The sequence below is a fragment of the Tursiops truncatus genome, chromosome 2, assembly GCF_011762595.2.
Source record: "Tursiops truncatus isolate mTurTru1 chromosome 2, mTurTru1.mat.Y, whole genome shotgun sequence".
Classification (NCBI taxonomy): Eukaryota; Metazoa; Chordata; class Mammalia; order Artiodactyla; family Delphinidae; genus Tursiops; species Tursiops truncatus.
Genome location: NC_047035.1, coordinates 107,351,385 through 107,411,323, shown reverse-complemented (window position 1 = coordinate 107,411,323; position 59,939 = coordinate 107,351,385). Strand labels below are relative to the sequence as shown.

The 59,939-nt window shown below is 46.1% G+C and overlaps 1 protein-coding gene and 2 non-coding genes across 14 annotated transcripts; 1 reads left to right on the top strand and 2 right to left on the bottom strand.

Annotated features, from left to right (window-relative positions):
- Positions 1-1,670: 1,670 nt before the first annotated feature.
- On the bottom strand, positions 1,671-1,786 carry LOC117311427 (U5 spliceosomal RNA). Its single transcript, XR_004525628.1, has one exon. It is a non-coding gene; the product is annotated as a U5 spliceosomal RNA (small nuclear RNA).
- A 293-nt stretch (positions 1,787-2,079) lies between these two features.
- On the top strand, positions 2,080-58,722 carry PARP16 (poly(ADP-ribose) polymerase family member 16). Of its 12 annotated transcripts, none has more exons than XM_019948397.3 (7): positions 2,080-2,211; positions 19,805-20,083; positions 31,542-31,679; positions 33,973-34,179; positions 36,945-37,116; positions 38,518-38,659; positions 47,189-58,722. In XM_019948397.3, the coding sequence occupies exons 2-7, from the start codon at positions 19,910-19,912 to the stop codon at positions 47,376-47,378; spliced, it is 1,023 nt and encodes a 340-aa protein (XP_019803956.1). In that variant the 5' UTR covers positions 2,080-2,211; positions 19,805-19,909; the 3' UTR covers positions 47,379-58,722. The 12 variants fall into 12 exon arrangements, with proteins under 12 accessions (XP_019803956.1, XP_073657244.1, XP_073657243.1 ...); XM_073801143.1 differs by lacking the exon at positions 2,080-2,211 and adding an exon at positions 19,298-19,313; XM_073801142.1 differs by lacking the exon at positions 2,080-2,211 and adding an exon at positions 19,392-19,566.
- LOC117311449 (U5 spliceosomal RNA) lies at positions 7,753-7,868 on the bottom strand. The gene has a single exon (XR_004525650.1). It is a non-coding gene; the product is annotated as a U5 spliceosomal RNA (small nuclear RNA).
- Positions 58,723-59,939: the final 1,217 nt, after the last annotated feature.

Sequence of the window (59,939 nt, the reverse complement as noted above, 5' to 3'; positions counted from 1 at the left end):
TCTTGCTACTGTAGGCGGCACGGGTTCCAGCCCTGGTCCGGGAAGATCCTACCTGCCAGGGAGCAATTAGACCCGTGCACCACAACTACTGAGCCTGTGGTCTAGAGCCCGCAAGCTACAACTACTGAGCCCACATGGCACAAACTACTAAAGCTCACGCACCTGGAGCCCGTGGTCCGCCACAAGAGAAGCCACCGCAAGGACAAGGAAGCACACCGCAACGAAGAGTAGCCCTCACTCGCTGCAACTAGAGAAAGCCCGCGCGCAGCAACGCAGACCCAACGCAGCCAAAAATATATAAATCAATTAAAAAAAAAGAAGAACACTACTGTAAAACAATTTCATGATTACCAGATGAACAAAACTTAAAGTCTGAGCATACCAACGGCCAGTACGGCCGAGAGGCAATGAGAATATGCATAGACCATTGGAGGAAGTGTAAGCACTATGGGGAAAAATTATTACATCTGCCTGCCCTGAGAACCTGCAACTCCTTTCCACACTCTAGGAACGCACCAGGAGTAACATTATTATTATTTTTAAAGCAGTCTTTATTCTTCTAAAGATTCCCTTTTTTAAACTTCTTTTGACTGCGTCCGTCGAGTCTCCGTCGTGACACGCAGAATCTTCGTTTAAGGGTGCGGAATCTTTCGTTGTTGCAGACGGCATATAGGATCTTACTTCCGTCTCCACCGATCAAACCTGTTTCCCTTGCATTGCAAGGCAGATTTCACTGGACCACCAGTTTAAGTCCCAGAGATAACATTCTTCTAATAACCAAAACTCGGAAGAAGCAAAACAAACTAAGTCATTCTAAATCCATGAAGGAAAAACAAGATCTACGGACTGTGTCTTGTAAGTACACTGTAATTCCACAGAGCTGAGCTGTCCAGTACTACCACCAGCCACAAATACCTCTTGCGCTCTTAAGAAGGTGACTAGTCGTAATTTAAGTGTACTGAACATAACACACGCAACGCATTCCAGAGTCCTCGTAAAACAAAGAACCAAGAAACTGCTTCCCGGGAGATCAGCTCTGTGCTTTGTGACCGCCTGGAGGAGTGGGATAGGGAGGGTGGGAGGGAGGGAGGGAGACGCAACAGAGAAGAGATATGGGGACATATATATATGTATAACTGATTCACTTTGTTATAAAGCAGAAATTAACACACCATTGTAAAGCAATTATACGCCAATTAAAAAAAAACTGCTTCCCATTTTTTCACGTTGATTACATGTGTCAACGGTAAATAGATTTACTGGATTAAAACAAAACATGCTTGTCTCTTTTAAATCCACCCGTAAAGAAATGGAAAGTGAGTCTATGAACACCTAACATCACTTAACAGCAACATCAAAAAAAAACCAGTAGGTTCCTCAGGGTTATAACCGTTTTCTACCTGTAATGTAAAGATCCGGAATATCTCCATTTAAGTTTGAATTTTCTTCGGAACAACGACAGTTCCAGAAAACGCAAAACGCAAAAGAAAATATTCCAAATCTAAAGTGATCAAACCACAATCGAAACTACATTGATTGCTTGGTAACAGTCTATTTATGAAAGATTACTGTCACCGAAAACTCTCACACAAAGCAAAAAAACCAAGACCCGGAAATACAGCTTAACAGAGATTCCCCCGACTAAGTCTTATTTTTTGACAGCTTTGAGTAGCCTTGCCGAAACAAGGCCTCAAAAAATTAGTTTAAAACTCAGAGTTGTTCCTCTCCACGGAAATCTTTAGTAAAAGGCGAAAGATTTATACGATCTGAAGAGAAACCAGAGTATAACAAACATTTTTGTAACTCACACCTGGGGTAAGAGAAACTCCTAGAACACTGATAGTGTCTAGTTAACACCAAGATCCAGCGCCTGAACAAAAATTTCTAGACTAGTCTGTAAATAAAGGGTCTAATTTTAGAAAATATAAGTAGAAGATAATTTAAAATTTTGCCATTTTAAACTTGTACTATGTGCAGTGCACTGTGGGTATGCAAATAAGGCAAGCCTGCGTCCTTTCCGTTAGGGAAAGATATTAGTATTCACACAGTGCCCCTGCGTCACCACTAGGCGGCGAAGCGGAGGATTGGCAGGCTGGCATCCACACGCCGGACTGATCAGAGACCCAGGTTTTATGTTTTGTACATTTGTACGTCTGAGTTTGATTTCTGTTAAAGACTTTGCAGTTAAATTGGAAAAGAAAAAAATAGCAAGTAAGTAATCGGCACAAAATTCTGGACCGTGGTTTTCTCCCTTTGGTGGAGTGAGGGCATTCGGGAGTTTTAAAATTTGACAATTTCCTTTTTCTTAAAGTGAGTGGTAGGCGCACAGGTGTTTTGTCTGTTTTGCACCGTGCACGTCTGGGATGTACACTCATAATATTATGCCGTTTGTGAAAAATTCGTAGCGGTGTCCTCTTTAAAATTGCAGCTTGCGGAATTCCCTGGCGGTCCAGTGGTTAGGACTCGGAGCTTTCACTTCCTGGGCGGGGTTCCATCCCTGGTGGGGGAACTAAGATCCCTTAAGCTAAGCGGCAAAAAAAAAAAAAAATGGAGATTGCGCCCTCCGTTCGGTTTCAGGTTTCCTGCCTCCTCATCTGATGCTACTTATGGCGATGAAATCTTGTATTTCAGTTTCAGACCTCGAGTCTCATCCTGTGTTTTTAAAATGAGCTGTACTCTCAGCGGTGCTCAGCTGCTGGGTCGCCCGGCCTACACAGACTCCTTCTTAACTATTGTAGTAACTGAACCATCTTGGGAAAGGAAACTGAAGCTCCTTTTTTTTTTTTTTTTCCTGGCATCTTGTGTCAGTGTTCCACTTCCCAACTTTGACACCTTCTCTGAGCTGTCATGTTTGTTTGCATTTCTTTTTGCTGGTTCTTTTGCTAATAAGTCGATCACATTTGACATATATTTGATTTAAATTTGTCTAATACATTTTAAAAACAGCTTTTGGGGGGATATAATCCACTTACCATAAAGTTCACCAATTTAACGTGTACAATTCAATGGTTTTTAGCATAATCACAGAATTGTGCGATCATCAAAGTCTAGTGGGGTTTTTTTAGGTTTTTTTTAAGGTTTTTTTGGCCTTCCCCACGGGGCATGTGGGATCTTAGTTCCCCCAACAGGGATGGAACCTGCCCCTCCTGCAGTGGAAGCTCAGAGTCTTAACCACTGGACCACCAGGGAAGTCCCCACAGTGTAGTTTTAGAACATCTTCATCAACCCAAAAAGAAACTGTACCCATTAGCAGTTATTCCCCATCTTCCCCATCCCCCAGCCTCTACCAAACACTAACCTGCTTTCTGTCTGCACCTACTCTGGACATTTCATATAAATGGAAGCATAAAACCTGTGGCTTTTTGTGACTGGCTTCTTTCACTTAGCATAATGTTTGTGAGATTCATTCACACCTACATTTGTTTTGATACTCTTTTGCATTCTTGCTGTATTTCACAGAGTAATGGGGAGTTAAAGACCCATGGAGATGCAGAGGTCCAGCACTACAATGATAGCTATTTACCTCACAGGGCTTGGCCTGGGGCTAAGGCACTGAGGGGACAGGAAAGGAGCAACTCTCTGAAGAGTGTTTCCCTGCTCCGAGATTGTAGGGGACCTTTGGTCTCCTCCATTCTAGAAGGTCCTGGGCAGCTTTCACTGGTTAGAGGACCACAAGGAAGGTTAACTTTTTTTTTTTTAAGTAAAGGAAAGAGCTACTTTTCACAGTGGATATTCAATTAATAGGACTCCTTACTTTTATTTATTTATTAATTAAAGTTTTATTTATTTTTGGCTGCATTAGGTCTTTATTGCTGCGCGCTGGCTTTCTCTAGTTGCGACGAGTTGGGGCTACTCTCTTGTGGTGCATGGGTTTCTCATTGCGGTGGCTTCTCTTGTTGCAGAGCACGGGCTCTAGGCACACGCGCTTCAGTAGTCGTGGCATGCGGGCACAGTAGTTGTGGCTTGCGGGCTCTAGAGAACAGGCTCAGCACTTGTGGTGCACGGGCTTAGTTGCTCTGCGGCATGTGGGATCTTCGCGGACCAGGGCTCGAACCTGTGGCCCCTGCATTGGCAGGCAGATTCTTAACCGCTGCGCCGCCAGGGAAGTCCCTAGCCTTGCCTGTTCTTGTGGATTGTTCTCTGGTTCCTATTTGTTGTGGCTGGATTCCAGAGGCCACAGCTACAAGTGGCAGGTCTGAGAGTTGGAACGACACCTAACCCTTTCAGATTCTGCAGTGGAGAAGCACGCTTCTGTGGAAGGTGAACTGAGCCTCTAGGTCTCAGCTCTTGTCCCTTGCTCATTTCTGCTGCAACGTCTATTTGCCACAGGGAGGTGCTGCTTCCCTTTTAGTGTTCAATTCCTGCCACAAGGCCCACCTCTTAAGGACAGGGATTCCAACGTTTTCTCTCAGGCCTCACTGAAAGAATTTTGAAACTATGTTTCTCTTGCACATTTTAAAGATCATATGTACAGTTTTCGTAAGATAACTTACAACATGATATGTTTAAATAGATGCAAAAGATGAATATTGTACATTGTAAATATTGATACTCTAAATTGTTACATCACTTAATTTTTTTTTACATCATTATTGGAGCATAATTGCTTTACAATGTTGTATTAGTTTCTGCTGTATAACAAAGTGAATCAGCTATACATATACATATATCCCCATATCTCCTCCCTCTTGCGTCTCTCTCCCACCCACCCTATCCCACACCTCTAGGTGGACACAAAGCACCGAGCTGATCTCCCTGTGCTATGCGGCTGCTTCCCACTAGCTATCTGTTTTACTTTTGGTAATGTATATATGTCAATGCTACTCTCTCACTTCGTCCCAGCTTAACCTTCTCCCTCCCTGTGTCCTCAAGTCCATTCTCTACGTCTGTGTCTTTATTCCTGTTCTGCCCCTGTTACATCACTTTAAATTGTAACCAGTGGAAGATAAATACCCAAGAAATTTGATACCTACCGTTTGTAATTATTTTTTAATAAATAAATTTATTTATTGGCTGCGTTGGGTCTTCGTTGCTGCACACGGGCTTTCTCTAGTTACAGAGAGCGGAGGCTACTCTTCGTTGTGGTGCGCGGGCTTCACATTGCGGTGGCTTCTCTTGTTTCGGAGCACAGGCGCTAAGCATGCGGGCTTCAGTAATTGTGGCTCGTGGGCTCTAGAGCGCAAGCTCAGTAGTTGTGGCACACGGGCTTAGTTGCTCCGCGGCATGTGGGATCTTCCCAGACCAGGGCTTGAACCTATGTCCCCTGCATTGGCAGGCGGATTCTTAACCACTGCACCACCAGTGAAGTCCCTGTAATGTTTTGGGTTTTTTTTTAAGCTTTTGCATAATTCCTTTTGATTCTTGAACTTTTTTTCCCGCTTCCATTTCCCCAAGAATTTAATACAATTACATTTTTATACCTGAAAGTATTTTATTGATCACCCAATCATATTCTTCTATGACAAAACAAGTACATTAATTGAATTTTAAAACTTTTTTCACATCCTTTAATCCTTTCAAATCCTTAAAAATTTTAAAAAATATTTATTATTTAGGCTCTCTGGGTCTTAGTTGCAGCACGTGGGATTTTCGTTGTGGCATGTTTAGTTGCGGCATGTGGACTCTTAGTTGTGGCATGCAGACTCTTAATTGTGGCATGCATGCAGGATCCAGTTCCCCACCCAGTGATCGAACCCGGGCCCCCTGCTTCGGGAGTGTGGATTCTCACCCACTGGACCATCAGGGAAGTCCCTGAACTTAAAATTTTATGCACTAATGTTTTTCTTCTGGATTGACTTATTACAGTTATTAGTACATGCTTGATCAATACAACATAAATATATTACAACTTTTGATAATTATTAAACATAAAAGTGTTGGAACTTCCCTGGTGGTCCAGTGGGTAAGACTCTGCACTCCCAATGCAGGGGCCCCAGGTTCAATCCCTTGTCAGAGAACTAGATCCCGCATGTGTGCCACAACTAAAGATCCCGCACACTGCAACAAAGTTCCCACATGCTGCAACTAACACCCAGAGCAGCCAAAATGAATAAATATTTAAATAAATAAATAAAGTTTCCAAGAGATACTTTCCACCTCTTACATTGTCAGAGAACAACAACAACAACAAAAGTTAAAAAAAAAAAGTCATTGTGTTGGAACAGCATTTCTTAATTAGATGGATGCGTAGTATTCGGTTGGTAAAAGAGTTAGTTCAGGGTTTTAACATCTTACCGAAAAAGCCGAATGAACTTTTTGGCCAACCCAATACTTATTGCTAGAGAAGACAGAGTTCAGTTTCAATGCTTCCCCCCACCCCCGTTTTTATAGCTGTAACCTGAGAAAGCTTTTCCCCATGAATCAGTAGATGGAAGGGGTTTCAACAGTGTCACTCACTACTGTGACCAAATAGAACTTGGGTCTGCTCGCCCACGCCTCCAGTAATTCCCCTGACACTCGGTTCTGGTGAAGGAAAGTGCAGCATTCATTGCAGGGCGCCAAGAGAGGAATCCAGGTAGTTAAGGCCTGATGGTTTTCAGGAAAATGTTTCTAAAGACAGGGTGCAGGAGAGGGTTGTGGTGTGAGTAATCAGCTGTGGACATTCTTCTGATTGGTTGGTGGTGAATTAATAGGGAATCAACATCATCAATCTTCAGGCGGTTCCAACACAGCTGGGGTCTATGTAGTTGTGGTCAGCATACAGTTAACTTCTTTTTTCTGATGGGGATTTCAGTCTCTGCAAAACAGCTCAAAGAATATAGCTCAGAATATTATCTGTAGACCTTGAGGGGGAACTAAAAGTCCTTGACTTTGTTTTATAGCTGAACAATTTTTTTGTTTTGCTTGACTGTTTTCCCTTGTTTCTGCATTTTCTCGCTTCTCTGCTTAAGTTTATTATTTGGAACTTCCGGAAGGCCTAGGAGGCTAAAGTTTTTTTTACAAACAGGAAGCAGGCAGAGGACACTGTGTGTGTGTGGGGGGGTTCTGACTTGGGAAGACCCCATAGTGTCCTGCTTGGTTATACTACCATATAATGAATTTTCAGGTGACAACTGAAGTAAGTCTTCCCTACACTCTGTTGAACGAAAAGATTTGGAATTCTTTTATTTTTATTTGTTTATTTTGGTTGCATGGGTTCGAAGTGGCAGCCTGCAGGCTCCTACACTGGAAAATGGATTTTTTAACCACTAGACCACCAGAGAAGTCCCACTCAATGATTACTTATATTATCCAGACACAGAACATACAACGTTTTAGAAAAACCTATTTGATTAAGTAAACTGTGTTATTAATATCAATTTCACCTGTTTCTCTTTTATCAAGCTTCTTCTTTAAAAAATGATAATTTTCCCTTTTACTTCAGTATTTATTTAGGCTGTACTGGGTTTTAGTTGCAGAATGTGGGCTTTTTAGGGATTCTTAGTTGTGGCATGTATGCATACAGGATCTAGTTGGATTGAAACTCGGTATTCTGTACGGGGACCAGGAAGTTTTACCCACTGGAACACCAGGAAAGCCCCAATCTAGCTTTTATTTGCATATCATCTGCAAAATATGTAACTCTGTAACCACCCCCCCACCCCCAGAGATTAAAGAACAGAAAAAAACTACAAACACCTCATGGAACACAAGTATCTAGAAAATTAACTTCACTTCAACAGACCCACATATATAGCCAGACAAAAACTTGCAAGTAATTTTGCTCTTAAAAGCAAAAAAGTATTACTTCTTCTGTTTTCACCACAGTTAGGCAGCCTTACCGAAGCAAGGCCTCAAAAAATTATTGTTAAGACTCAGTTGTTTCCTCTCCACGGAAATCTTTAGTAAAAGGCGAAAGATTTATTCGATATGAAGAGAAACCAGAGTATACCGAACAGCCTGCGTAACTCATTTTTCCAGTAACTACAACTCCTAGTTCACTGATGGTGGCTATTTATCCCCAGAGTTACTGCCGGAATAAATTTATTCAAGGAATTCTGAAAATATTATTTTCATACTTAGAAAAGTTGAGTAAGAAAGAAATTTTTATTAACTTGAAAACAATTAAACTATTTGCAGTGTATTATGGGTATGCAAATGAACCTGAATAATCTCCCTTCACACTCCGGAAATATCTTAGTACTGTATTCAACCATTGCTCTGGGGCCACCTTTAAGGGGCAAAGCGGTGGCTTGGCTGCCTGGGATCTTAACTCCATCCTTGTCTACTACAGACGTTATGATTTTATCTATTTGTACACTGGGACTATGATATCTTTTAAATAAAATAATTTTCTGATAGTTGGGGCGGGGGTGGGCCATGAGAATAGCAAAGTAATGGTTAATATGAAATCCAGGATACTGGTTACCTGCAGTGTGGAGTGAGGGGTAAGATTGTGGAAAGGACCACAGAGGTTTCAAAGGTGTTGGCAATATCTTTTTTTGTAAACTGGGAGGGAGGCATCAAGTATTCATTTTATTACTTTAAAAATGTTATTTATATATCATATAACATTGTATATCATATTCATGAACATTATGAATCTTTCCCATCATTGAGGTCTACTTTTATGTCATTTCATACAGTTTTATAATTTTACCATAAAGATTATTTTGGTTAGATTTACTTCACTCTTTTTTTTTCTTTTAAATTTTTTAACATCTTTATTGGAGTATAGTTGCTTTACAATAGTGTGTTAGTTTCTGCTTTGTAACAAAGTGAATCAGCTATACATATACATATATCCCCATATCTCTTCCCTCTTGCATCTCCCTCCCACCCTTCTAGGTGGTCACAAAACACGGAGCTGATCTCACTGTGCTATGTGGCTGCTTCCCACTAGCTATCTATTTTACATTTGGTAGCATATATAATTCCATGACACTCTCTCACTTCGTCCCAGCTTACCCTTCCCTCCCTGTGTCCTCAAGTCCATTCTCTATGTCTGTGTCTTTATTCCTGTCCTGCCCCTAGGTTCTTCAGAACCTTTTTTTTTTCTTTTTAGATTCCATATATATGTGACAATACGGTCTTTGTTTTTTTCTTTCTGACTTACTTCACTCTGTATGAGACTCTAGGTCCATCCACCTCACTACAAATAACTCAATTTCATTTCTTTTTATGGCTGAGTAATATTCCATTGTATATATGTGCCACATCTTCTTTATCCATTCATCTGTCGATGGACACTTAGGTTGCTTCTATGTTCTGGCGATTGTAAATAGTGCTGCAATGAACATTGTGGTACATGACTCTTTTTGAATTATGGTTTTCTCAGGGTTTATGCCCAGTAGTGGGATTGCTGGGTTGTATGGTAGTTCTTCCCCCCCCCCTTTTTTTTTTTTTTTTTGCGGTACACAGCCCTCTCACTGCTGTGGCCTCTCCCGTTGTGGAGCACAGGCTCAGTGGCCATGATTCACGGGCCTAACCGCTCCGCGGCACGCGGGATCTTCCCAGACCGGGGCATGAACCCGCATCCCCTGCATCGGCAGGCGGACTCTCAACCACTGCACCACCAGGGAAGCCCTTCCCTAACTTTTTATTTATAATTTATTTTAATTAATTAATTAATTAATCAATTTTTTTGGTGAAGGATGACTTTTTTTTGAATTTTATTTTTTTATACAGCAGGTTCTTATTAGTCATCCATTTTATACACATCAGTGCATACATGTCAATCCCAGTCTCCCAATTCATCACACCACCCCCACCCCCACCCCCCGCCGCTTCCCCCTTTGGTGTCCATACGTTTGTCCTCTACATCTCTGTCTCAATTTCTGCCCTGCAAACTAGTTCATCTGTACTATTTTTCTAGGTTCCACATATATGTGTTAATATACGATATTTGTTTTTCTCTTTCTGACTTACTTCACTCTGTATGACAGTCTCTAGATCCATCCACGTCTCTACAAATGACCCAATTTCATTCCTTTTTATGGCTGAGTAATATTCCACTGTGTATATGTACCACATCTTCTTTACCCAGTTGTCTGTTGATGGGCATTTAGATTGCTTCCATGACCTGGCTATTGTAAATAGTGCTGCAATGAATATTGGGGTGCATATGTCTTTTTGAATTATGGTTTTCTCTGGGTATATAACTAGTAGTGGGATTGCTGGGTTGTATGGTAGTTCTACTTTTAGTTTTTTAAGGAACCTCCATACTGTTCTCCATAGTGTCTGTATCAATTTACATTCCCACCAACAGTGCAAGAGGGTTCCCTTTTCTCCACACCCTCTCCAGCATTTGTTGTTTGTAGATTTTCTGATGATACCCATTCTAACTAATGATACCCATTCTAACTAAAACTACAATGAGGTGATACCTCATTGTAGTTTTGATTTGCATTTCTCTAATAATTTGTGATGTTGAGCAGCTTTTCATGTGTTTCTTGGCCATCTGTATGTCTTCTTTGGAGAAATGTCTATTTAGGTCTTCTACCCATATTGGATTGAGTTGTTTGTTTTTTTAATATTGAGCTGCACGAGCTGTTTATATATTTTGGAGATCAATCCTTTGTCCGTTGATTCATTTGCAAATATTTTCTCCCATTCTGAGAGTTGTCTTTTCGTTTTCTTTATGGTTTCTTTTGCTGTGCAAAAGCTTTTAAGTTTCATTAAGTCCCATTTGTTTATTTTTGTTTTTATTTCAATTACTCTAGGAGGTGGATCAAAAAAGATCTTGCTGTGACTTATGTCAAAGAGTGTTCTTCCTGTGTTTTCCTCTAAGGGTTTTATAGTGTCCGATCTTACATTTAGGTTTCTAATCCATTTTGAGTTTATTTTTGTGTATGGTGTTAGGGAGTGTTCTAATTTAATTCTTTTACATGTAGCTGTGCAGTTTTCCCAGCACCACTTATTGAGGAGATTGTCTTTCTCCATTGTATATCCTTGCCTCCTTTGTCATAGACTAGTTGACCATAGGTGCGTGGGTTTATCTCTGTGTTTTCTATCTTGTTCCATTGATCAATATTTCTGTTTTTGTGCCAGTGCCATATTGTCTTGATGACTGTAGCTTTGTAGTATAGTCTGAAGTCAGGGAGTCTGATTCCTCCAGCTCCGTTTTTTTCCCTCAAGACTACTTTCGTTATTTGGGGTCTTTTGTGTCTCCATACAAATATTAAGATTTTTTTTCTAGTTCTGTAAAAAATGCCAATGGTAATTTGATAGGGATTGCATTGAATCTGTAGATTGCTTTGGGTAGTATAGTCATTTTCACAATATTGATTCTTCCAATCCAAGAACATGGTATATCTCTCCATCTGTTTGTATCATCTTTAATTTCTTTCATCAGTGTCTTATAGTTTTCGGCATACAGGTCTTTTGTCTCCTTAGGTAGGTTTATTCCTAGGTATTTTATTCTTTTTGTTGCAATGGTAAATGGGAGTGTTTCCTTAATTTCTCTTTCAGATTTTTCATCATTAGTACATAGGAATGCAAGACATTTCTGTGCATTAATTTTGTATCCTGCAACTTTACCAAATTCATTGATTAGCTCTAGTAGTTTTCTGGTGGCATCTTTAGGATTCTCTAAGTATAGTATCATGTCATCTGCAAAAAGTGACAGTTTTACCTCTTCTTTCCCGATTTGGATTCCTTTTATTTCTTTTTCTTCTCTGATTGCTGTGGCTAGGACTTCCAATACTATGTTGAATAATAGTGATGAGAGTGGACATCCTTGTCTTGTTCCTGATCTTAGAGGAAATGCTTTCAGTTTTTCACCATTGAGAATGATGTTTGCTGTGGGTTTGTCATATATGGCCTTTATTATGTTGAGGTAGGTTCCCTCTATGCCCGCTTTCTGGAGAGTTTTTATCATAAATTGGTGTTCAATTTTGTCAAGAGCTTTTTCTGCATCTACTGAGATGATCATATGGTTTTTATTCTTCAATTTGTTAGTATGGTGTATCACATTGATTGATTTGCATATACTGAAGAATCCTTGCATCCCTGGGATAAATCCCACTTGATCATGGTGTATGATCCTTTTAATATGTTGTTGGATTCTGTTTGCTAGTATTTTCTTGAGGATTTTTGCATCTATATTCATCAGTGATATAGGTCTGTCACTTTCTTTTTTTGTAGTATCTTTGTCTGGTTTTGGTATCAGGGTGATGATGGCCTCATAGAATGAGTTTGGGACTGTTCCTTCCTCTGCAATTTTTTGGAAGAGTTTGAGAAGGATGGTGTTAGCTCTTCGCTAAATGTTTGATAGAATTCACCTGTGAAGCCATTGGGTCCTGGACTTTTGTTTGTTGGAAGATTTTTAATCACAGTTTCAATTTCATTACTTGTGATTGGTCTGTTCATATTTTCTCTTTCTTCCTGGTTCAGTCTTGGAAAATTATACCTTTCTAAGAATTTGACCATTTCTTCCAGGTTGTCCATTTTATTGGCATAGATTTGCCTGTAGTAGTCTCTCAGGATGCTTTGTATTTTTGTGGTGTTGTTGTAACTTCTCCTTTTTCATTTCTAATTTTATTGATATGAGTCCTTTCCCTCTTTTTCCTGATGAGTCTGGCTAATGGCTTATCAATTTTGTTTATCTTCTCAGAGAACCAGCTTTTAGTTTTATTGATCTTTGCTATTGTTTTCTTTGTTTCTATATCATGTATTTCTGCTTTGGTCTTTATGATTTCTTTCCTTCTGCTAACTCTGGGTTTTGTTTGTTCTTCTTTTTCTAGTTCCTTTAGGTGTAAGGTTAGATTGTTTATTTGAGATTTTTCTTGTTTCCTGAGGTAGGCTTGTACTGCTATAAACTTCCCTCCTAGAACTGCTTTTGCTGTATCCCATAGGTTTTGGATCATCATGTTTTCATTGTAATTTGTTTCTAGGTATTTTTTTAATTTCCTCTTTGATTTCTTCAGTGATCTTTTGGTTATTTAGTAGCGTATTGTTTAGCCTCCATGTGTTTGTGTTTTTTACGTTTTTTCCCTGTAATTGATTTCTAATATCATAGCGTTGTGGTCAGAAAAGATGCTTGATATGATTTCAATTTTCTTAAATTTACCAAGGCTTGATTTGTGACCCAAGATGTGATCTATCCTGGAAAACGTTCCGTGTGCACTTGAGATGAAAGTGTAATCTGCTGTGTTTGGAGGGAATGTCCTATAAATATCAATTAAATCTATCTGGTCTATTGTGTCATTTAAAGATTGTGTTTCCTTGTTAATTTTCTGTTTGGATGATCTATCCATTGGTGTAAGTGAAGTGTTAAAGTCCCCCACTATTATTGTGTTACTGTCGATTTCCTCTTTTATAGCTGTTAGCAGTTGCCTTATGTATTGAGGTGCTCCTATGTTGGGTGCATATATATTTATAATTGTTATATCATCTTCTTGGGTTGAACACTTGATCATTATGTAATGTCCTTCTTTGTCTCTTGTAATAGTCTTTATTTTAAAATCTATTTTGTCTGATATGAGAATTGCTACTCCAGCTTTCTTTTGATTTACAAGGAATATCTTTTTCCCTCCCCTCACTTTCAGTCTGTATGTGTCCTTAGGTCTGAAGTTGGTCTCTTGTAGACAGCATATATACGGGTCTTATTTTTGTATCCATTCAGCAAGCCTGTGTCTTTTGGCTGGAGCATTTAATCCATTCACGTTTAAGGTGATTACTGATGTGTATGTTCCTATTACCATTTTCTTAATTGCTACGGGTTTGTTTTTGTAGGTCCTTTTCTTCTCTTGTCTTTCCCACTTAGAGAAGTTCCTTTAGCATTTGTTGTAGAGCTGGTTTGGTGGTGCTGAATTCTCTTAGCTTTTGCTTGTCTGTAAAGTTTTTGATTTCTCTGTTGAATCTGAATGAGATCCTTGCCAGGTAGAGTAATCTTGGTTGTAGGTTCTTCCCTTTCATCACTTTTACTATATCATGCCACTCCCTTCTGGCTTGTAGAGTTTCTGCTGAGAAATCACCTGTTAACCTTATGGGAGTTCCCTTGTATGTTATTTGTTGTTTTTCCCTTGTTGCTTTCAATAATTTTTCTTTGTCTTTAATTTTTGTTAATTTGATTACTATGTGTCTCGGCGTGTTTCTCCTTGGGTTTATCCTGCCTGGGACTCTCTGTGCTTCCTGGACTTGGGTGACTATTTCCTTTCCCATATTATGGAAGTTTTTGACTATAATGTCTTCAGATATTTTCTTGGGTCCTTTCTCTCTCTCTTCTCCTTCTGGGACCACTATAAGGTGAATGTTGTTGCGTTTAATGTTGCCCCAGAGGTGTCTTAGGCTGTCTTCATTTCTTTTCATTCTTTTTTCTTTATTCTGTTTCATGGCAGTGAATTCCGCCATACTGTCTTCCAGGTCACTTATCCGTTCTTCTGCCTCAGTTATTCTGCTATTGATTCCTTCTAGTGTATTTTTCATTTCAGTTACTGTATTGTTCATCTCTGTTTGTTTGTTCTTTAATTCTTCTATGTGTTTGTTCTTTAATTATTCTAGGTCTTTGTTAAACATTTCTTGCATCTTCTCAATCTTTACCTCCATTTTTTTTCCGAGGTCCTGGATCATCTTCACTATCATTATTCTGAATTCTTTTTCTGGAAGGTTGCCTATCTCCACTTCATTTAGTTTGTTTTCTGGGGTTTTATCTTGTTCCTTCATCTGGTACAAAGTCCTCTGCCTTTTCATTTTGTCTATCTTTCTGTGGATGTGGTTTTCCTTCCACAGGCTGCAAAATTGTAGTTCTTCTCGCTTCTGCTGTCTGCCCTCTCCCTTCATGAAATTCTTAATAATTTTTGAGCAAAGGTCCTGCATCTTCATTTTGTACTGGGCCTCAAAATGTATCTGGTAAAAATTGTTTTGATTAAACTAATAGCATTCTGTTCCTAGTATATTGCATTTTTTTTTCTTCTTGCAGTGTACGTGGCTATTGAGATAATCATAAGTTTTCCCTTTTAATATATGAATGTGGGAAATTTTTCGTCATAAATTATCTCTGCATTTATATCCTAAACTCAACTTAACAATAATGGATTTTTAAGTAGACTTAATTTTTTTTTTTTTTTTTTTGCGGTACGCGGGCCTCTCACTGTTGTGGCCCCTCCCGTCGCGGAGCACAGGCTCCGGACGCGCAGGCTCAGCGGCCACAGCTCACGGGCCCAGCCACTCTGCGGCATGTGGGATCCTCCTGGACTGGGGCACAAACCCATGTCCCCTGCATCAGCAGACGGACTGTCAACCACTGCGCCACCAGGGAAGCCCAGTAGACTTAAGTTTTTAAGAAAAGTTTCGAACTTATTTTAAAAATTTAAAGAAAAATTATGAAGATAATGTGGAGTTTCTGTATACCCCACACCCAGTTACCCCAATCATTAACATGTTATTGTTAATATGGTACATTTGTTATAATTAATGAATCAATAGTCTGTAGTTTATTCAGATTTCCTTGGTTTTTATCTAATGTCCTTTTTCTGTTGAAGGATCCTACCCAGGATACTATACTGTATTTCGTTGTCTCCTTAGGTTCCTCTGGGCTGTGAGTTTCTTAGACTTTCCTTGTTTTGATGACTTTGACAGTTTTGATATTTTACGGAATCCTCCTCTGTTGGAATTTGTCCGATGTTTTTCTCATGATCAGACTGGGGTAATGTGTTTTTGAGAGGAAGACCACATAGGTGTATTGTCATTTTCATCATCTCATTTCAAAGGTACATACATTAACATGACTTATCACTGTTGATATGATGACATTAATCACCTCCAGAGAGGGGAGAGTGGATGGAGGTTGAATAAATCACCAGTGGCCAATGATTTAATCAACCATGCCTAAGTAATAAGGCCTCCATAAAAATCCAAAAAGGGTGGGGTTGAGAGAGCTTTGGGGTTGGGGAATATGTGGTGATGCAGGGAGAATGGTGTGCCCAGAAAGAGCATGGAAGTTCTGTGCCCCTTCCCACATACTTGCCCTGTCATCTCTTTCATCTGGCTCTTCCTGCGTTCTATCTTTTTAGACAGTAAGTTAACTTTTTTTCTGAATTCCATGAGCCACTGAAGAAAACTAATCAAATCCAAGGAGGGGGACATGGGAACCTCTTATTTATAGCCAGTTGGTCAGAAGCACAGGTGACAACCTGGACTTGAGATTGCAGCAAAAAATTGTGAGACATGCAAAGATAGAGGAAAGTGTGACCCATACACTGGGAAAAAAAAAAAAGTCAACAAAAACTGCCTGTGAAAGCAACCAGATGTTGGTTTAACAGGCAAAGCCTTCAAAGTAGGCATTATAAATATGTTCAAGGAATGAAAGGAAGTGATTAAAGAAGTAAAGGAAGGAATCAGGACAATGTTATATCAAGTAGAGAATATCTTATTGATAGAAATAAGATACAAATTATTTAAAAAGAAAACAAATGGAAATGCTGGAGTTGAAAAGTACAATAATTGAAATGAAAAATTCACTAGAGGGGACTTCCCTGGTGGTGCAGTGGTTAAGAATCTGCCTGCCAATGCAGGGGACATGGGTTTGAGCCCTGGTCCGGGAAGACAAACAATCCAACAAACAATCCTTGAGGCCAGTGAGGTGGCCCTGATACTGAGCAGGGCCTCGTGGGGCTCCTGGGCACAAAGCCTTTCTGTGTCCCCCATTTCTTTGATCACAGGAAACAGCCTTCATTCAGCCTCGATGACCTTCCCTGAGTTCCAATGGGCAGATTCAAGCAGTTGTTAATTAAGGAAGGGAGGGGATGCAAGACCTGTTTCCCCATCAACGGATACACAAAATAATATCTTTGAGCTATTTTGCAGATACTGAAACCCCTCCAGGTGGGAAAAGTTAACGATTAAGGATGGTATGCTGCCCACAAGCATGCAGACCCCAGACCAGTTGGACCTGAGGGTTGATGATGCTGACTTCTGAGGCAGGAGATGGATGGGCTCCAGGCTAGGCATTTATAACTGGCCTCCTATTCACAGTTCCTGCATGAGAAGAAGATGAGCTGCAGGCCGGACATTCATTACCAGCCCGTTTACATTTCCTGAAGCAAGAGACAAACAGGCTCTAGGAGTACATATTTATGACCAGACTCCTGTCATATTTTGATATCTGCACCTCAGTATAAAAACCAGCAACAGGAATAGGGTAAATAACCAGACATTGGACACTTTTATGGCAGGGACAGAGACGGGCTAAACCCTGTTAAAAGATCAAGAGGTCATACATTTCCCATCCTTGGGGCAAGGGAGACATTGCACGTGCGCTGAAAGGCTCCTTGGGGTCAAAAAGGAGGGGGCACCACCCCATAACACGTGATATTAAGGCCATCCCGTAGGCCTCTGGGCTGTAATCCATATTGGAAAAAAGTTGCGCACGCATGTTGGGGAGGGTCCTAGGGCAGGTCAGGTGTGGAAACAGAAACCAGATAATTGGCCAAAGGTAATCAAAGACCTGGAAGAACTGCCCTATATAAATGACTTAACCTCCTCTTTACTGCACTCCTCCTCATTAGGGAGGATGCCCACACCCTTACTTTCTGGGTGTGCATCTCTGCCTTGCTTCTTTTTAATTTAATTTAATTTTATTTATTTTTATACAGCAGGTTCTTATTATCTATTTTATACATATTAGTGTATACATGTCAGTCCCAATCTCCCAATTCATCCCACCACCACCCCACCACCCCTGCCACTTTCCCCTCTTCTGCCTTGCTTCTATCTTAACTAAACAAACTGTTTTTCTGTGTGCTCTCCCACTTGTTGTTGTGCTATGTCTCTAATAATAAACATTGTACCTGTTTTTACAGTTTTTGCCTCCATGAGAAATGCATTTTTCACTGGGGGCAAAAGCCAGGGGGTATGGTAGCTAGGATTCCTGGTTTTTATCCAGGCTACCCAGGTTCAATTCCTGGACAGGGAATTAACATCTTGCTTCACGCCACCACTCACTGCTGCCTCTCCGAGATCACTCCTACTTACCTCACCAGCAACCCATCAGAAGAATGTCCATAAGCTGATCATGCCCTCTTTGAATAATTACTATAAAACTTCTCACTATCTTCTCCAAGTGGGGGGATGCACGGTTTTGAAGGCATTAGCCCGTTGTGGCCCCCTTTGTCTGGGAAACCAATAAAGCTATTCTTTTCCACTTCACCCAAAACTCCGTCTCCGAGATTCAATTCAGCCCTGGTGTACAGAGAAGCTGAGTTTTTGGCATCAGCCTTGCCTAAGGGCCCACAGTGAAGAAGAGGAGGAAGGAGGGATGGTTCCCAGGTCACCTGCCCTCCTGCTGCAGGCTCTGCCTTTCTGGGCCTGAGCTTCAGCAGCCGTGTTAGAACTCCTGGGTCCCATGAGGCTCCCAGGACTTTGGGGGCACTAAGGGCCTTTTCTGAGGCCGTAAGGCTCTCAGAACTTTTTGCTGCTTCTGGAGCAGTACAGGCCTCACAGCAACCAGAGGTTTGATGCAGACTCCTGGAAGCAGCCAGCACTCATTCCCCGGCCTGGGAAGCCCTGTGGTGGCTGGGGTCTGGTCTCGCTCTTGCTCCCAGAGTCATACATACAATCCAACAGCAAGGACCTCTGCTCTGAGCTCAGGGTCCTGCTCAGCCTGGATGCAGAAGGTGGAGAAGTTCCTCCCTTAGAGGATGCTGGAGTGTGGAGGTGTGGGTAGGGTGCTGAGGGGCTTCTTGGTGTAGGAATTAGTGATGACCTGTGCTTAGATTTCCATGTGACCATGAGGCCAAAATGTGGGGTTTTCTCTAATGGGCAGAGGGCATGGGAGTCTTGTCCCTTCCCTCCTGCAGAGTTGGATCGATCTCCCCTCTGCCCTCCCCCATTACTTGTCTCCTCAGGATCCCTTTCATGCAGGGCCCCAAAGGAGGATCTTGGCATGTCTTGTGAGAGGCCAGAGACTTTAGCAATGCAGAGAATTCTGGAGGCTGAAAGGCAGAGGAAAGGTCTTTTAGTTTTCAGAATCCCAGATTTACCCCGTCTGGCTGTGCAACCTTGGGCAATCATGCCAGCAGTCTGAGACTCACCTGCCCTGGGTGTTAAATGGCTCCTTCTGCACGGCCCATCTTGGAGGGAAATGATTCAAGAGGGAGGCAGTAGGTAGTAGCAATTCCCCAGGAGAGACGAGCAGGCTGAGCCCGCGGAGCTGGGACAAAGGCAAGTCCAAGGGTGGGTCAAAAGGGGGCCTGGGTCACTTTCTACTCGGGGCTTCAGTGAGGATGGCCCGCAGCAGCGTGGGCGACTCAGCCGGGTCCGCACACCTGGCAACTGGGGTACACTCACTCGGTCGGGCGTACACACCCTGCACCGGGGAGCGGGTGGGGGCGGGCGCGGAAAGGGGCGGGCCCTCGCTGGGCTGGGCGGAGCGGCAGCCGCGGTCGGGAGGTCAGGTAGGCCTGGGCGCGCGATGGGGCGGGGGAGTCCATCCGGCGGGCGGCGCGCGGCGAGTGGACGCGCACGGCTGGCGGAACGCAGGCAGCGCCGAGGGCAGCCAGGAGAACGCTGGGGCTTCGGCGGCGCCTGTCGGAGGCGGGGCAGGAAGGCCCGTGCAGCGCCTTAACCTCGCCGGGCGTGGGGAGAGGGCTCGGCCCGCGGTTCCCGCTGGGGGTGGCCCCCCACCCCAGGCCTCTTCAGAGGACACGTGTCAGTACTTTGTCGTCTCACCCCATGTCATAGCCCCTCCCCCAGGCCTGGGATCCCCCGTCCGTCAGGCTCCGTTATCCCCAGGCCCAACCCCCCGCTGACCCGCGCGCGGTCCCGGCCGGATCCCTCTCCTCCTTGGCCCGTCTCCCTGGGCGGCGAGCGGCCCGGCCCCCGCAGAAGACACTCGTCAGCAAGTTCTCACCCCTGTCATCTCATCCCTCTGCATAACTCACCCCAGGCCTAGGGACTCCGGCCCATTGTCCCCGGACCCAGCCCCTCGCTGAACGCAGGCTCGGCCCTAGCCCCCGCCCGGCGCGTCTCCGGCAACACGCCGCGACCCGGGATGCAGCCCACAAGCTGGGCGACCGTCAGGGAGGCGGCGGGCCGTGACGTGCTGGCTGCCGACCTCCGCTGCAGCTTCTTCGCCTCGGCCCTGCAGAGCTACAAGCGCGACTCTGTACTTCGGCCCTTCCCCGCATCCTATGCCCGCCACGACTGCAAGGATTTTGAGGCCCTGGTGAGTGTACTTTTCCCCTGTGCTGTCCACTGCTTCGCAGGGCACGTTGTCTGTGGAACTCCTGTTAGTGATGGTGCCAGCCCCCGGACTTAACATTCCTAGCCCGGCCGTGGGGAAGGTTTGTTTCCAGGAGCTAAGAACACTCCCAACAACCTTCACACTCCCAAGTGACTCCCAGGGGTGAACTGAGGAATTCAACAGTTGCATAGGCCTCCGCAACATTTCCTAGTGTGGCTTAGGGTGTTGATCTGAATCAGCTGGTTCTGCTAAATAGGACGTTATCTATCCCTTTGCAAATAATGAGACACCATAAGTCCCCAAAGCCACCCGGACCTCATCTTCAGATGAGGTAATATATGGCCAGTACTTTTATAAATTATAACATATGTACAGTACACATGTGAGCTGTTATTTCTCTGATGATTCAGGAGGCACTTAATTTCTTGCAGAGTTCACCTCAGGGTCAGCGTTCCAGATATTAGTTATCTTTGTAATCCAAATGTTTGAAATTACCTAGAAAAATATAACTTGCCAAAATTGATTCTGTAAGAAATACAAAGTCAAAAGCCTATAATCACTAAAGACATTGAATTAGTAGTCAAAGATTTTCCCTCAGAGAAAACTCCAGGCCTACCCAGTTTCATTGGTGAGTTCTACCAATCACTGAGGGAATAAGTAATTCCAGTTTTACACAATTCTTCCAGCGTATTGAAAAATAGGGTAGTGTAATCTTGATACTAAATCTAATAAGAATGACACAAGAAAAGAAAATTATAGGCCAATGTCACTCAAGAGTATAAATATAGAAATCCTCTATAAAAGGATCCTGAAACTAGCAATATATAAGAAGAATAATTCCTTATTAATAGGTTGGGTTTATCCCAGGAATACGAAATTAGTTCAACATTAGAAACTCTCTTAATGTTATGAACCACATTAACAGAATGTTGATCATGTTTAGAATCAACAGATGTTTAAAATTATCTCCGATGAGGTGGTCAGTATTGGGTGACCCTCTTTGCTATTGCTCCCAGGTGGTCAAGGGACAAAGGCCCAGCCTCCTGTCCCCTACCAGGTCCATTGCAGCTTAGGCTGGGGATGTGTTGAGGGCACCTCAGGTCTTGACCACAGTGCACAGGGGTTTCGGGTACAGGGAGTGGGAGGTTGGAGAAAGAGGCAAGCAGATTGACTTCCCCCATGGTTTGTTCTGCAAATTCAGATATTTAATTTTGTGAGTTTGTGATATCAGAGTGTTGGAGATGAAATTTTCTTCAGTTTTGTCAGTGGATATTTATGGAGCTCCTGTTGTGGGCCAGGTGCTGAGAATACAGAATTAAAGACTCAAGGAGAGGTTAACAGCCTGCTCAGCTATACTATGGGGTAAGCCCTATATATACAACATGGAAGCCCAGAGCAGGACTCCAGGCCTTGGCAGTAGGCTGGAATCAGGGAGCACTAACCAGGGGCGGTTATGATGCCCTGCTGAGTCCCCAGGGACATGGAGGATTTCGAGGAGCAGAGAGGAGGAAAGGGGTATTCCAGGAGGAGTAGCAGGATGGGCAGAAAGCCAGGACCTCACCAGGAAGGATAAGTCTGTACTTTAGTGTGGCTTTCATGGGGAACAGAAAGAGATGAGGCCAACCAGAGCAAGCAGGACTGGGTGTGTCCTGCCCAGATGTGTAGACTTTATCCTTGGGCTAGGAGGTCATTGGTGACATCCAGGATGCATTTCTGAAAGATGCTTGTGGTGGCAGGGTGACAGAGAGATCTGTTCAGGAGGAGTAGAGGGAGGAGGAGGGATTGGGGGTCAGAGGGACCAAACTCGCCAGAGATGATGCCTCACAATGCGCTTTATTAATTTTTGCCAAGAAACATCCAAATGGATTAGAATGCTCAGTGTGTTTTCTTTCTGCTGGAACAGAATCGGGTTACTTTGATGAATATGGGATAAATACAAAGGGATCTTTGGAATTGCTTTGATTTATTCATGCCTTTTAAAAATTTCGTTTTAATTACACAAGTAATGTTTGATTATATTCTTGTTTTAAAAAAAGCAAGTGATAAAGTATAAGCTCCCCTGATAGAGCTCACCCTGTCCCATATCCCTCCCCTTGGTTTGAGGCATACCCTTCCTCCCATACCTGTAATTTCTTAGGAGAGCATTGGCAATATGGGTAGCCCCAAATAGCCTCCTCCTCGGTAGAGACAGACTGTCCTGCACGTGGGTCTCCCTCTGGGGACAGTTTTAGACAATGCACTCTTTCTCTTGGGGGCCACTGGAGAAACACAGACAGATTCTTACCATCCCACCCTGTTGCTGTATTCCTTATTGGGCACTGGTGTTAGGGAAATTAGCCCAGGCCATGCAGATTCTTGGCTTTCTGTTAGGCATGGCTTTCAGGAGCTCTTTCTGAGGAGAGGCCCCCCACCAGGCAGGACCCGGCGCGACCTCTGGGGGCATGCACATTCTTAGATAAACACGCTTTAGGTTTCGTTTTGTCACATGTTACATGAGTTAAAGAAAAGCTGCCCAGAACTTAGCATCTAACCTGTGTCTCTCTGACTCAAAGGTTAACTTTTTAAAAAAATAAATTTATTATTTATTTATTTATGGCTGCGTTGGGTCTTCATTGCTGCGCGCGGGCTTTATTTTTAGTTGCGGCGAGCGGTGGCTACTCTTCGTTGCGGCGCGCGGGCTTCGCATTGCGGTGGCTTCTCTTGTTGCGGAGCACGGGCTCTAGGTGTGCAGGCTTCAGTAGTTGTGGCACATGGGCTCAATAGTTGTGGCTCGCGGGCTCTAGAGCGCAGGCTCAGTAGTTGTGGTGCGCGGGCTGAGTTGCTCCGCGGCATGTGGGATCTTCCTGGACCAGGGCTGGAACTCGTGTCCCCTGCATTGGCAGTATTCTTAACCACTGTGCCACCAGGGAAGTCCCTCTCAGATTACCTTTTTATTTCTGTTCTCAGGAGAACTATGTGTAACTTGTTTAACCTTCCTAACAACTCAGCGATGTAGGTTCTATTATCATCTCTGTCACCATCAGCTAATCAGTATATGTGCTGGTGGCAGACATCCTCCAGCTCCAGGTGATGCCGATGTGTAGTCAGGGTAGAGAACCACCCCTTTAAAAGGTTCCCCTGATGACTCTTTTTTTTTTTTAAAGAAGATGTTGGGGGTAGGAATTTAGTAATTTATTTATTTATTTTTGCTGTGTTAGGTCTTTGTTTCTGTGCGAGGGCTTTCTGTAGTTGTGGCAAGCGGGGGCCACTCTTCATCGCGGTGCGCGGGCCTCTGACTATCGCGGCCTCTCTTGTTGCGGAGCGCAGGCTCCAGACGCGCAGGCTCAGTAGTTGTGGTGCACAGGCCTAGCTGCTCCACGGCATGTGGGATCCTCCCAGACCAGGGCTTGAACCCGTGTCCCCTGCATTAGCAGGCAGATTCTCAACCACTGCGCCACCAGGGAAGCCCCCTGATGACTCTTTTTATGAAGCGGACTCTTGTAGACTTTCACCCCCAATCTGTTTTAGTAAATCTGGATTTTCATACCTTAAGTTTATGCAAAGCAAGGTGTACCTGTATGTAACTGTGCAGTCCATCTTTCCCACCTTCATCTCAGTGGCCCACCACCTCCACCCATCCTGCCCACCCCACTTCTAGGTGTCACTCTGTTTGTCAGGTCCCCGAGGCTGGTGACCTTGGCTATACCTTTGGTTCATTTCCTTCCAGCACCTCCACCCACAACTAGTAACTATGGCCTTTGGCATCTTCCTAGACAAGGATTTTTTTCAGATGTTCTTTCCTGCTGCCAGCCCTTCTAGGACAACATTGCTTAACACCTAAACCTGAGTATCCCCACCTTTTCCTGGTAGTAAGAATCACTTGTGGCAACTTCTGTAAACACAGATTCTTGGGCTGCCTCCCCAGGAGATTATGATCTGCATGGTTGCAAAGTGTCCACTGGGCTGTCCTGCCGCCTCCTGACTCAAAGCAAAGAGATTGAATTGTCTCCTTCTAAGGTCACTGGTCCTCTCTCTCTTCTGCTCACCCCCTGCTGGTTCCCTGTCCTTGGCTTCTCAGTCACCCAGACCACCTCTTTCCTGAGACTTCCTTTCTCAAACCCCTGTGACTGCCCAGCACTGCCCAACATTCAGGACGGGCCCAGGCTCCCTCAGCCACTTCTCCAACTGAATCCTCCCTTATTCCTCAGAGCAGAGGCTGCGAAAATGTGGCCTGTTGGATGACAGATTTTGTTTGTCCTCTGGTCTTTTAGAAATTCGGAAATTAAAAAAAAAGTGTGTGTGTGTGAATTCCCTGGTGGTCCAGTGTTTAGGACTGCACCCTTCCTCTGCAGGGGGCATGGGTTCCATCCCTGGTCCATCAGGGACTAAGATCCTGCAAGCTTTCAGGTGTGGCCAAAAAAAAAAAAAAAAAAGAAAAAGCAGCTTACTGATTTCTTTTAAAAAGAAAAAAAAAATTTGAGGCTCCATAGCCTGGGTAGAGGTCACCCTTGGGCAGAAAGCAGCTGGAGCTGGGGGGGTTGGTGGCTGGTCCCTTTGCTAGGCCAGGGGTCTCCAGTTCAACACAGTCCTTACTATTCTTTCCTGGATAACCCCTTACTCATTCATATATATATATATATGTATATATATATATATTTTTTTTTTCGGTACACGGGCCACTCACTGTTGTGGCCTCTCTCGTTGCGGAGCACAGGCTCCGGACGCACAGGCTCAGCGGCCATGGCTCACGGGCCCAGCCGCTCCGTGGCATGTGGGATCTTCCCAGACCGGGGCACGAACCTGTGTCCCCTGCATTGGCAGGCGGACTCTCAACCACTGCGCCACCAGGGAAGCCCCCCCTTACTCGTTTTCATCACCTCTCTGGCCCTAGGGACATTTGCGCCCTGACCAGCTTTTGGGACAGGCACTGTTTCCTTCTCTGCCTCCTCACCATGTTCTTTCCCACTGGGAATGCTCTCTCTCAGATTCCTCCCCCTCACTCCAGGCCCCACTCCCATCCTACTTGCTTTGAAAACCTTTCCCTTTGCCTGCCCCCCAGCCCCCAGAAACGGCTGCCTTCCTCCTGCACACTTTCTCCTCAAGCCAGTTGTTGATAAATGCCTTCCACTGTCACCAGTTGTGGTTCATAACTCTTGTCTAGATGGAGGGTTTTCTGTCTCCTGCCCCTGCCCCATACTACACGTGACATACATCTTTCTTCCTACCTTTGACAGGGGTTAAGCATACCCAGTAGCAGTCTTGGTTGTGTTATTCAGGAAACATACCTAAAGCTTCCCAAGTAGCCTCTTAAAGTCCTACTTGGATTGACTCTTTTGGGCTAAAATATTCAGTCTATTACTAAATTTCTCCATTGATTTGGTAGGAGAGCATCACAGAGAATGGACTCTGGAGTCAGGCCACCTGGCTTCATGTCTCTTCCTTGCCAATGAATAGCTGTGTGACCCTAGGCAAGGTACTTAACCTTTCTAAGCCTCAGTTTCCTCACTTGTATGTATGTATTTATGTTTTAAAATTAAAAAAAATTCTTTTATTGAGGTTTAGTTGATTTACAGTATTATATAGGTTTCAGGTGTATAACAGTGATTCACAATTTTTAAAGGTTATACTCCATTTATAATTATTATAAAATGTTGGCTGTATTCCCTGCACTGTACAACATATCCTTGTAGCTTGTCTAGTTTGTACATAGTAGTTTGTACCTCCTAATCCCGTACCTCTCTCCTGCCCCTCCCCCTTCCTTCTTCCCACTGATAACCACTAGTTCTTTATATCTGTGAGTCTGTTGCTGTTTTGTTATATTCACTAGTTTTATTTTTTAGATTCCACATATAAGTGGTATCATTTGTCTTCCTCTGTTGGACTTATTTCACTTAGCATAATACCCTCCAAGTCCATCCATGTTGTTGCAAATGGCAAATTTTCATTCTTTTTTATGGCTGAGTAGTATTCCATTGTGTGTGTGTGTGTGTGTGTGTGTGTGTGTGTATACACACACACACAAACACCTATCTTATTTATCCATTCATCTGCTGATGGACACTTAGGTTGCTTCCATATCTTGGCTATTGTAAATAGAGCTGCTGTGAACGTTGGGGCGCATGTGTCTTCTCAAATTAGTGTTTTCCTTTTCTTCAGATATATACCGAGGAGTGGTAGGTGGGTAGGTAGGTAGATGGCCATTCTGACACGTGTGAGGTGATACCTCATTGTGGTTTTGATTTGCATGTCTCTGATGATCATCTTTAAGCTGGGCTGTCGTGAGGATAAAATGAGACGAGACATGCACAGCATTTAGCCCAGTGCCTGGCACGTGATAAGGCCTCAACAAATCGTAGCTATTACTATCTCATTCTGAACTTGATGTCAGGCTGCAGGCTGGCCTCTGAGACTCCAGGATACGTAAGATGTAGTTGGCCCTCAGGAAGCGTTTGTCTTAAGCAGATTTGAGATGGTCCCAGAGAGTCAAGGACGAACCTGGGATTCTGCACTGAGCACAAGGGGAGCACAGAGGTCATGGGGGGTCAGGGACAGGGCAGGTGACTTTAGGCTGGCTTTGAAGACTGAATGTCATGCTGGGCAGCTGCAGAAGCACAGGGGAGGAGAGACATAGGGCAGCTGAGGAACAACATGGGGGGAGCAGGTGGGAAGTCTGTGGCAGAAGGTTCTCTTAGGCAGAGGCCAGCCCAGATTCTGAAGGGCCTTGTTAAGGGGAGGGTTGCTGGTTTTAGCAGATTAAAAAATGTAGACCGAAATACAAATTTGAACTTCAGAGAAACAACAAATAATTTTTTTAGCACAGGTATGCCCCAAATATTGCATGGGTTATATATTTAAAAAAATATTGTTGTTTATCTGAAATTCAAATTTAACTGAGCAGATTGTATTTTATCTGGCTGCCTGGGAGGAGAGCTCGTACAGTTAACCTCCCTCGTTGCCATCCACGTCCCTGACTACACGCTGGTTGCCAGATAAAATACAGTCTCTACCTGGTCCTCAGAAAGCCCTGCTCAAATACAGACAGGTTTGGTCACAAGAGGAAGAAGCCTGTTAACTTTTTGTAGCAGATTGATTTTTCAGAGTAGCTTGAAAAGTGAAACAGGACATTAGGGAGGTCAGCCGAGGGGTTAAGAGTGGGGACGAGGGCAGCCCTGCAGGACACACAGGCAGCAGTGGGCAGGCAGCAGTGTGTCTGAGGGCCTGAGCCCTGGAAGAGGCCTGGGCCCAGCTCAGAGTTGGGAGAGTTCTCTCCCACTTCCACAGACTGAACCCCTGAAAGGGGCCTGGGTTAACTGACGGTCCTTTTGTGAGGCCCCCTGTGCCTTGATCTGGACTGTTGGCAAAGGCTGCGGCTCACAGGTGGGATTGGAGAGCAGTGATGGGAATGGTAATCCCAGTGGGAGGGAAGACTGTGCTGGCTCTGGCGTAACAGGTGTGGACCAGGAGTAGAGAAGAGGGACAGGGAAGGCCGAGGTGTCCCTGAGGGTATGTCATTCGGAATGCATCTTCAGGTACCCTCAGTGGCTCCATGTTGCCTACAGAACAAAGGCCAGAGTCCCCAAGGGGGATACAAGGCCCTTCACTGGCTGATCTCAAGTCACCTCACTCCTGTTCCTCCTGGCGACCCCTCCCCCATACTCTAGGCTCCAGGCATACTGAACTATTTGCAGTTAATGATAACAATCATGGCAGTCCCACTAACTTAATACCTTCCTGTTGCTCTAAGCACTGCACTAGTTTAACTTGGTTAACCTTCACTGGCATCCTGTGAAGTGGCTCACCTTGTCCCAATTATATGTTTGAGGAAATTGAGACACAGGTTAACTCACCCAGGTCACACAGCTTAAGGGGTGTAAGAGCCCAGGATTGGACCTGGGCCGCCCAGGAGGAGAGCTCGCACGGTTAACCTCCCTCGTTGCCATCCACATCCCTGACTACATGCTGCACTTCCGTGCTTCTGTGCCTTTGCCTGTCCAACGCGAGCACACAGCACCTCCCCTTTGAAGACTTGCCTGACCACTCCCTTTTCTCAAAGCGCCTACCCAACAGGAGTCCCGCCTGGTCCCTTTTGTAGTTTGTATCCGTCTTTGTTATGACAGTGAATAGTTTTAAGTCATAATTATTTACCTCTCTGCCTCCCTGCTGTGTAGCATCAACACTTGTGGAGCACCTACACATCCATGTTTTTATTTATTTATTTATAACATCTTTATTGGAGTATAATTGCTTTACAGTGGTGTGTTAGTTTCTGCTTTATAACAAAGTGAATCAGGTATACATATGCATATATCCCCATGTCTCCTCCCTCTTGTGTCTCCCTCCCACCCTCCCTATCCCACCCCTCTAGGTGGTCACAAAGCACGGAGCTGATCTCCCTGTGCTATGCAGCTGCTTCCCACTAGCTATCTATTTTACATTTGGTAGTGTATATATGTCCATGCCACTCTCTCACTTCGTCCCAGCTTACCCTTCCTCCTTCCCTTATCCTCAAGTCCATTCTCTACGTCTGCGTCTTTTTTTTTTTTTTAATTTTATTTATTTATTTTGCGGTACGCAGGCCTCTCACTGTTGTGGCCTCTCCCGTTGCAGAGCACAGGCTCCAGACGCGCAGGCTCAGCGGCCATGGCTCACAGGCCCAGCCGCTCCGCGGCATGTGGGATCTTCCTGGACCAGGGCACGAACCCGTGTCCCCTGCATCGGCAGGCGGACTCTCAACCACTGCGCCACCAGGGAAGCCCCTACGTCTGCGTCTTTATTCCTGTCCTGCCCCTAGGTTCTTCAGAACTTTTTTTTTTTTTTTAGATTCTATATATATGTTAGCATACGGTATTTGTTCTTCTCTTTCTGACTTACTTCACTCTGTATGACAGACTCTAGGTCCATTCACCTCACTACAAATAACTCAATTTCATTTCTTTTTATGGCTGAGTAATATTCCATTGTATATATGTGCCACATCTTCTTTATCCATTCATCTGTCGCTAGACACTTAGGTTGCTTCCATGTCCTGGCTATTGCACATAGAGCGGCAATGAACATTATGGTACATGACTCTTTTTGAATTTTGGTTTTCTCAGGGTATATGCCCAGTAGTGGGATTGCTGGGTCGTATGCTAGTTCTATTTTTAGTTTTTTAAGGAACCTCCATACTGTTCTCCATAGTGGCTGTATCAATTTATATTCCCACCAACAGTGCAGGAGGGTTCCCTTTTCTTCACACCCTCTCCAGCATTTATTGTTTGTTGATTTTTTGATGATGGCCATTCTGACTGGTGTGAGATGATATCTCATTGTAGTTTTGATTTGCATTTCTCTAATGATTAGTGATGTTGAGCATTCTTTCATGTGTTTGTTGGCTGTCTGTATATCTTCTTTGGAGAAATGTCTATTTCGTTCTTCTGCCCATTTTTCACATCCATGTCTTTGTTTTTTTTTTTGTTGTTGTTGTTCTTGTTTTTTTCCGGTACGTGGGCCTCTCACTGTTGTGGCCTCTCCCGTTGCGGAGCACAGGCTCCGGACGCGTAGGCTCAGCGGCCACGGCTCACGGGCCCAGCCGCTCTGCGGCGTGTGGGATCTTCCCTGACCGGGGCACATGCATCGGCAGGCGGACTCTCAACCACTGCGCCACCAGGGAAGCCCCATGTCTTTAAATTGGATCCTCACGGATGGCCTGCAAGGCACGTAGAGATAGTTTTTTCAGAAGCCTGAGGCTATTGATTGAATCTTTAGAAATAGAGACAGGAATAAAGCAGCCCTGAAAGGTTTCTGATTTTCAACTACAGGGTTAAGAAATGAACCCCCCAAGGTTGGCAACAGTGAACTATCTAGAAACGGGGGAAAAAGCTACTGGTATTCATGAAGTAGCAACTACATCCGTAGGAAAGGTATGTGTTGTCCAGGGAGAAATACAAAGAACAGAAATGGACATACACTGTATAGACCAGACCCTGAGATTCTGTTACCTTCTTTAATCTTCCTGACAATCTACATGAAGATAGTGGGGTTCCTGTGTTAGAGGGATCGAGGCTCAGGAGGACTTTTGTCCTCACAAAAAGTCACCACACTCAGAGAAACCCAAAACCATGGATTCCCCACTCAGTTTCCTCCAGTCCAGATGCAGTCTGGTGCTTTGCCTAAGGAGCAGGGAATCAATCTGAGATCTGTCTGCTCTTTCCTCTACATCCAGGAAACAGGAGAGCTAGAAAAACACAAGGCAGTCCTTGGTCTCCGCGAGTCCTGGCCATTCTGGGGAGAGAGTATTAGGGCTGAGTGCTTTAGGGTTTTGGAGGAGAGGGGATACCTGGGTTGGTAGAGGTGGGGAAGGGGCGCTCCAGGGGACTGAGTGCGCAAAGCTTGGAGGAGGTATGTTCACAGATGGCACCAGTCTGCAGTGGTGTTTTAAATGCCATGCTGGAGAGATCTGGCTTCTAGTCAGTTTTAATTTCTGAGCAAAAGCTACAGATACCTTGTAGCTCTCTGCTAGTCCAGGTCCACAGTCCCTTATCAGAAATCCCGGCACCAGATCTGTTTCGGAATTGATTCTGCCTGATTTTACAAAGGCAATATTGTCCCCCTCAAGACACCTGTCACAGGCCACACCGGGTACCAGCCTAAATCAGAAGGCTCTGGGATGGATCACAGCTCACAGGAGGGCATTCCATTTCTGCAGAAGTCCTTGCTATAGTCCACATAGAGGTCCAGGAGCTAGTCTCGCCCCCGAGAGGGACAGTTCGGGTGTAAGGAGATGAGATTCATGTTGGGTGGCTGCAGGAGCTGCACTGGTCTAATGAAGCCCCATGTTCCATGGAGGCTGGTCCCTCTAGTAAGAACAGCATAGACATAGCTGCCAGTGTCCTCACAAAAAGTCACCACACTCAGGGAAACCCAAAACCATGGATTCCCCACTCAGTTTCCTCCAGTCCAGATGCAGTTACCGTTCTGGGTCATCTTTACCAAAAGCAGCGTTGCCTGGTTCTGTATGTAGTTGCTATATTACCTTTGTCTGGTCTCCAGGGGAACAGGTTAACAGAAAATTAACTCATGCTGAAGGGAGAAGGCTTTGTAACCCTTACCGACATGTGTATATACCATGTATTTGGTAACACCTCCAGCGGGGTGCGTCCCATAATCAGGTATTAATAGTTCTGCAGCAAAATGCATCTCATCAGTAGTAACACAAAGTGGGATAATTAAGATTAAACGAACCTCACATCAGCTCAGGTTAGGTTTTGTACCAGTTGAGTTACAGATAACCTTCCAGTGTTCAGAACATTTGGAGTTGGGCAGTATTTGGAAAGGGATCGTAGACCTGTTGCATTTCCCTCTGAAGAAATTCCTTGGAACCTGAAAGAAGTGCAGGTCGCCTGCCTTACCACTAGAGGGCACCTGGGGTTACTATCATTTTGTCCAGGATCCTTGCTAACGGAGGTTTTCCTCACTTCAGCTTGCAGATGCCACTAAGTTACCCAACCTGAAAGAACTTCTCCAGTCCTCAGGAGACAAAGACACATGGGCCTGGGACCTGGTGAGCTGGATTTTATCCTCAAAGGTCCTGACAATCCACAGTGCAGGAAAGTCAGAGGTGAGACTTTGGTCTATAGGATCACAGATTCCTGGGCCTGGAGGGCTCTGGGACCTCTTTGTGCACCAGCATGACCTGGGAAGCTTATTGAAAATGCAGATTCCTGGACCTGTGTCCCCAGAAATTCTGATTCTGTGTCTAGAGTGGGGCCCAGGAACTTGTACACTGGCAGTACGAAGCTGTGTTCTCCCTCTTACCAGCGGGACCTTGAGCAGGTTACTGGGTGCATTTCAGTACCTCAGTTTCCTCATCTGTAAAATGGGGATAATAATAGTATACTTCCACCAGGGAACTGGCTGTGAGAATTAAATGAATTTTCTCACTTAGAACAATGCCTAAGGGCACATGCTAGGGGCTCAGTAAAAGTTGGGTATCAGAAGCACCCCAGGTACTTCTGACAAGGGTGGACCAAACATTCCAGCTGTCAGGAAGCAGAGAGGCAGAACCCGAAGTGGTGGAAATCCTCAGGCTCTGGGTTCAAATCCCATTCCCATCTATTATTGAGTCTTCTTTTCCCCATTTGTAAATTGAGAATATTAATAGTTACCTCAGAAGGGAGCTATAATAGAATGTGTCTCACCCGCAGTACAGTCTCTGGCACAGGCCAGATATTCCATAATTTGGCTTCCCTTGCTTGGCTGCGATCTCGCGGGGACGGGCTGGGATGACAAGGATCAGGGTGTAGGACAGGCACATCCCTGATCAGGTATTCTTTCCTGTAAGCGGCAGCAGGAGTTTGTACTATTCCTCACTTAATCAGTTTTAATTTAAGAGCATTCAGTTTTATAAGTTCCTGCTAAAGACAGAAATCCTCCTTAAGTGGCATAGAATTTGGCATCTCGTTTCTGGTGTCTAGGGACATCCTCCATCCATGTTGGATGGTAAGATAACATAAACAGCCCTGGAGTGGGAGTCAGGAGACCTGTATTCAGGTCGGGCTGGGCTGCTAACTCCTAGATGATCTCTGGGTTTCACTTTCGTCATCTGTTAAATTTAGATTTATTCATTCATTTACTCATTCCTCATAAGGGCATCAAGCGCCTACTGGAGTTGGGTGCTATTTGTAAAGTAGATAAGGCAGCTGCTCCTGGATTTTTGATTATAGTAGTGGAAATCCTCAGGCTCTGGGTTCAAATCCCAATCCCATCTGCTAAGTTCCATTAAAATATGGAGTGTTGGGACCCAGAGTTATTAACTTTTTATTGTGCCCAAGTAAGGATATTGTCTACCATGTATCATTTTATAAAAGGATATTTTAATACAAAAAAAAAGGATGGCCCTGACTTCAGAATAAAGGACAGTTCTTCCAAAGATGGGATCATGGCAACCTTACATCAATGTAAATATATCTGTTAAATTGCCCTTATTTTTGTCATGTAATCACAACCCAGAGAAAACTTTAACACAGACTGGCTTTGGTCTGTGATGTACTGTTTGGAAATCTTGGAAATGGTGTGGTCTCTGCCCTGAAGAGGATTATTACCCTTTAGGAAGGAGCTTACCCTTCTGTATCAGTTAACTTTCATTGCATAACAAACCATCCCCCAAATCTACTGGCTTAAAACAACACTGATTGCTTCTCGTGATTCTGTGGGTTGGCTGGGTGGTTCTTATTGGTGGGGCCGGCTCGCCTGGGGCTGATCCAGGGTAGCCTCACTTGTGTGTGGGGGGCTTCAGCGGGGATGGCTGCTGTGGTTGGGGCCTTCCTCTACGAGGCTGTCATCCTGTAGAAGGTTAGCAGGGCTTGTGAAGGGTTCCCAGCAGCAGACAAGGAAGGGCAAGCTCTGTTCAAGTCTCTGTTTGCCGTATGTTTACCAAGGGAAGTGACATGGCCAAGCCCAGATTTAAGGGGTGGAGAAATAGATTCCATCTCCTGATGAAATCTTGGTGGAATTCCACCTGCAGACTCGCATTGCAGAGGGATGAGTGGACAGGGATGGTAGGAAAAAATTTTGTGGCCATTTCTGTAATTCATCATCACATCTTTCCACCTCCTAAGATTACTGTCAAGATGGAATGCAGGAAATAGATGTGAAAGTGTAATGAAAATTTGAAGTGATCTTTAGTTAGAAGGAGCAATTCATGCTTCTCAGGGAAAAATATTGTTAGAGGAAAGCAGCCTTGAGCTATAAGCTCTGGGCTTGTTTATAAACTGATGTTTTTATTCCTGTGAAGCCAGTTCTTCTCATGAGCAGAGCCCATAGGCGTTAAGCCCAAGGCTTTAGGAGGCCATTTTGGCAGCACATTTAACCAACTTCCCAAATAAAACTTCAACTTCTTGCATGTTTTCAAGTTTGAAAAGATCCAAAAGCTGACTGGTGCCCCTCACACGCCTGTCCCCGTGCCGGACTTCCTGTTTGAAATTGAGTACTCCGACCCAGCCAACGCCAAATTTTATGAGACCAAAGGAGAACGAGACCTAATCTACGCCTTCCATGGGAGCCGCCTAGAAAACTTCCATTCCATCATCCACAATGGCCTGCACTGCCACCTGAACAAGGTGGGGCCCAAGGCTGCTGACATGGGGGGGCGCTGTGTGTCAGGGCTGGTAGGGGTGAGGGTGGGTAGGCTCACTAAGGCCTTGCCGCTCAAAGTGTGGTCTGCAGACCAGCAACAGCAGCATTGCTCGGGAGCCTGTGAAAAGGCAGAATCCTGGGCCCCCCTGACCTTCTGTGTCAGAGCCTGCATTTTAACAAGATCTCCAGGTGACTCCTATACTGATTAATGTTTGAGAAGCATCGGTTTAAAGATGGTTCCCAGCCTTGGCTGCACATTTAGAATCACTTGGGGAGCTATTAAAAATCCCAATGCCTGGCCGCATCCCCGACCAACGTGGGGCCCGGGCACCAGTGTGCTTTCAGAGCTCCCCAGGCGATCCCAGTGGGTGGCCAGCCCTCACTCCTCAGCATGATCCCTGGACCAGTGGCGTCCACATCACCTGGGAGCTTGTTGAACATGTGGAGTCTCGGGCCCACCCCAGACTACCTGATCAGAAATCACAATTTAACAAACTCCTAGGTGATTCGTATGCATGTTGAAGTTTGAGAAACACCTGCCTAGGGGACCCGCCAACAGAGTCAGCCCTTGGGGAAACAGGAGAGGAGCTCCCTCCTTGAGCACCTTTCCTTCCTTTGTCAGGAGTGTCAACCACCCCTTCTTTGTCAGCACTTATTTTGTCCCTCAGTGAGGCGAAGGAGGAAGAATACAGACAGGAGCCAGAAAGACCACCTTTGCAGCTCTGCAATCCTGGGGAAGTTTACTTAACCTCTCGGAGCCCCGGTGTCCTCATCTGTAAAATAGGATTCCATTACCCACGTGCTGGTGCCCTGATAGGATTGAAACAGTTCATGTATGCAAAGGGCTCTTCCTGTACTTAAGTACCAAGGAAGCAGTGGCTGCTTTTAGAGGCTGATGGAGAGCGACTCTGGGGTGTCTGGAGGGCTGCAGCCTTTCCGCCAGTCGTCCCAGCATCTGCCTTGTCCGGGGGACTGGCTCCGCGAGCTGTGGGCTCAGTCGTGGCTGATGCAGCCCCGAGGCTGGAGAGACTTTTCCAGCACTGCTGCCGCTGATTAGCACAGTTGGGTTTTGCGAGGATGATGGGCTTGTTTACAACTGGCTCTCAGCTTATTATTATGGCCAGGCTACTGGAATCCAGGGGGCCTCTGCTTCACACCAGAGCCCACCTGGAGAAGTTGCCTGCAGATTCCAGTCTTGGAACCAAACCTTCACTTCAGTGCCTGAGGGAGTTTGCTGCTTAGAAGCGTCTCATCATAGTCCTGTGGTGAAGTGGATGCTCTTCTGGCTCCTCTGTCTGGGTTTTCAGCGAGGGGCTTGCTTGGGGGAGCCTACCTGCCAGTTGAAGCTCTGAGATTGTTTTTCTCATAGGGATACCCCAAGTTTCCTGCTGTTGTGCTCTCCTGCTCATGGTTCTTGAGTCTAGGGAATGGTGTATACATGGCAGGCATAAGCAGAAATGGATGTGGGGTCAGATCAGAGGACATCCGTGTCCTTGGAGAAGGTCTGTGTTAACTTTTGAGACAGGGGGACACTGTAACAAGGCCAAGGAAAGGCTTGTTTCATTTCCCCTACGCTTCCCTTAATCGGCTTAGAGTTGTGGAAGCCTGGTGCCACTGACTAGGATGTTTCTCAGTTAGCAAGTAGAGGACATTCAGTGAGCTGTTTGAGGCCATTCATCATCTTAAGGTACTGACACTGTGGCCCAAGAATAGCATCTGGATTACAGCTCATGTCAAATTCCATCCACTGGTAGCAGTTACCTGGAATGTTGTGCTGAGAAGGATTCTGAGTCAGTATGCATGAGTGCCACGATTGATATTTTTATGTCGGCGTCACGGTTGATTATTGATGTCTGCCATGGGCAAAGGATGTGTTTGCTATGCCTGCTGTAGCCTCAGCTTGTACGTATTTCACCTGAGATCCTTCTCTTTCACCTGGCATGCTTCCTCGTGGAGGACACCAAAGTAGCATCACCACCAGGGACCTGCCTTCTAGAATTTTGGACATTTTCTTGGTCGACACCAACACAAAGAGCAAAACTTACCCTGCCCCTCATATAGGCCTGCCTCATTTGGTTACAGTTTCTGGCCTGAGAGATGCGTTTCTGTTCCAAGTAATGACTCCGATTACTTCCCTTAGTCACTCAGGTGTTACCCCCTCCCTGTACATAAGGGCATGACTTTGCTTCTGCAAGCCTGTCAGCGTAGCCATGCTTAACACATTCATGTAGCAGGAATGCCTGATACCCTACGACATCAGAACCTGTGACGGCATACCCACCCCTGTCTTGTGCCAGGTGTCCTGTGCGGTGCTCTATGTGCATCATCTCATTGAATCCTTGAGGAGACAGTGTTGTCACCGCTTTGCAGATGTAGAAACTGAGACCCAGAGAGTTTATATAACTTGCTAGCTTGTTAGAGGGATAGGCAGGATTCAAACTTGGGTCCGTTTGACTCTTATCCCTGTGGTTGGTTTTCTCACTCAGCCTTAAGCACTGGAACTACTAGTTTGCCAGGTTAGTTAGCCACACCCACAATCAGTTAAACTGTCGTCAGATAGGAACGTGTTTTGTAATAACCCTGTGACGGTGTCATAGGATTATTTGATCTTATGCCTTTTGCTGGGGGAAAAAAAGAGGCTTGAAGATTGTGTTAACAACCCTGTTGAAGAAAGACCTGTGTCATCTTGCTGTGCCAACTCTGCATTCACCCAGCCCTGTTTCTTTTCTGTTGATCTCTGCCATTTCAGACATCCTTGTTCGGGGAAGGGACCTACCTCACCAGTGACTTGAGCCTGGCTCTCATTTACAGCCCCCATGGCCATGGGTGGCAGCGCAGCCTCCTGGGCCCCATCCTTAGCTGTGTGGCCGTGTGCGAGGTCATCGACCATCCAGACGTCAAGTGCCAAACGAAGAAGAAGGGTGAGTGAGCACTTGGCCCAGACCTGTGCTGCAGGCCTCTGGGTGTCAGGCTTTTGCCTTTGGCCCAGCTGCTGGGTGGAGCACCCATGGCATGCCAAGGGATGGGCTGGGTTAACAGTGTAGGACAGGGCCTGCCTTCAGGCAGTGAGCAGTCTCCTTCTGGACTGAACGCACAGTGGAAAAGGTATCACTGACTACAGGGCAGTGGGTAGGGAGTGCCAGCTGAGGGTGCTGATGAGGTCCACAGCAGCAGCTCAGAGGAAGGGGCAATCATGGTGGGTCCAAGTGCTCAAGGAAAGCTTTGGGGTGGAGAAGATGAAAATGAGTGTGTGAGGCCAGAGCACAGTCTCACTGAAGGTAGAGACTGGATCTGATTCACTCTTGGGCACCTGGGGTCAGCAGGGAGTCTGGTACATACTTGACATTCAATAAACATTTGCTAAACTGAAGCTAAAGACTTGCGTCCACACGCTATTCCTCCAGGCTGCTCTGCTGTGTGCTGGAGCCCCCAGAGGATGTGAGGGGCACCTGAGGCCATGGGGGTGAATCCTGGGCTCTCTAGGGAGTGGCCACCTCAGTCTGCTCTCCTGATATGTGCCTTAGATCTTTGCCCCCTGCCCCCTGCTGTTTTGCCCTCAAAGGCAGAGGTCATAGAACTGTCATTCTAGTCTCCAGAGCTGGCCTGTTGGTTCCACTGAGAAAAGGAGAATTGAGAAAACTGTCTGTTCCTGGCCTCTAGTGTAAAACAATTGGAATCCTGAGGAATGGGCCCAGGTCTGACGCCACTCTCCCAAACCAGACAGCACGAATATTCGCTTTTGTAATTCTTAGGAAGTCTGCAAACCGTGACATTAAACATTAGGACAAAACCTTGCAACGTCTGCTGTCACGAAGCTTTGACCTTTTGTGGGGTTTTTTGTTTTGGTTCTTTCTGGTAAAGCTTTTTCATGTTACTAAAAGGAAAGGTTTTGTTTTGTTTTTTGAAACAAGTCTTGGTACAAAAGGTGGAAGATAAGTGTTCTAAGAAACTCGAATCCAGAACCGTTAATTTAAAATGCTGTTAAAAAGTTTGTTTCAGATCAAGTCTTATTTCTAGTCCCAGATTATTTTTTTGTTATAGCCATCAATCTGCTTCTTCCCTCTGCTTTCCCAACTCAGTTTTTTTTTTTTCCCCTCTTGTATCCCTTTTAGTTTCCTATTCCTTTTCCTCCTCCCGGTTGTCTGCTTGTCGGACTCTCCTATTTTTAAGTCCTGCTTCACGTACACACACAGCCCATTCCTCTGCCTCTCGGGGCTTCTCCACCCTCAGGACCAGGGTGCTTGACCCATTTCTTTTCATAGTTTGCTTCTGTTATTATTGTATCTTCCCCCTGTAAAGTTGTGCTTTATCTCCTTATTTAGATTCCAGGGAGATAGATCGCAGGAGAGCGAGGATCAAGCACAGTGAAGGGGGAGACATCCCTCCAAAGTACTTTGTGGTCACCAATAACCAGCTCCTGCGAGTGAAGTACCTGCTGGTGTACTCACAGAAGCAGCCCAAGAGGTGAGAAGGATGGTCCCTGCGTGAGGTCCAGGAGAACAGCTAAAGGCTGCATTCATAGTACTGGGTTCTTAGTTATCAGCAGCTCCTCTCCCCCAGCCTTACACCTCAGCTATCTCCGCTTTATGTAAGGGGTAAGAAGTGAGGAATACAGGTCGAATAGAATCTGGTCCTGGCCCTAAGGGACTGTATATTCTAGTGAAGAAGAGCTTTGTTAACATAAATAACTTGAGGGACTGAATGAAGCCCAACTGTGAAGCCCCTTTGCCACCTGGGCTCCTGATCACAGTCTGAAACCCCCTCACTGGCTTGCGCTGAGAGGCAGGGTGGTGCCAGGATCTGGCTGGGATTATGTGCCGTCCAGCTTGGTCACTTCCCAAGCTGGCTGTCGAACCACCACCTGCTCCTCTCTGGACCTGAGATGCTTCATCTTTATCTCTAAAATGAGAGTGTTGAATCCAACAGCAGATGAGGCCTTCCCGCTCCTAAGAACCCGGGAGTGGTGGATTCCTCATGCCGTCTCAGCATTGTGTTTTCGAGGGTATGGCAGGGCTCTCCAGGGTTGCGGGTCACTTTGAGGTTTTGTCACACTGTTGGGGGTCCGTGGTAGATTTTCTTATGGGGATGAGCAGCAGGTGAACAGGCAAGACAGGGAAAGGGTGATTGTTAATACTCTCGACTCCTACTCGCACACACCAGTGGATTCTATGCTTCAGAATGCAGTATCTAGTAAAATCCTCCCTCCTTAAATCTGGGAAATACGTACTGGGTTCCTAAGTGTGGGGGACATTATTCTTTGGTTTAAAATCATCCGGCTTTTTCAAGTCGAAAATTCCATTCCTTTCCCACTTCTTCCTGGAGTGTCTCTCTAGTGCACACTTGGATGGTTTAGATCATCTCCCAGTGGGCAAAAGAGGATTTCCCCTGCTCAGGATAATACTTGTGCATGTCTGAGAGTGAAAAGACTTTTGCTGAATGCCCTGCCACCTGCTGTCATCTGGTCAGACACCCTTAGTGAGATCATCCTTCTAGATACCAAAGTCTTGCTTAGGAAAAGACAGGTTATAAAAGGTACAAGAAGAGCTATAAAAGAAAAGATCAGGATGAGCTCATTGCATAGCTGTCTTTTTACATCTAGAAAAGATCTTCGTGGTGTTGGTCAGCGACAGACGTGTTAACTGTAATTTGTCCGCGTGCCCCAGTGAGGCCCACCAACCACCTTTATACTCTTCTACTTGGTTCCCATGGTGACTCAAGTTCCCTCTTCATCTAATAGAATTCTACTTTTCATCTAAATCTGCCCGTATGTCTGTTCTTTCTGGTTTCTTTAGGCCAGCTGTGAGCATGATTTAGTTTTCAGTTGCTTAATTTTACTCATTCTATTATTCCTACCAATGAAGGGAAAGAACTTTTGGAATAGGTAACCAGGTTGAGAAATTCTGGTGAAAGGCGTGTCAGCGCCAGGGCAAATAGCCCCAGATTTTTTTTTAATTAATTAATTTATTTATTATTTATTTTTGGCTGCATCGGGTCTTTGTTGCTGTGCGCGGCTTTCTCTAGTTGCGGCGAGCAGGGGCTACTCTTCACTGTGGTGCGCAGGCTTCTCATTGCGGTGACTTCTCTTGTTGCAGAGCTCGGGCTCTAGGCACGCGGGCTTCAGTAGTTGTGGCTCACTGGTTCTAGAGCGCAGGCTCAGTAGTTGTGGCCCACGGGCTTAGTTGCTCCGTGGCATGTGGGATCTTCCCGGACTAGGGCTCGAACCCGTGTCCCCTGCATTGGCAGGTGGATTCTTAACCACTGCGCCACCAGGGAAGCCCAGCCCCAGATTCTTTGAGCAAAGGAGCATGCACAAAGCTTCTTTTCATGGCTCATTCAGAGGATGAAATCGATCATTTCATCTTCTTTGAGCCAGAAGTTGTTGCATACACTTTAAAAAAATGTTTTTCTCTTTGTTCCAACATCAACTCTTTTTTCCCCCTGAAGCAGGGCTTCAAGCCAGCTCTCCTGGGTTTCCAGCCATTGGTTCACGGTCATGATATCCCTGTATCTGCTGCTGCTGCTCATAGTGAGTGTCATCAACTCCTCAGCTTTCCAACACTTTTGGAATCGCGTGAAGAGATGATCTTTCTGGGCCTGGTGTGGGGACCACCGCAACCACGTGCCTTATGATAACTTGTTCTGTCCCTCCCGGGCCTCACATCCAGCTAGGTCAAGCCTGGGGGCCAGTTGGGGACCACAGGACAATTTTTATATGCCATAAATGTATCAATTGCCTTTGATGATGCTCTCAGCCACACTCTAGTCAACGGAGGCTACTGGCCCCTCACTCTTAGGTTTTGGGGGAGATTTCCTGTCTGCGCCTTCCTAAATAGTCTTAGGGAGTTGTCTTTTTTGCCAGGGCCAAAGGAGAGAGTCCTGCTGCATTTAAAAACAAAGTGTCCAGGCTGTCAGTGGGGTGTTTACAATTGCTTCTGGCGGACGTTGGCCCTTCTCTAATGCCTTCTGGAAGGCGGAAATGTGTAGTGGGGACTATAAATCACTAGGCGGTTGCCTTGTTTTGACTTGAGATACCCGAGAGGAACAGTCATGTTTCCCATAAAAATCGGTGGGATTGTTTTGAATTCCATCAGCCTTTGTATGTGAGTGCAAAACACTTTCACAGTTTTCTCACATTAACAGAGAGCCTTCTGCTACAGCTGTAACCCCTCTGCCCCAACCATGGATGAGAAAGGAAGGAGTCAGAGAACCGATAGAAAACAAAGAGCAAATCAAGTCATCTTTTTCTAAAAATTACCAACTGCTGATTACAGCTGAAATGGAACCAAATGTTTGTTTTCTGATTTTTTTTTTTTTAAAGTAGCTGTTTGACAAATTAGTCTTTGTGAGCTGAGTAAAAGGGGAAATTTCTAAACCTAGAGCACTATTTGGCCGGTGTCCACAGCCTCTTTCCTGGCCATATTTTAGAGAGAAGGATTTGAGCTGTAGGCCTGCCTCCTGCTCTCCTTCTCACGAACCTGCCTTGATTGTGGCCTGTTAGCCACAGGTGCCACACTGCAGGCCTTCTGTGGGCAGCTGGCCTTTGAGATAGAGGCCTGCCTCGGTGTGCCACGGATGTGTGTGGGCTGAGCCTCTCTCACAGGGCCCGCAAGTCTCTGGGACTCAGCCTGGGCTTTAAATGTTCAGGGAAAGCCTCAGGCTGCTCAGAGAGCCCTGGTTCTACCTGCTGTATTCTCTGCCCCGTGTCAGCTGTCACGGAGCCCTATCTGATTTAGGGGGGAGATTTCTGTAAAGAATGTGGAAATTCACTTTTCTATAATTTGTGAGGTTGTGAAAAAGCCACTATCCTGGTTTTTACATTGAATATTGGTGCATTTCAGAGATAATAAAGGTATTTTCCTAATTTCCAAGTTGCCTTTGTGACTGCTTTCAGCCTCAGCATGAGGCTGCTGTGTATTCATTGTTGGGAAAAATTTTATCCGTCCTTGTTCGAGGTGGCCGTTTGCTGGAGAGTATATATCTCCAGGATATCTGTAGGCATTGGATTTATAGTTATTGATTTAGCAAATATGAGACCCTACTGTGTGCCAGGGACTAGAAGTAGGAGCAGAATCAGGTCAGACTGCCCCTGCCCTCACAGAGCTGACAGTCTAGCAAGGTAGGCAGATGGACAAACATTCTCAGAAGTGAAGTTGGCATTATACGGTATCATAAAGGAGTTTTGGAAGCTACTTGGCAAGGAATCTTAACATGGTCTGGGATCAGGAAATATGGAGGTGACACCCTGGAGCCTGCAAGGCACCTTACATGTACTGATTTCTTTAATCCTCACAACAGATAAGAAAGTGAAGGCCCAGAGAGTTGAATAGGTTGCCCAAGGTTACATGGCTGGGAAGTGGCAGAGCTGGGGGTTGAACCTGGCTCAGCGTCAGTCTCGTAAGCATCATGTTCTTCAGCCCCACTGGGCACCCAGGAAAGGTGACGTTCAACTGAAACCCGAAAGACATTGGTGTCAGGCTAAGAGGTGGAGGAAAAGCGTTTCAGGCAGTGTGAACAGCGCAAAGACCTAGAGTTCTTTTTGGAGAAGGTGAAAGCAGGAGGGTCCTACAGGAAGAGGCTGTGGTGAGAAATGAGGCTGGAAAGGTGGGCAGGGAACAGATCATGAAAGACCTTAAAAGTGGTGGGCTGGGGAGAGCCATTGGATTTTAACCAAGGAAGTGATATCAGATTTGGTTTGCAGAAAAATCGCTCTGGCTGGTGGTTGGAGAATGGATTTAGGATTATTTTGAGGATTAAAAGAACTGACAGTTACAATAGCTCAGCACAGAGCAAGTAGCTGATTTGTTTCAGCTGCTATTATTATTATCGTTATTATTTGTTTCTAATGGCTCAGCAGAGGAGATAAGCATGCAAAGGAGACAGAGCAGTAATGCCCAGGGACCCTGGAACGGTGAAGTGTCACAGAAGCGAAAAACGAAGGCTTGGTGAGCACTGTCAAATGCTGCCAAGCAATCGAGATTATACCTGAGAAATTCTATGGGATTTACTGAGTTGGAGATCATTGGTGAACTTGGCCGGAGCAGTTTCCATAGAGTTCAGCATAGGGGATGTGAACAAAGTCCGACTGCACAGATGTGAAATGTGCAGTTTCCTGGTGTTCTCAGGCAATATTTATTTAAAACCTAATCCCCTTTTTCTGAGTTTTCTGTCCCCTCCCAACCCCCCCAAAAAAAGAGGTTGTATAATACCTGCTGTGACTGTGGGGCAGGCACTGGGCTTACGATGGGGACATGAGGATGGATGAAGAACGGTCCTGTCCTCCAGGAACTTCCAAGCCAGTGGGCTCCATGGGACACGTACATTTTGATATGAGGGAAGGAAATTCCTGGAGCCTAGAGGGTTGGAATGGACGGGAGGGAAGACTAGGACAGGGCCACACTATGACTTTCATGAGCCCTGGGCGCTTTTGCCTTCATGGGCCCCTTCCTCTAAAAAAAAAAAAAATCTAAAATTATACTGTAGGGGGCTTCCCTGGTGGCACAGTGGTTAAGAATCCGCCGGCCAAGGCAGGGGACACGGGTTCGAGCCCTGGTTCGGGAAGATCCCACGTGCCGCAGAGCAACTAAGCCCGTGCGCCACAACCACTGAAGCCCGTGTGCCTAGAGCCCGTGCTCTGCAACAAGAGAAGCCACCACAATGAGAATCCCGTGCACCGCAACGAAGAGTAGCCCCCGCTTGCCGCAACTAGAGAAAGCCTGTGCGCAGCAACGAAGACCCAAAAATAAGTAAATAAAATACATAAATTAAAATAAATAAATAAATTAAATTATACCGTAGGACTGTGTTGGTATAAAGATGAACGTATTACTCTTATGTACTAAAATGTTTTCTACCACTTAAAAGCTCATTTTCCCCTTCTAATTTTATTTTCTTAAATTTTATTTATTTTTGGCTGCGTTGGGTCCTTGTTGTGTGTGTGGGCTTTCTCTAGTTGCGGCAAGGGGGGCTGCTCTTTGTTGCCATGCGTGGGCTTCTCATTGCAGTGGCTTCTCTAGGCACGGGCTCTAGGCACACGGGCTTCAGTAGTTGTGGCTTGCGGGCTCTAGAGCGCAGGCTCAGTAGTTGTGGTGCGTTGGGCTTAGTTGTTCCGCAGCATGTGGGATCTTCCCCGACCAGGGATTGAACCTGTGTCCCCTGCATTGACGGGTGGATTTTTAACCACTGCGCTACCAGGAAGTTCCCCCACTTCTAATTTTAAAGGGAATTAAATCCTTTTCGTAACGGGGACTCTAGGCCCTGTGCCTACCATGAGTCGTGGACTAGGGTCATGGGGGATAGTATGAGATCCATGGGTACCTGGGAATGGAGAGGCAGGAAGGAGACAAACCCTGAAGACTCAGTTCTGTTTAGCACTGACCCCACATCTAAGGCAGACCCCCTAGGCCAACCAGCTCAGGAAAGGGCAAAATTGGGTTCTGAGGGTTGAGAGCTCAGGGGGCTCATGCTGCAAACACTTTCATGGAGGAGGAAGCACCAGTCTCCTTGCTGACAAACCCGCTATGGGCCAAGAGCTTCCCCAGGCGGCTGATGGCAGACGAGACCAGATGGTGGTTCAGCTGGAGCCACCTCCCATCAGAGCCCCAGCTGCCTTGGTCTTGTCAAAGCAACCTCATCAGCCTTCTGTCACTGATGCCACTGTCAGGGGGAGTAGTTTTGGGAGGTGGCAAATGGACCTCTCACAGGCTAGGTCCCTGCTTCTGAGAAGAGCTAAGAATCCAATGAGCTGTCAGTTTCCACCACGAAAGGAAGGATTTTACTCTGTAGGCTTTGGATTAGCGTGTATGTGTATGTGAGAGAGATGTGGAGTAGGGATGTGGTTCACTATTGTTTCTTTTCATTTTGTTAAACACTGATTGTCTGCAGAACCAGTAGTGGGCGGGGGGAGGTTGTGATTTTAAAAGCCCAATTCAGGTATTTTTCTTTAGAACATGGCCCTATGCATCTGAGCCCATTCCTGCTGCTAAGCCCAGGAGGTTTGTACTGGCTTGGAATCAGCCATACTCACCCTCCCCGTTGCCATGGTGATTCTTAGTAGGGAGTGGGGCAGGAGCTGGATTCAGCTCCCCAGAAAAAAACCAGGACCACACCCCTCCCTAAGCCCCTTCCACAGCCCTCCACTCTCCTCCTCTCCACCCTGCCCCACCTCGTGAGTTTTCCATCTCTTGGCCTTTGTTTGTTTTGGCTTTTGTCAGTCTCTTTCCTCTGGACGAGTTACTGTTTGTTTCCAAACTGTCTGGGGCTGTGCACCGTGCAGACAGTGTCCTGGGCCGCCTCTAGCCCTGATCTGGTTAGAATAAGACCCTCTCCTTTGTGTGAATCTCCAGCCTGACATTTGGAGCATCCAAAATAAATCGTGACATTCTGAAGCAAGATGGAAACCACCATTTCCACCCACTCCTGCTGGCACTCTTACCACCTGGATAGAGTTTTTAGAAAATTTCCAGTATTCACTGTAGTGCCCACATAGTGTAGCCCTGAGAAGGAGAAGCAGCATTTACTGAATACCTACTTTATACCAGCCACTGGGCTAGACTTTGCTTGTGTTAAAAATCTGGTGGTGAAGGTGATGTTTCCTGCACTAAAATTTAACTGCAAGCTGCTTGAGGTCAGGGCCTAGGTCATCTTTGTAAACCCAAGTATCTAAGACATGGTGGAAGTTCAAGAAAAGTTTGTTGACTGAATAAATGGAGGAAAGGATACAAGAAACTTCTTTGCCATAGTAGAGGGTAATGTCAGCAAAGGTGACTGAAGACAGACGAGAAAAAATTCACTGGCAAGCCAATGCGGATGGGTGAGGGTTTCAGAGAATTTTGTGGACATTTATTGCTTGATTTCAGGGAGTCCCATTTGCTCTCTGTCACCAAAAGTACCTTTTGGGAGTAGAGTGGGGTGGGCAGAACAGAGTCTTTTAAAAGTTTCATTTGAAAGGCTCAGACTTAAAATGCAAATGGTCCTGAGAGATTAAACTGTTGATTTGATGCTTATTCATACAAACATGTGAAGGACTGATGAGGAAGCCTTTCTTTTTTATAAATTTATTTATTTATTTAGGCTGTGTTGGGTCTTCATTTCTGTGTGAGGACTTTCTCTAGTTGCGGCGAGCGGGGGCCACTCTTCATCGCGGTGCGTGGGCCTCTCATTGTCACAGCCTCTCGTGTTGTGGAACACAAGCTCCAGACGCGCAGGCTCAGTAGCTGTGGCTCACGGGCCCAGTTGCTCCGCGGCATGTGGGATCTCCCCAGACCAGGGCTTGAACCCGTGTCCCCTACATTGGTAGGCAGATTCTCAACCACTGCGCCACCAGGGAAGCCCAGGAATCCTTTCTTAAGAACAGGTTTTAGTAAGACTTGTGGAGCTGGGGGTGGTGGAGGGAGTGGGGGAGAGGTGAGAGAGGAAGAAATCACTGGAAATTCAAGGGTGAGAGGAGCTTTGACCATGTGAGGAGGTAGGCGGAGAGGGCTGGGGCCACTGGAGTCAGAGTTTGCTTGATACCCGATACCCCTTTGGCTCAGTGAAATAAGCTTGCAGTGCTGACAGGCCCTTCCAGCCCTGGCAACACTGGTCACTTCAGTCAAACTGCCTGCTAGTGGGACAAGAAGGAGACAAGGCCAGTCTGAATTCCTGGGAAGTATGGATTGCAGACCAGTTGAAAGGTGTAGTTTTTTTTTTTACTGTTCTTAAGCAAGTCCAGGCTATCCCAAATGGGTCCATAACACATTGTCTATCAGAGGTGTCTAGGGATTTAAAACTAGCACATCAATAATATTTTTAGAGGGCTTGAAGGTGCTTGAAAAGCATTTGTCATCTTAGTTTTCGACCCACTGATTTCCGTTGTTTGACATCCGTTGTTCTTGTCCCCTGTGGTCCGTATCACTCTACTGGTACCTACCGCAGCTTCTCTGTGGGGAACCAACCTCTTTTCACTCTCACTGGATCTTGGTAAAGCTGACTGCCCCTCTCACCCACACACTCTAGGGGTGGACCAGTGGCTGAGGCCCTAGCCAGTCAGCAAGTTGCACCGCCCTACTTCCGCCTCAGTGATTGGTTCAGACATGGGCACGTGACCCAGTCAGAGTCCACAGGAGGTTTGTTTTCGGGGGCTGCTGGAAAAGAGACTTGCCTTCCTCCTGATGCCGTCTTGCTGCCTTGTGAAGCTTCAGACTGACACCAACACCGTGGAAAGTAGAGCCAAGAGAGGAAGAGGAAGAGAGTCATGATGATGATGTTTGAGTACTGAATGCAGTCATGCCTAAAGCTAGGCCTTTCACTTAAGTGACCAATAAATCCGCTTTTTAACAGAATTTAAATTGGATCTTGGGAATAAAAGGAGGGGGGAGTCCATAACTTATACCCATTATCATCCCCAGTGCTCCATTGTTTTTGGTGTAAACTTTTATTGAATATAGAAAGATGTGGTTTTCAGATGTGTGAGTCAGGATTGATGAATTTTTTTTTTTTTTTTTTTTTTTTTTTTGCTGTACGCGGGCCTCTCACTGTTGTGGCCTCTCCCGTAGCGGAGCACAGGCTCCGGATGCGCAGGCTCAGTGGCCATGGCTCACGGGCCCAGCCGCTCCGCGGCACGTGGGATCTTCCCGGACTGGGGCACGAACCCATGTCCCCTGCATTGGCAGGCAGACTCTCAACCACTGCGCCACCAGGGAAGCCCAGGACTGATGAATTTTGACTGTCCTCACCCCTGGACTCTACCCACAAGGCATTCAAACCTGTGCAAAATGAGAATTGGGCAAATCACACACAAAAAACACCATGTTCTGGGTTATTCTGCAGCCTGAGCATCAAGGTGCTTCCTTGGGTCACTTGGACTCCTCCAGAAAGTCTTCTGGCCTAGGGAACCCCAGAGCACTCTGAGGTCTGCGAGCAGCAGTAGGTAGATGTGACCAGGGTCCGGGGTTATAAACTATACTGGAGGGTCCTGGCCCACAGGAAAACCAGAGCTTGGGTCTGTAGCAATAGAAGGAATGAGGGAGAAAGGCACTATCATTTATTAAGTGCCTCCTGAATAATGAGCATATTGAAAGAATTATTTAATCCTCACAATACCCTTTCAAGGCAGATACTATTACCTTTGTTTTATAGGAGAAGAAAGAGGCTTGGAGAGGTGACTATCCAAGGTGAGAAAGCCCGAAAGAGGCAGAGCCAGAGCTGACTAGCTGCAAGGCCGCAGCTAGAGGGGCTGCCTGAGCAAAAGGGATCTGGGCTGGTGGTGTAGGGAGGCTGGAGTGGGCAGCGCCAGCTCAAGGCATGCCAAATGAGCTCCCTCCCCAGGTGAAGACTGTTAGGTCTGCCGTGTCTCATAAGCAGGGGGCAGCTGGATGCTGGAGGTGGGACCTCGGGAAGTCTCCATCCCCGCCCCCCCCGCCCCCCTCAATGGCCACACTATTAATGAGAGCTTCAGGCTCAGCTCCATTCACCCTTCCAGCTCTGTCACTGCAGACCCAGGAGGTGAGCTCTGAGGTGCACATGGCACTGAATGTGGGGCAGGGAGGGGTGGCCTCTTCCTTCCACCCCCACTGCCTGCTCAGAGCTTGGGCCCTCAGCCTTCTCTGATTAAGTTGACTTCTTCTAAACCTTGCATCCAGGGGCTGCCAGCAGCCAAATCCCCCTGATTGAGATGTTCCCGACATCAGAGAATAAACAGCCTCCCTTGTCCAAACAGCTGTGCTGAGCAGCATTCCTGTCTCTCAGGCTGCTCGGCTGGGTGGGGCTGCAGCCCTGTGTCTACCTCCAGCAGAGGCCTGGGGGACCTGGTGAGTGGCTGGAAGGGAGAGGGGAGGTGGCCTTCTGTCTTCAGACTGCACAGGACATTCCTGTGCCTGAGTCCCCATTTTGCCCCACTGCCAAGCATCTCAGCCCTCAGCCCCTCCTGGCACAAGCTCTGTGTTTGTAACAATGACTCTGACTTCAGAAGAGGTCAACACCAGGCCACTGTCCCTGGGTTTGGAGTGCCTTCACCCTTGTGCAGAGGCTGCCTGGTGAATTTGAAACTCATACATTGTTCTAGCTAGATCTGAAGGCATCACACCCACATGGCTTGTTTTACAGAGGTGGACATAGCGAGTCAGTGCAGAAGCAGGATGAGACCCCGGGCCTTTCTTGCTATCTACTACCTTGGGATGTTGTGGCTAGAATGACGTGAGGGGCTCTGAGTGAGAGGCACGGCCCATGTTATTGGAGAGGAGCAGAGGTGTTTTCACCCTATGCCTGTTTTGGAGATCAGGCTTGCGGCCGAGCCATTTCCTGAGAAAGCAAGGCCTCTGGAAAAGCACTGTTCACCAGCCCCTCCTAAATCATCCTGCTGGGAGTGGAGCTGGGACAGCAGGACCTGAGTGGGGCTCTGCCACTGTCCACAGTCCAGCATCCAGTGGAGGCTTGGTCAGGGTGTGGGAGGCAGCCAGGGCCAGAGGGCAGATTACTTGGGAAGGGGGAGCCCCCCAGCACACAGCATCTGCTTCTCTGCCCTAGGGCTCTGGCCTGAACTGTCGGGGAGGAGAGAGAACAGCATTCCTGTCTGCAGAAGGAATTCCTCTAGGATCCCCCTCTGGCCGCAGACAGGAGGAGGAGGGAGGCAGACAGGAGGAGGAGGGAGGCAGACAGGAGGAGGAGGGAGGCAGACAGTGTGGGAGCCCAGGGCAGCCTGAGGGTCTCTGTGGACAGGTGTCTTACTCAGTCTTCCTTGGGCCTATGGCTTTGTCTTCATCTAGCTGCGTGTATCAGTGTGGATTCATGTGACTGTTCCATGTTTGTATGTGTAGGTGGCTACATTTCTGGTTGGAGTTAGATTCCTCAGTGGGAAAGTGTATACTTATATGTTTGTCTGCATGTGTATATATCCACCTCTCTGTGTAAGCTTGTGTGTGTGGGTATCATCATGGGAAAGTGTGGGCCTCTGTGTCTTTGCATAGGTGAGTAGGTTTACGCCTACCTACAGGTGGAAGTGCACATGTGAGCATTTAGGTTATTTTGGTACAAACATGGACTTGTCTTTGTAGATGTAAGTTTAGGCATATGTGTCTTTGAGAGCGTGGGCATATATTTGTCACTAATATGTTGGTGAGTCTCTGAAAGCATGTATGTCTGTGTACTTATATTTGTGCAGCAGCATTCATTCACTCAATCTTCAATTCATTCATAAAGTGATTTGCTCATTTACTAACAGACATCTTTAAAGTGCTTGTGCTGTGACTGGGCCCACACTGGCACAGGGAAGTTAGAGAGGTGTCTAGGGTGGCTCCTAACATTTGAAAGACCCAGAGCAAGAGCACAAATGAAGGCTTACGTTCATGTCTAAATATTTAAATAAGTCAAAACAACAAACGGCTAAATGAAAGACTCAGTCCTAATAACTGGAGAGCTGGGTTTGATTTTGAATTCCTAGCTCCTCTGAGTTTTGTGCTAGGAACACAGCAACACAGAGCAAGTGGCCCCAGCCTCTCCTTCCCCATCCCAGCTCCATCCTGTACCTCGAGGGGCCTCGCATGCATGCGTGACTCCTCACACATTGCAAACTCCATGCATACACCCCACCCCCTGGCCACCTTTTGGGCCTAGGGGTGCCCACACCATTGGCAAAGTCTGACCATATGGCTCTGAGCAGGAGATAATAGGGTCCCATGTACCTGATTTGTAGTCTAGGAGTGGGGCATGGGCTCCCAGTTGGCCCATCCTCTTGACCCCATGGACTTCTCACTGTGTGGGATGGAAAGGGCCAGAATAGAGCCAGAGTGTGGCTATCTAAAGGGTAGACCTGGGGACTTCCCTGGCAATCCAGTGGTTAAGACTCCACACTCCCAATGCAAGGGGCACAGGTTCCATCCCTGGTCAGGGAACTATGATCCTGCATGCCAAGTGGTGTGGCCTAAAAACAAAATAAATAAAATTAAATAAAATTAAAATAAAATAAAATAAAAAAGGGTAGACCTGGAGTAAGGACCCTTCTTGCCTGTTTCCTCATGGAGCTGTGTCTCTGCATGTCTGCCTGTGTGGTTGTCTGTGTGTGGCTATATATGTGTTTCTCTTTGTCTTGTCTTCTAGAGGGCAGAGCCCACAGCTTTTCTCCCACCGTTCCCTCACCTGACTTAGTGAAGACTTAGGGCTGTGAGACAGGCTGGGGTGGTGGGAGGAACACTGACCTAAGTCTGAGCCACTGTCCTATGCTCAGCTCAGACTCTGTGATCTGGCCTCAGTTTCCTCATCTGTTAGAATGGAGAGGTTGGATGACCATGTCTTTAATTTACAGGCTTGCTTGCTTTACGGAAGGAGTAGGATTGATTTCCTGAGTTAATTACTTTCTAGAAGTTCAAATTGGGAATGCCTAATTGTAGATGGTCTATGTTCAGACAGAACCAGGTTTGAATACCAACTTTGCCATATGAGTTGTGCCTCCTTTAGAGTTGCTTGATCTCCCTCAGGGTTGTTGTGAGGATTGAATAAGATAAATGTGTGTAAAGCGTTGAGCACCATGCCAGGCTCACAGTAGATGTTCAAAAAACGTTAGCTTCTGTCCTGATATAGGGTCTTTCCAGCTTTCTTACTTCACAAATTCTGCGTTAGTAGACACGTTGACTAACTGAGATAATTGGAACCACATGTTTAGGGATTTCTGGTGCTATGTTGGTTGAGGTGAGGGGAAGACAGTTGGGTGAGAAAGTCTGGCCCTTTCTTAAGTGCCTTCTAAGAAGCCGCTAACTCAGATCTGTGTGTGAGACGCTCCCTCCACCCCATTCTCTGATGTGGACCCTTGACATTTTCTTAGTCTTACGAAAAGCACTATGAAACACAGATTCAATGCCCTCTTCTGACCTGATTCTTCCCTGAGCCCATCCCTGGTGTCACAAGACGCTGAGCTAAGTAGGATCAGGACACAGGGAAGAGCTGGGTCAGGTAAGGCCTCAGGCTGCCTGACATGTCTGGGCCTGTCTGACCAGCCCCAGTAGTGGGCAGACCCCTCTAGGCGGAGGGCACCTGTCTTCCATGATTGATACTCCTGGGAGGGTATCACTGTGCTCCTGGCGCAAGTGGCCTTAGGATCCTGGAGCACTGGGGAGACCTCCAAAACCCCTGTCCCCTCAAGTCTTCTAGAATGGTGAGTTCCAGCAGGAATAACACGGAGAGGGTGGGGGGAGGGCAGGTGACAGCATCCGTCAGCCAGGGCAGGTGGGGGTGACCATCTTGGGAATCCCCTGCAGCCTGTGAAAACTGGCAGCTCTTGGGCTCTCCTGAAATATCCCTGACCTGAAGGGAATGAGGGAGGGGTTTAGGGCCTAGCCAGGGTTGCTGAGTTGAGAAATGCTCTGAGTATGAGCTCAGGTGGCTAAGGCCCTGAGGGAGGCCTTCACAGAGAGGGTCTGCCCTAGAGGTCATGCTGGCCATCCCTCTGACTCCCCACACAATGGGTGTTGGAGAATTGGTTTGATGATCTCCCAGCTCCAGGGATGACTGGGAGGTGGGAGCAACTTAACCTGCAAAAGTCCTTATGGGGGTTATTTTGATATCCCCCTATCATCACTGGGCTGCTCTATTTGGGGCCAGAATTGGGAATTTTCCTCTTTAAGAAAAAATTGAAAACAAGGGCGCAAGTGGGTTGAGTCCAAAGTAATGTGTTTAAGGAAATTTCTGCTTCATGCTGGCTAGGACAGGAAATGTCTGGTCAAAGAGCTGCTGACAGCCAGGGTCTCTGTAAGTAAACAGACCGCCTCCGATGGCCCCCCTGAGCTCATTTCCCTCAGCAGTGTGTGAGGAGGCTGATGTCATTGGAGCAGGGCCTCCTGGTCATGGAGTTTGTTGGTGAGCAGGATGGAGGCCCAGTTATTGCCGGCTGGCTAGCTGCTGCTTCCCAATTACTGCAAACAGCTGCTTCCCATACAAGCCGTTCTGACACCCTCCTACACATACTCATCTGTGACAGGACTCCAGCCATAACTGTGACCCCACAGCTGGGGGTGTTCCTGGGGAAACTCGGGATTAACTGTGAAGTCCCCAGCTTTCATGCAAGCCCTCTTCTTCAACCAGAGCTGGGCCTCCTCTGGTCTATGGAGAGGAGTACCTAGGTTGGGTTCAGTTGCAAGGAGTGGCCTCTGGAATTACAGGCCCATGTCCTGCCCCCGTGGTGAGCTGGCAGTGGCAAAATGCACCACCACCTGTCTCCTGGGGCCAGACAGCCAGGTCCATTGGGGGAGTTTCCATGAGCGAGGGCCCAGGTCAGGGGAGGCTGGGAAGTGGGGTGGGGAAGAAGCCACAAAGCTCTGTCTGTGTTTCCTGCACAGGCTCTTCCTAAGCACAGCAGTTGCCAGGTAAGGCTTTTATGGGGTTTGGAAGCCCTGCAGCAGAGTTGCTGAGGACTAGCTGCCAGAGGTTGGGTCATGCTCTGTAGCTTTCCCCCTATTCACCCTGTACCACCCTCACTTTACCTCCTGGCTGGGCAGTGGGGAGCAGTGAGCCTCCAAGTAGACAGGTGGCCAGAAGCTTCTTGGGGGTGGGCCGCAGCTTTTCATTTCTTTGTGTCCCCCAGAATCCTGACTTTACAGGGGACTTATCAGTCACACAGACCCACCCCACAGAGCAACCAGTCCACTCAAAGCCTACCTGACCTACCTCAGGCTGACTGAAAACCTCAGACTGGGACTTCCCTGGTGGTCAAGTGGTTAAGAATCTGCCTTCCAATGCAGGGGACGCAGGTTTGATCCCTGGTTGGAGAACTAAGATCCCACACGCAGCGGGGCAACTAAGCCCACGCGCTGCAACTACTGAGCCCATGCACTCTGGAGCCCGCGCACCACAACTAGAGAGACGCCCGTGCGCTGCAACTAAAACCTGACACAGCCAAAAATAAATAAATAAACAAACCCCAAAACAAGCAATAAAACCCTCAGATTGACCAGCAAGCTCACAGAAGACTCACTGCCTGCCTGATGTGCAGCTTGACTGACGAATAAGTCTACTTATTCAACAAGTAATAATTGAACACCTTGTTTGTGCCCAGTTATGCTGGGTGCAGGGGATATAGTGAACAAGACAGAAAAGGTTCCTGCTCTTAGGGAGCTGACAGTGAGTAAACAAAACAATGACAGAGTGTGGTATATATATTATGAAGGAAGTAAACAGGATTCTGTGGGGGAGAGTATCCATCAGGCCCTACCCTGCATATAGTGGTCAGGGAAGACCTCCCTGACACATAATCTGAGAACTGGGGGATGAGAATGAGAAAAAAACACAAAAAGAGCCTTGGAAGAGCTTTCCAGATAGAATGAAAAGCAGTGCCGAGGCCTTGAGATGAGGAAGAGCTTGGTGTTATCTTGGAATAGCCAGAAGACCAATTTGACTGGAACATGGTGAGCAAACAGAGGGCGGCATGTAGATGAGGTTGAAGAGGAGGCCAGAGCAGACCAGACAGGGCCTTGTAAGCCTCCGTAAGGATTTAGGTAGGTGTGAGGGGAAGGCCCTGAGGACTTTAAGCAAAAGCATGACACATACTCAAGAAGAAATAGATAACCTGGATAACACTCTTGTCTACTATAGAGATTGAATTTATAGTTTCAAATCTTCCCACAAAGAAAACTTCAGACCCAGATGCCTTTACTGGTGAATTCTCCCAAACATTAAAGGAAGAAAAATTACCAATTTTATATAAAATCCTCCAGGAAATTGCAAAGGAAGGAATACTTCCCAACTCATTCTGTGAGACTAGCATTACTCTGATACCAAAACGAGACAAAGACATGCCAAGAAAGCAAACTACAGACCAATATGTGTCATAAACATAAATGCAAAAATTTAATCAAAATTCTAGCAAAGTAAACACAATACATAAAAGGATAGTTCATCATGACCAAGTGGGGTTTACTCAGAAATGCCAGCTTGGAGAAATGTTTGAAAATCAATTAATGTAATTCACAATATTAACAAACTGAAAAAGAAAAAAAAATCACCTCAGTAGATGCAGGAAAATGATTTAACAAAATCCAACATTCATTTTTGGTAAAAACCCTCAGCAAAGTAGGAGAAGAAGGGAAGTCCTCCAATCTGGCATCTATGAAAAAATGAAGGCTAACACATAATAGTTAATGGTTAAAGACTGAATACTTTACCTCTACAATTAGTAATGAGGCAAGAATGTCTGTTCTTACTACTTCTGTTCAACATTGTACCAGAGGTCCTAGCCAGTGCAATATAGCAAGAAAAATTAATAAAAGGAGAAGAGGGACTTCCCTGGTGGTGCAGTGGTTAGGAATCCGCCTGCCAGTGCAGGGGACACAGGTTCGATCCCTGGTGTGGGAAGATCCCACATGCCGCGGAGCAACTAAGCCCGTGCACCACAACTACTGAGCCTGCTCTCTAGAGCCCGCGAGCCGCAACTACTGAGCCTGCGTGCCACAGCTACTGAAGCCCATGTGCCTAGAGCCTGTGCTCCTCAACATGAGAAGCCACTGCAATGAGAAGCCCACGCACCACAACGAAGAGTAGCCCCCGCTCGCCGCAACTAGAGAAAGCCCACGCGCAGCAACGACGACACAATGCAGCCAAAAATAAATAAATAAAATAAATAAATCAAAAAAAAAAACAGGAGAAGAATAACTGGGTCATATGGGAGGTATATGTTTAACTTTTTGAGAAATTGCCAAAATGTTTTCCAAAGTGTTTACACTATTTTACATTCCCACCAGCAGTGTAGGAGAATTATAGTGTTATAGCATGTGCCACATGCTTTCTAACACTTGGTAAGGTCAGTCTTTTAATTTTAGCTTTCCTAAAAGTGGATGTGTAGTGGTATCTCATTGAATTTTAATTTACATTTCCCTGATAGCCAAGGAGCATCTTTTCATGTTCTTATTTGCTATTTGTATATCTTTGGAGAAGTGTCTGTTTAAAGTTTTTTGCTCATTAAAAAAAAATTTTTTTTCTGTCTTCCTATTGAGCTGCATATATTTTAAAATATATTCTAAATACAAATTCTTTCTTCATGTATTCCAGGCCTATTCTTTCTCCATGTATTCTAGGTCTGTAAAGAGGTTTTTAAAAAATACGTTCTAGATACAAGCCCTCTGTTGGATATATGTTTTACAAATATTTTCTCCAAATGGTGGCCATCTTTTTATTTTCCTTGTGGTTTCTTTTAGAGAGCAAAAGTTTTAAATTTTAATGAAGTCTAGTTTATTGCCTTTTTCTTTTATTGTTAGCACTTTTTGTGTCATATCTGAGAACTCTGCCCAACTCAAGGTTATAAAGATTACTGATGATTTCACAGGTGTATACATATGTCAAAACTTATCTAATTGTATACTTCAAGTGTACGGTTAATTGTATGTCAACTATACTGCAATAAAGTTCAAAAAACTGCAACCTGATCTAATTTTTTAAACTCATTCTGGCTGCTGTGAGGAGAAGGGACTTGGGCGAGGTGGGGTAAGAGTAGAAACTGGCAGTGGTTAGGAGGCTGTTACAGTCATCCTGGTAAGAGATGCTGGTGACCGTGGAAATGAAGAGGAGTAGACATATTTGAGAAACATTTTGAGACCTAAATAACATGACTTACTAACACATAAGATATGAGAGAAGGGGAGAAATCTAGGATGGCTACCACATTTCCAGCCTAAGTATTGAGTGGATGGAGATGCCTGGCCAGGGAGATTTGGGGGTGGAGATGGGAGTGGAACCAAAGTCCTCTTTTCGTCTACCTGTGAAGATGGCTAGGCTTCATGAAAAGGGTCTGGGTGGAGATAAAATTTGGAGGGTATTAGCAAATAAATGGTTTTGGGTTTTTTTTTTTTTTTTTTTTTGCGGTACGTGGGCCTCTCACTGTTGTGACCTCTCCCGTTGTGGAGCATAGGCTCAGGACGCGCAGGCTCAGTGGCCATGGCTCACGGGCCCAGCCGCTCTGCGGCACGTGGGATCTTCCTGGACCGGGGCACGAACCCGTGTCCCCTGCATCGGCAGGCGGACTCTCAACCACTGCGCCACCAGGGAAGCCCTATGTTTTGGTTTTTTGGCCATGAGGCATGTGGGATCTTAGCTCCCCGACCAGGGATCGAACCCACACCCCCTGCATTGGACGTCTTAACCGCTGGACCGCCAGGCAAGTCCAATAAATGGTCTTTTAAAGCCACGTGAATGGATGAGATCACATAGGAAGAGAGAATAAACAAAGAAGAAGGCTGAAAACTGAGACTTTGGGCATTCCAAAACTTGGAGATTCCCTGAAGGAGCCAGTAAAACTCATCAGGAAGGAACAGCTACAGCAGGACCCAACCATATTAATTTCCTATCGCTGCTGTGACAAATTACCACAAACCGGTGGCTTAAAACAACCAGAAGATTGTTATCTCAGTTCTGGAGGCCAGAAGTTCAAAATCAGATCACTGGGCTGAAATCAAGGCATCGGCAGGGCCGTACTCCTTCTGGAGGCTCCAGGGGACGATGCATTTTGTGACTCTTTCAGCTTCTGGCAGCTGTTGGCATTCCCTGACCTGGGGCCTCATCACTCCAATCTCTGTCTCTGTGGTCACTTACTTTCTCCTCTCTTGTCCACTTCAAATCTCCCTCTGCCTCACTCTTCTAAGGACATTTGTCATAGGATTTAGCATCCACCCAGAAAATCAAGGATGATCTCCCCAGGGGACTTCCCTGGTGGCACAGTGGTTAAGACTCCGTGCCCCCAATGCAGAGGACCCGGGTTCGATCCCTGGTCAGGGAACTAGATCCCACGTGTATGCTGCAACTAAGGAGCCTGCCTGCCGCAACTAAGACCCAGCACAACCACAAATTGAAAAAAAAAGGAAGATCTCCTCATCTTGAGATCTTTAACTTAATTATATTCATAAGGATCTTTTTTTTTTCCCCCCAAATAAGTGACATTCTTAGGTTCTGGGGATTAGCAGGTGGACGTATCTTTTGGGAGCCATTATTCAGAACCACTGTACCAACAGGTTGACGGACTAAAGGAGTGACTAATTGAGTAATGCAAGATGGCAGAACTTCCTGTGCCTGGAAGAGGGACCAAGGAAGTCAAGTATAGGGCGCAGAAGCCTAAGCTAGAGATTTAGGACTGAGCCTGCTGTTAGCTTGATCATGTGTGTGGGAGTGTGTCATGGAGAGGGGAAGTACCGCACACAAGAATTTCCCAACCCGGGTTTTCCTGGTGGCACAGTGGTTAAGAATCCGCCTGCCAATGCAGGGGACATGGGTTTGAGCCCTGGTCCGTAAAGATCCCACATGCTGTGGAGCAACTAAGCCCGTGCACCACAACTACTGAGCCTGCGCTCTAGAGACTGCGAGCTACAACTACTGAGCCTGAGTGCCACAACTACGGAAGCCTGCATGCCTAGAGCCCATGCTCCACAACAAGAGAAGCCACCCAATGAGAAGCCCACGCACTGCAATGAAGAGTAGCCCCTGCTCGCTGCAACTAGAGAAAAGCCCATGTGCAGCAACAAAGACCCAACGCAACCAAAAAAAAAAAATTAAAATGAATAAATTAATTAAAAAAAAAAAAAGAATTTCCCAACCCTTCCAGACCGGACTCAGCATCTGGCAGGGGCCATCCACGCGGGAGCCAACGTGACTGTTAGATTACAAATCTGTTCATATCACGCTCCAGTGAGTGACCCTTCAACAGTTTCCTGCAGCTTTAGGCCAAAGACAAATATTCTTACCTGCCTACAAAGTCCAGGGGTCTGGCCCCAGCCCACCTCTGCAGCCTTGTCTCACACCTTCCTCCCCTGCTATCTGCCTCCAGACACGCTGGCTGCCTCTTGGTCACCTTGCCTCCTGTTGAAGGGCCATGGCCTATGGTTTCCTCTGCCTGGAAGGCTCTTCTCCAAATCACTTCATGAAGTTCGCATCCACTAATGTTTCAGATCTCAACCCAGATGTCTCCTCTTCAGGGAATTCATCCTTGGGTCCCTGGTCCAGGTCTTACTAATGTGTAATACAATTTCTCATGGCTCCTTGTACTCGTCTTCCATAGCACTGTCAAAGTTTACAGTTATGTACATATTTGTAATATTATTTTATTAGTGTTTAGATCATAAGGGAGGGTTTGTATAACTCACCACTCTATCACAAGTGCCTTGTCTACTGCTTGGCACACAGAAGGAGTGTGTGGTGATTTTAAAACATGTCTGCAAATTTTTTGACACCCTTCCTAGCAAGGGATAGAGTCTAATTGACCTCCCTTTAAATATGGGCTGGTCTAATGACTTGCATCTAGTTAACAGAATGTGGCAGAAGCAATGCAGTATGACATCTTAGGCTAGGCTATAAAAGGTAATATGGTTTCCTCCTGGCCTGATTTCTTTTTGAATGCTCCGTTTCAGAACAAGCTGCCATGCTGTGAGTATGCCTAGGCCACATAGAGAGGGCACATGTAGGTGTTTCAGTTAAAAGCCCCACTGAGAACTTAGCCAACAGCCAGTATCAACTGGCAGACATGTGCTGAGGGAGGCTTTGAGGTGATTCCAGCCTCAGCTGCCATCTGACTGCAACCACATGAGAGACCCTGCAACCCTAGCTGAGCCCAGTTACTCCTAGAACGGTGAGAGATGAAAAAGTAAATGATTGTTGTTATTATGTCACTAAGTTTGGGGATGATTTGTTACATAGCAGTAGATTAGAACAGGGTCCAATAAGTACTCATTGAATGAGTCAATGTGGAGAGGTCTGGTTGAAGGAATATTGCCTGTGCTTTAGCTTGGTGTGAGTTTTGGTCGACAGC

Excerpts from the sequence above, each read along its gene's own strand:
- PARP16 (XM_019948397.3), top strand. The coding sequence starts at position 19,910 with ATGCAGCCCACAAGCTGGGCGACCGTCAGGGAGGCGGCGGGCCGTGAC. Across the intron at positions 34,180-36,944 it reads TGCACTGCCACCTGAACAAG|ACATCCTTGTTCGGGGAAGG; the intron begins GTGGGGCCCAAG and ends CTGCCATTTCAG. Across the intron at positions 37,117-38,517 it reads GTGCCAAACGAAGAAGAAGG|ATTCCAGGGAGATAGATCGC; the intron begins GTGAGTGAGCAC and ends CTCCTTATTTAG.